Here is a 57497-nt window from a genome sequence, read left to right as displayed (position 1 = left end):
AACAAGACAAGCCCTCCTTACCCCACAGGGCAGGATCACCAAAGCAGGGCAGGCTACAGGTGAGTGAAGCTCTCAAGGAAAAACATTATTGGCATCCAACTCACACCTGACTTGCTTTGTTGTGCTAAAGGACACAGGCTTCATGTGTGCTTCCACCACAGGACAACTCAGCTCACATCCTGCAGCCTTTTCAGCTCAGGGAAGCCCTACTACTAGTTGCAAAGCTGCTAAAAATGAGCAGAATGTCCTATGCCAAGGAGAGAGTCATTTCTACTCAGGGCCTGTTGGGACAGGCCAAGGGGTGATGGGTTACACTAAAAGAGGGAGATTTAGACCGGCTACAAGGCAGAAATGTTTTACAGTGAGAGTGGTGAGACCCTTGCCCAGCATGCCCAGAGAGGTGGGAGATGCCCCATGTCTGGAACCATTCCAGGTGAGGTTGTTGCTCTGGTTGCAATGTCTCTGCTGATTGCAGGGAGGTTGCACCAGAAGACCTTTGAAGATCCCTTGCCACCCCAACCGTTCTGTGATTCTATGATTCTGCTTTTCCCTGCCCCTTTCCAAAAGGGTGTTGCATCATCTCACTGTGTAGGCAGAACACAAGGATTGGATGCTTTGGCTCACCCTAGGTAAAAATATTTCTTCTGCTGAGCAGGTCACAACTGTCACTGTGGCATTTCAGCTCAGCTGTTGCTCAAGGGGGTCATGAGGCATTCACAGAATGTTTTAGGCTGGAAGGGACCTTTAAAGATCATCCAATCCCAATCCCTTGCCACAGGCAAGTAGATCAGGACCCCTTCTCCCACTCCTAAGGGCTGCCCTGGCTTCTGAAGGTAGTCAAGGGGTGATCATCAGCCACAGGTGAGAAGTCAGGGGCTTCTTACCAGGGAATGATGTGGCTCAATGATCTCAAAGGTGTTTTCTGATCCAGGCAACTCTGTGATTCTGTGAATCTGGGGTTTAAAGCACTTGGCCTGCTTGAAAGATTTTCAGTGTTAAATAAAAGTGCTTTGAATAAAGTAAAGCTGGTTTCTAGGAAACATTTCACCCTGAAGTGGCCAGGCAGTTGGACTAGATGATGACTGCAGGTCCCTTCCAACTGAACTATTCCATTAATTCCTCCTCCCGGGCTCTTTCTCACACTATTCCAGTCACAATCCACAGCTGATGCTGGCTCTGGCCAGCAGCTCTCCCAGCTGGATCCCATCAGCCCCACCACTCCCCCAAGGCCTTGGAGCCTTTCTGGAGGCTTTTTTTTGGTGTGTTTACGTGGCACCCCGAGCATGGGTTGGTGACACTCTTGCTTGCAGAGGACCCTAAGCAGGGGACATCCCACATACATGGGTTGATTAAAGCCAGCTGTGAGGGGAAGGGGTGGACAGTGGTGGCTTTAAGGTATCCCCAAGTTAAAATGTCCCAAAGAATTTAACACAAACTGCAAACCCCTTGTGACCTCACATGAGAAAATAGCTGGGCCAAGTGTCCAGCTAACAGGGGATGTAAGGACAGCCCAGGAGGTGTTTCTTATGATGCTGGCAGAGCTGGGCAAATCCTGATTTTGAGCAAAGAGATTTCTTGGCCATCCCTGTGCTCCAAGGCACATGAGAGACTTTGACAGGCTTGAGAGGTGGGCCCATGACAACCTCATGAAATTTAACAAGGTCAAGTGCAAGGTCCTGCATCTGAGTCAGGACAAACCCAAGCACAAATCCAGCCTGAGAGCAGTGCTGAAGAGAGGAACATCAGAGAAGTCCTGGTGAGTGAAAGGCTGGGCATGAGCCAGCACTGGGTGTCCACAGCACAGAGCCAGCCATGTCCTGGGCTGATCCCCAGCAACGTGGGCCCTACAGCAGAGGGCTTCCGGCCCTACAGCAGAGGGCTTCCAGCCCTCCAGCATTGCTGTGGCCTCCTCTGACCCTGCTCCAACAGGTCCACGTCTCTCCTGTGCTGAAGACTCCAGAGCTGCCCCAGTACTGCACAGTATCACAGTATAACTAAGGTTGGAAGAGACCTCGAAGATCATCAAGTCCAACCTGTCACCACAGACCTCATGACTAGACCATGGCACCAAGTGCCACGTCCAATCCCCTCTTGAACACCTCCAGGGATGGTGACTCCACCACCTCCCTGGGCAGCCTGTTCCAATGACAAACAACTCGCACAGTGAAGAACTTTCTCCTCACCTCGAGTCTAAACCTCCCCTGGCGCAGCTTGAGACTGTGTCCCCTTGTTCTGGTGCTGCTTGCCTGATAGAAGAGACCAACCCCTTCCTGGCTACAACCACCTTCCAGGTAGTTGTAGAGGGCAATGAGGCCACCCCTGAGCCTCCTCTTCTCCAGGCTAAACAATCCCAGGGGAAGTCTTAGCAGAGCACAGAAGAAGGGCAGAATCCCCTCCCTGCCCAGGACAGGGCTGGGGCTGGGCTGCAAGATGGGACATGGCTCTGCTCTGCTGGCCAACGGTGCTCAGCTGCTGTCCCCAACCTTAAAACCAAGGCTGCAGAGAAATTTCTTGGGTACCACTGCAAAGCCAGCTGCACTCTGTGTCATTTCCTCTTTCCTGTGAGCAAGGCCAGGCAGTTATCTAGAAAATCCAAGGTATCAGTTCTTCACAGCAGAGCACACAGGTGAAAAGCCACAGCACTGGAGCCTGTGCAAAGCGTCTGGCTCAGAGTGCCAAAGGCTGCTTGTTCTTCTGCCGAGGGCAAAGCAACCACAGTGAGCTCTGCTGGGAAGGAACCCTCAGAGGTGGCAGCATGTCACAATCCAGGTGCTCAAGTGCCACTACAGTACTGTTCCAATAGAAAAGGCTTCATAGAATCTTGGAATCGTTTTGGTTGAAAAAGACCTTTGAGACAATCAAGTCGAGTTGTTAACCCAGCACTGCCAGGTCATCACTTTCAAACACAGCTTTGAAACCCCTCCAGGGATGGGGACTCTGACACTGCCCTGGGCCAGGCCTTGGCAACCTTTAAACCTCCCCTGGTGCAGTTTGAGACTGTTTCCTCTTGGGCTGTCACTTGATCCTTGTGAGAAGTGACCAACCCCTACCTCACTCCACCCTCCTTCCAGGTTGCTGGACACAGCTAGAAGGTCTCCCTTCAGCCTCCTCTTCTCCTGGCTGAACAACCCCAGTTTCTTCAGCCACTCCTCACCAGCCCGGGACTCCAGCCCCTTCACCAGCTTTGTTACCCTTCTCTGGACATGCTCCCGCCCCTCAATGTCCTTCTTGCAGTGGAGAAGGGCCACCCCTGGATGAGCATCCACACACCCACCCCTTCCTGCCTTTCCAACCCTCATGAAGATCATGGGATGTTTGGAAGCAGAGTGGGTGGGGGAGATTGGACAGCAAGCAGAGCCTCATCTGGGTCTATGGGCTCAGCAAGAGATTTCCATCACTCCTTTTGGCAAGGGGAAAATAAGATGAAGAGGAGCTTGATGACCTCAGCTGCTTTGTATGATAACTCAGAATGGCTCCTTCCCAACCCAGAGTCTGAGAGGCTGAGCTGCAGTGTGTTGGATCCGGTTGCCACCATCTCATCCAGAGAAAGCCCACGTGTTCCCAGCTGCTGCAGGAGCTGGGGAAAGCCCCCCTGGAAGCAGATCAGACGCTGCATGGTAAGGAGCCCTGCAAGTCAGGCATGCCACAGGCAGATGTGGTGAGTGCTCCTCCCAGGGTGAGGACTGCAGAGCTGCTGCAGGCTGGGGACTGAGGTAGCCATGGGTGTGGTGTAGGTTTGGCAGTGTTTCTGCCACCAAAACACAAGTGTGGAGGAAAGCAAGACCAGAGAGCCAGAGTAAAGTGACACTTGTTATGAGGAGCCAGCTTAAGGCCACAGGTGGTGTGTATGGCTAACAAGGACACACACCTCACTGGGTCTGAAACTTTTCATTTGTTTGCCCTCATCCAACAAGATTAAAGTGGAGGAAATCAGCATACCACCAGGTGACCACACCATACTGTGGGGGTCCCAGCCCACACATCTCCCTGTGTGAGCACACTCAAGGTGCAGCAGCCATGGCCACCTGCTTTGCAGAGCGCTCAGCAATGCCACCAGGGCACAAGTGGTTAAAGCTCTTCCCCTGGGGCTGCGTCAGTCTGGAAACACTTAACTGGATCCATCCTCCTTTTCTGGTTTATCTCAGAGGGACAGGAGGCAGCCATTCCCAAAGGGCTGCACAGACTCAGTAACCACAGGAGTGTTGAGGAAGGGGTTCTCTGAATCACTGGAGAAAAGAGGAGCTGACCTCTGGTTAAGCCAACACATCGTCACCACACCCAGGCTGGGCAGTCTCTTCCCTGCAGGATGAAACAGATCCAGGACTAAACACATAGAATTGGTCTCCACATTCCCACCCAGCCAGGTTTTGGCTCTTTTCAGGGTCCCTGACAGGAACTCCTCATATTTGGGCCAAAGGAGCACACCTACAAGAAAGCTGGGGAGGGACTTTTAACAAGGGCTCATGGTGACAGGACAAGGAAGAGGAGATTTAGACTAGAGATTAAGGAGAAATTCTTTAGAAACAGGGTCAGGAGACACTGGAACAGGTTGCCCAGGGAAGTTGTGGATGCCTCCTTCCTGAAGATGTTCAAGGTCAGGTTGGATGAGGCCTTGAGCAACCTGGGCTGGTGGGAAGGGTCCCTGTCCATGACAGGGGTGTTGGAACTGGATGATTGGTTGGACTTGATGATCTTGGATGTTTCTTCCAACCTCGCTGATTCTCTGACTCTGATCTTTAAGGTGTCTTCCAACCCAAACCATTCTGTGCTATGCTGAACTGTACCCAACACCATCCCTGGTTACAGGAAGAGCAGGAGAAAGAAGCTTGAGGGACAGCTATAGCCTATGCTGCCTTTTACATACACATCTTCCTCATCTCTCCTTCTCTGGAGACAAGAAGGTTCCAAGGAGACCTTCTGGTGCCCTTCCAGTGCTTAAAGGATATGATCAGAAAGCTGGGGAGAGACTTTTGAGCAGGGCTGCTTGTGACAAGACAGAGTAATGGGTTGAACTAAAAGAGGGAGAATTTGGCTACAGACTGAGGGTGGCTACACCACTGAGGGTGGTGAGACAGTGTTCCATGTTGCCCAGAGAGGTGGGAGATAGCCTGTCCCTGGAACCATGGCAAGTCAGGTAGATTGGGGTTCTGAGGAACCTGCTCTGGTTGCAGATGTCCCTGCTGACTGCAGGGGGGTTGGACTAGATGACTTTTAAAGCCAACTCAAACCATTCTGTGATTCTGAGATAAGCATGGTCCCTTCCCAGCAGCAGCTGCTCTGTGCCAGAGCTTGTCCAGCTTCCCTTGTCCATTGGCAGTTGGACGCTGTGACCTTAGATCCTTTTTATCTTCAATGATTCTATTAGTCACAGCCAAAGCCTTTCTCCCCTCACACCACACTTTTTGACCTAGGTACCAGCTTTCCCCCAGAAGATTAGATAGATGATCTTTACATGTTTTTCCATCCTAGCAGGAAAGAGAAGCAGCTTCTAATGCAGATACAAAGAAGATAAGCTCCTCACTGAGTCCCTGCAGCTGAAGGTGAAGTCTTTAGGTGCTTCCCTAACCCAGCTGGAGGGCTGCATAGCAGCTCAGTGACACAGTACGTGTCCACACAGCAGTATTCAGGCCAGGGTTGAAAACCCACACACTCAGAGTGGATGTGGATTACTGGAAGGGGCTGGGGGTGGTAGTTCTTCTTATGACTATGTAAGCCACAACAAGAGACCATCTTTCCATGAGAGCTCACAGAGTGTTTGCTTCCATCAGTATGTGATTTGCAGAGCAGGGCCTTAAAGAGCTCACCCGCAGACTCACTACAATAGAGGTGCCCTGAAGACCTCTCTGAAAGGTCCCAAAGCGCTCCTGTGACTGGCAGTCCACAGTAAGGCTTTTTAGTGTGGAGAAAAATTAGCAGGAGAACAAGAGAAAACAACTTCAGTCTAAACAAGACCTAAATACTTACCCTATAGCAGGGGCGTGCTGGCAGATGCCCCCCATGCCCAGCTAGAGAAAGGGTTATGTGATCCAGCACATGAAACTACTCCCTTGTAGGTCTAAAAACAATCCCATAGGATTATTTTTTTAGGCTAAGTGCCATATTCTGTTCATTATCTAGAATGAGAAAGAACAGATACTCTAAGTTGCCAGGCTACACAAACATGCCCAGGAGGTCACTGAATGCCCACAAGCCATACTCGCTCTCAACCCGGGGCTGTGGAGCCTGGAGAAGAGCAGCCTGAGAAGGGATCTGATCAATGCTCAGCAAGAGCTAAAGGGTAGGAGGCAAAAAGATGGGGCCCAGGGACAGGACAAGGGGCAGTGGGCACAAACTGGAACGCAGGTTCCATCTGAGCAGGAGGAGAAACTTCTTTGGTGTGAGGAGGCCTGGAGCAGGCTGCCCAGAGAGGCTGTGGAGTCTTCTTCTCTGGAGAGCTTCCAAACCCAGCTGGCCATCGTGATCCTGGGCAAGCTGCCGTGGGTGCCCTGCTTTAGGAGGGCAGTTAGACTGGATGATCTCCAGAGGCCTCCTCCAACCCCCACTGCAGGGATTCTATGAAATAGGTTACAGTTTTCCTGGAGAAAAGACAAAACTGAAAATGATCTCTAAGAGTTCACTATGAGATAACACAGCTAATAGTACTTCCCAGCCAACTACAGCATTTCACAAGTGAGATGTGCAGAGTTTTTGGACAGAGTCCTGATGTGAACTTTATCTGTCTCAACATACCATATTGACAGAACACATAAGTACATCCATCTTTCTTCTCCCTGAAATCCAAAGCCTTCCAAGCTGAGACTGTGGTTTTGGCTCCTCCTCAGTTCTTCACATCTGTGAGGCTGTCAGATGTTGAATGCTATGTCATGAAGCAAAACTCCTCATTGCCCAAGTTTATGTTGCACAGAGATTTTACTAAGAAAACCAGAGGTCAACAATGAAATATTCTGAGCAGCCAGCCAACAACCACAGCACTCATGGCAAGCAAAAGAAGGCTGGAAGATTAGAGAGCAGCTATTGAGCTGTGCTGGGTCATAGAAGCTCTTAGGGGAAACAACCTTGCCATTCCTACAGCTACCTACTATGGCTGACCACAGCCAGCTTGTTTTCAAGACTAGATGCTCCTCACTTCAGTATCATTAGCAACTAGAGCTCAACAAGCACACCACAGTGCATGTGTGGCCAAGAATGACATTGAGCTGCTGGAATGTATTCAGAAGAGTGTGGCCAGCAGGTCAAAGGAGGTTCTCCTCTCCCTCTACTCTGCCCTAGTGAGGCCACAGCTGGAGTACTGGGTCCAGTTCTAGGCTCCCCAGTTCAAGAGAGACAGAACTGCTGGAGAGAGTCCAGGGGAGGCTGCAGAGATGCTGAGGAGCCTGGAGCATCTCTGTGAGGAGGAAAAGCCGAGAGCCCTGGGGCTGTTCATACTGGAGAAGAGCAGCCTGAGAAATGTAAGTAACAGCAAGGCCACAGGTGCCACTGGTCCAGCCCGACTGCTCCCAGGACTCACCATAACTTCACCACACCAATTAAACCTTCCCAGCTTCAGCTCTGTGTCATATGCTGGAGCCTTATGTAAAACACTGTGTAGCTGTGGTGCTGAAGGTCATGGTTTCACAGTGACTGGGTTGTTCTGGGTTAATGGCCAGACTCCATGATCTTAAAAGGTCTCTTCCAGTCTGAACCACTCCAAGATCCTATCTATTTCCAACAGGAAAAAGGGCAAGAAAAGCAAGAAAGCTTCAACAAAGGCTCCCTAAAGCCAAACACTGACACCTGTCAAGGACACAATTGAGTCACTTTAGAGAAAGAACGTTTATTTTTGTTTCAAAACTTGTGCTCCATAGAAATACAATAACATCAACATGGACACTTTGGGTTTGTTTAAACACAACCACCACCAACCAACCAAGCTTTGGTTCCAAGAAATATTTAACATCTAAAAATCTTCTGAGGTACAAAAGGCACAAGACCAAGCACCCAAATGTTCTGACTCACCCACAGCACTGCACAGAGAAAGGTGGGAGGGTGGAAGGAGGAGGCGGCCATGGAAAGAACAGCAACCAAACCACGAGTGTGTACCCAATGCCATTTGCTTTCCTTCACAAGTGTCATGTATTTTGTTGTCCTTTATTTTGATTTTGGGTAAAGTGCCAGGACCCTTGGAGGAAGAGATGGATCATTTCTTAGAAATGAACTGGAAGCAACAACAGTAGAAAAGGAGACACAGAGAGGCCTGCAGCTGGTGGGGTTCAGTCAACCTCTGTCCTCCCACAAGGCCTTAAGAATTCATTTCCTCTTTCGTGAAACCATTTGTTTGAAACTGTGGAACAAGGACACAAAATTAGTTACCATCATGTGTGCATCCAATGCATCACCACAACCCAGATGCTTCATTCAGCTAAAATCTCATCTCAGCCCGGCCAGGTTGGATGAGGCCTTGAGCACTCTGGTCTAGTGGAGGCTGTCCCCGCCAATGCCAGGGAGGTTGGAACTCTGATCTTTAAGGTCCCTTCCAACCCAAACCATTCTATGAATCCTTCCTTATACTTCTCTACCCATCCCATAAGAAAAAAAACACATAGGAAGATGCAAAAGGCTGGGGAAGAAAGGACTTTTCCAGTTGCACAGCTCTGGTGCCAACAGCAAGAGAGCAGCACATTCTGGGTCTGGTATCACTTCGAATTACAGAATCACTTTGGTTGGAAAAGACCCCTAAGATCATCCAGTCCAACCATCAACCCAACACCACCACAGCCATTAAACCATGTCCCCAAGTGCCATGGCCACACATTTCCTGAACACCTCCAGGGATGGTGACTCCACCTAACCACTCTTGCAGGGACAGAAATGGTTTAATGGCTATGACAGTCTTACATCAATGGTTGAACTGGATGATCTTAGAGATCTTTTCTTAGAATCATAGAACTGTTTTGGTTGGAAATCTTTGCAGGAACAGACCTGATTCTAGCCAAGGTATAATTCAAGTCATCCTTATGCTGACACACCACACAAACCAAGTGATACTTTGTGCTGTTCTTGACATAAACCAAATCCACCAGAAAAACCTGCAGCTGAACAATGCAGCTGCTTAACACTGTGTGATATTGCTGGTGGGAGCTGTCATTATGGCCAAGTGACTGCAGGAGAGACAATAGCAATACCCAGCCTATTAAATACTGCTCTAATGGTTCAGAGTATCACCAGCTTTGCCTTACTTCAGGTTTTGTTCTTCATTGAGTATTACTTACCCCATTTACAGCCTACTAGTACTGGACAAGCTGCATGCCTTGTTCTGTAATCACCCTCACCACTTCTGAAAAGGTTGTACCAAAACACTGCTGTTCCCTGGAAAGTGAAATCAGACCTGGATTAGTCAGAACCCAGTCAATATAATTAGCCAGGCTACAATAAGGGCTGGGGGGAATGCTGACAGTGTCAGCTGCAGGCTCCTATGAACACTTCAACATAGGCCACCACTGACAGCACGTAAGTGCCTTAGATCCAGCTCTCATTCAGCCATGTTGAGAGGAAAGACTTCTAGCTGGACACAAGAGGGTTTTATTAACAGCAGCTCGACCCAGAATCTGTTCAGAGAGGAAGCAGCCCCAGAGTCCACCAGATCAGCTCCAGCTGCCCCAAAACACAGCAGCCTGTCAGTCAGCTTTGTCACGTTAGCGACTTTTAATGAACCCAGGACCATGCTGAAGACAAGACAGGAACAGGAGAGGGGAAGAAACCAAGCAACACACAAAGAACTTTACCTTCTTGGGCCATATTGCTGCCCCAAAATCTGGGAAAACTGTAGCTCCTCCAGCTTCTACATCACTCATCTGAGAAAACAAAACACAGTCTGTTTATTTACAATGCTTTTGGCACACACAGTCCCTCAAGTCCCACAAAAGCCCTGACAGATTTCTGTCTGCACCTGATGAGAAAAAGATGCACTTCAACCAGCAAGGACTGCAGAACAAACAGGACCTGCTGCTGAAGCTTTTGTGTTCAGCTAATGACTTCTCTTCAATACTTTGTCTAGACTGTACACAATCTGCTGCACAAACAATTAGCCCTAAGAAGCTGAGTACCTGCAGAGTCAAGCTAATGCTCTAGAGCAAAGGAGACTACTTCAGCGTACATCAGTTTCAAGAATTCCATCCCAGCTTCTGATCCACGTAGGAAAACAACTAAGTGGCTGTAAAACCACATGCTTCCTCAGAAATTCAAACCATGCCTTTGGCACTGCTTTCCATCCTGTAGTTTATGCAGCTTGGTCAACCACTTCAAAACACTACCCCAAACTATTAGCAAACCTCCCTTGCTGCACTGTTTCTATGCTCACCAGTGATGCATAAAGCACCTGAAGCTGTCTAACAGCTATGTGTATTAAACCTTCAGATATGCAAGTCTGAAGAACAGCATCTACGTTCATGCTTTGCCCCTCTACACTGGGATAGAATGGGCTGGAAAGGACCTTAAAGACCACCTAGTTCCAACCTTCCTGCCATAGGCACCTCCCACTAGCCCAGGTTGCTCAAGGCCTCATCCAACCTGGCCCCAAACACCTCCAGGGAGGGAGCATCCACAATCTCCCTGGACAACCTGTTCCAGTGCCTCACCACCCTCAGTACAAGGAATTTCTTCCTGATCTCCTCTCTTCCATCTTAAAGCCACTGCATCTCATCCTACCACAAGTCCTTTAACCCTAGCTGAATTCATCAGTAAGGATGGATTCACTATGAACTCTAGATTTGATTCAAAATTCAGAGTTCCTGGAAAAACTCCTGCTAAAATTTGCCTTTCCACTGATTTCAGGAAGTTTTGGAACAGATTCTAATGAAATGAGTCAGATCCAGCTCCCACCACATTTAAACTTCACCACTACAAGGAATGCACTCCCCAAGCCCCCAGATTCTCTATTGTAACTTGGATTTCTGTTTAAAGCAGATGTCATTACCACTCTGGTGTCCTCCTGCTTGGTACCTACAATAAAAGGGCATGAGATGCCATAGGTGCACAGGTTTTTGCCCCTTCCAACTAGAAAGCAGCTGCATGCAACTTGGCAAGTTTATGCCTACGGCTGAGCCACACAACCACTCTGTTTAGTAAGGTGTTGGGACACGTCTGGTGTATTCTACACGTGACAGTAAACTGCCTGTGACCATGTACAACTGGCAGAAAACCAGGTGCTTCACCTTTCCATAGAAATCAGCTGCTCCACATTTTTAAACAAGTCAAGTGTTTCTCCTCAGATTTCACAGGAATCAGATTTTTTTTCTCCCCTTTTCTCCTCTGACAGAGCTCAGGGGCTTCTCCCCTTAATTTTAAGAACAAAGTAATTTATGCCCATATTTTAAGAGCTGTGTACCAAGGCTTCACCAAAAGTCTCAGAAGCAAATAAGATACAGATTGAGACAACTGGGAATTGAAGCCTCTCAAGCAGCAGAGTATTTCACACCTACCTATCTTATTTTGATTTTAGCTTTGGAGAATCATTTCCTCTCCCTGCCACATCAAGCTGAAAGTGTTCCTGGTTTTGTTTTGAGCTGCATTTCACACTCAAAATAACAGCACAGCCATAAATGATTCACCACAGCACTTGAGATTTCAAGTCATATCACTCAAAAGTCAGCCATAGAAGATTAGCTGATCCTAGTTACTGATACCATGGGTTGACAGGTAAAAATACTGCCAGAAAACCACTGTGAAAGCATTAGGCCACCAGCACCAGTGGCAGCTAGGTTTGTGACTGCAGTGTACATGGTCTGCAGGCTGTGGAACGCATGCAATTACTGAATCCTCTCCATTCTGCACCTGCAACCCAGTTGCAGCAAGTTTATTAGCTCTGTCTCCTCCATTTGCTGAAGCAGCAGATGTGCCAGAAGAGCTCTGCTTCACATACAGCTTCAATGGAGGCTGACAGACCACAACATCAAGTGCTGTCAGAGTGGTAGAAGAATATGATGCCAAACAGCTGATAGACAAGTTCCCAGAGTAGCACATGGGTATCTCAAGCACTTGCCTTTGGGAAGCCAGCCCAGTTCTCCTCTCCCACCAACAGGAATCCAATGAAGTCAAGGATTCCATGGGAGAGGGGCCAAAAGGGGAGTCACAGAATCATTTTGGTTGGGAAAGACCTTGAAGATCACTTAGTCCAACCATTCTCTGACGCTCCCTCTACCGGGACTCCAGGCCCTATACCCCAAATTTTCTGCTCTGAGGTTAAACCCCCATCCCACACCAGAATTCTGCCAGCTCAGAGGGGACAGCACCTGATGCTGCAAAGAAGAAGGAACCGTCTACTTCCAGATGCCAGAGAATCTCTGGCACCAGCTGGCAAGGAGATGCTGCTGAGAGTTACACTGAAGGCACAAAGGATCATCATACTTACATAGTTTAAAAAAGTGGCCACACGATTTCCAGTCCCTAACCGCTTGAAAGCATCTGGCTCATCTTTCTATAAAATTAAATGAGAATAGCTGCAAAGTTCAAAGCTCAGACGACAAGGCAGAGGTACTTACATAGTTAAGAAACGTCGCTAGCCTATTTCCTTCCGTTTTGAGTGTGCTGTCAAAGGGTCGCTGTAACAGACAACAACTTTAACCCCAGGTTCCAAACAGGCTCACGCTAGACTTACACAAGGGTAGCCCTGCAGAGAGGTGCTTAAGCCCCACTTAAAGAGCTGGGAGTAGAAAAGGGATAATTAAAGCCATTACCAACTGCAGCCGCAGCGCACAGCTGCATGCACGCAGCATGCCAAGGCTGTAAGGAGAGGCAGCGCTGAAGCAATTCTTAGGGCAGAGAAGATGTTTTCAGGGCCTGTGGCACAGATGCTAGCCACAAAGTTAACAACAGGCCATGACCGTAACCAGACATGGATCCAAAGTCAACAACTGAGGTGAATGTGAAAAACTCAGAGTGGGCTTTAGAGGACTCACTGGAGTCTTGTAAATTTAGTAGGGACTCGAAGAGAAGAGAAATCACTTTCTGAGCCAGCAGGCAGAGCTGCAGAATGGCATAGATTTGTGATTAAGTTCTTTCAGGTGGTTGGCTGTCTAGGACTAAAGGACCACATCAAAAAGATCAAATTGTCTTTACTCTGTGGGGAAACCCTTTGAGTTTGATTTGTTGAAGCACAAGATCATGGTGGTGCCAGTTTAGAAAAGGAAAGAACATCTAGAATGCCAGTGTCTCTCTCCTCCCTTCAAAAGAAAAGGCAATTGAAAGTTTATTTACATTGCTCACAGTAGGAAGTTCAGCCAAGAGGCAATTAAGGTGCAACCTTCTACACAAACCAAACAGTCTTTAACATTTAAAGAAGTCACTATGAGGCAAGACAAACAGCAAAGAAAATCCCAGCCACCAGCTCTCAGTTGTTCAATCTGCTTGAAGACTACTTCAAGAAATAAAAGGTCTTTCTTAAATGGATTTGCCAAAGCAGCAAGACTCTTGATTCTACCAATTCAATTCAAAAGAGCCAAGAGAAGTGCACTGAGATGTAGAGGACCCTGTGGTTTCTGCTGTTGCTGTCAAACTTAGGTCCAGGCACACACTCCTGAACTTCAACAACAAGACTTCTGTGCAGCCAATAAAACCTTCAAGGTGCATCCATTAAAGTGTCCCTGTTTGAGAAGGGAACAAAGAGCTGCAAGGCTGATCTGTAGACAGGGAGACACAGCAGTATCTCAGCATTCAATCCTGCAATCTGATGCACAGAGAGCCTGGAGGACCAGACCAAAACTAGGGCACATTCCATGACTGCCTTGTCTCAGCTGATGACTGCAGCCAGGCTTATGTTCCAAGCGGAGCTACGCCCCAGCTGCCTAATCCAACAGTGAAGTTCACCCTGGCCAATGTGATGGCTGAGATCCTTGAGTTCAAAAGGCTTTGAAGAGGATTTGAGAGCATTCACTTGACTCAGGAAATGAAGCAGTCTTCAAGTTAACAGGAGAACTGTCTCCACAGGCCAAAGCTAACGAACATGAGCTTCCACAGTGCTGAAGTTCAGCAGTTTTTCATTTTCCTTCTTTTAAACAGGGATTAAATTGTTTGTGCTGTGGCTGCAGCAATCCCTTCTACCAGGTAAAAGTCAGTGGGACAGGAATGAAGCCAGGTTCCATTGAAATGTCATGGTTCTACTGGAAACCAAAGCATCAGATGGATTTTGTCTGAAATTACCAGTTACCATAGCTCCTCGTACGATCAGCATGTTCACGCGTTGGCTTAGGGCAGCAATCGAGAACCAGCTCCTCTTTGCTCAGCACACCAGAGCTGTTAACTGCCACATAGAGCCCTCTAGTGCTTAGTGTGGATCCCACACCCATCAGCTGCTCACTGTGACACCACACCAACAAACCCTCTTCAGACCCTCTAGCTGCAGCCACACTAAGGGGTTTTTGCCAGTAGGGCTGCATGACCTTAGATCTCCATAACGGGAGAGTGGAAGGATGTGTCCTTCTCAGCCAGCTCCTGCAAAGTCCTTCAAAGTATCCACTCGAGGAGGACTTGGACAGCCTTGCTGAACTCAGAAGCCTGATGGAACAACTCAGATTCACAAGCCAGTATGTGAATGAAGTGCATATGAGCATATTTGAATGCTGCATGTCTGTCTTTCAGTGTCTCATACTGTGCTGGAAACCAAGGTGACAGAGATAAGCAGGCAGAGCTGTTTGTTGTTCTCCTGGACTTTCAGCATCAGAGAAGGCAGTGCAAAGGCTTTTCAAAAGCCATCATCCATCCATGCAACAAGGCCATACATTACGGGCTTTAACTGAAAATGGGTTCTATTTCTCTCAAAACAAACTGCTCCTCCCTCCTTACCCCACCCAGAAATAGTTGAAAGAGCGATCTTACCCTAGAAAAATCAAAGTGTGGCTCATACTGTCCACCCATTCCATAATTGGCAACCTGCAGCGTGGAGGAAGAAAGCATAAAGATCACTGAACTGCAAAATGACTGCTGCAGGAGAAAGCAGTTGCTCTCAGAAACCCAAAACATGCTCTGAGAAACAGCTCTTTGTGGCAAGATTGCTATCTCCAGCACACTTCACTTCTCTTTGTATCTCACTTCTGGCAATCTACAGATGAGGAACAACTGAAGTACTCTCTTCCTTTCCCAGTTCAAGGGTTTTGCTGAGAGTGTTCCTCAGTATCAAATGCTTCTCAGTGGCAGCACTCTATCACTGCAGTTGTTTAACATGAATGAACAGCAAGAGTTTGACCACACTCTTGTTTCCACTTCTGAAGGAGACAACTGAGTGCATGTAGTTCTCCAGTATCCGAGTCCTAACGAGGAGACAGCACTGAATTGTGCCACATCTGTTGTCTCTGTTACTTGCCCATCTGGGAACACACAAGGCTCAAAGCAGCTTAAAAACATCACTTCACTTACTTTAGCTGAAGATCACATCATGGTTTGCTCACTCTGAGCCTGTCTTAAGTCTCTCTCCCAGGTTGCTACACAATTATGTGATTTGTGTGGATACCCAAGAATCAACAGGACTTTAAGTGAGCATTAAAGCAGGAATTTAAGGAGGAACAGCAGCAGTGAACAGGTTAAGGTACAGCTACTCTGGCAGGGCTGTACCACTTCTGCTCTCCTACCTCTCCCCAACAGACAGCCAAAGTTCCTGAGATTATGGCAGGACTCAAAAATATTTGGGTCTTTGAAAGATTCAGCTAGGGTGGAGGCTCAGCTTTTGCACACTTGGAAGGAAGTGGCAGGTAGTTCCCTTAAAACAAACTGGCAAATCAAAGATTGCTGCACAAAGTCATCTTCTGTTTCTTTGATATCCCCACACTGACACACGAAGGTAGAGCATCCACCTCCAAGTCTTTACAGCCAGCAGCAGCTGGGAACACCTCACACTTCAGAAACACTTTAATGACCTGCTCTGTGTCTGTAGTCAGACAACACAACCCCTAAGAGACACTGCTAACAGCCAGCCTGTGATTTTCTCTGCACAAGTACCAGACCACCCTGGCCAGCAGCTAATTTCCCCAGGATGAAACCTGACGCAAGTGTACCAACCTGTAACAGTTCAGCTGTTTTCACTGTTAGCCCTGTGATTTGCTGCATTCGTTGATTGACCTTGGCCACAACAGGATCATCATCTTCCTCCAGCCAGGAGCTAGGCCAAGGGAAGGATTGAAACATATTATGTTTGGGATGGCAGCCACCACAACCCATTTCCCAAGGCAGAATAATTCGTGGGAGTCAGTCAGATGGCCAAAGAGAGCCATTCCAGAGATTTCACAGAACGGTAGGAGTTGGAAGGGACCCCTGGAGATCAAGTCCAACCCCCCTGCCAAGGCAGGTCACCTACAGAAGGTCACACAAGCAAACATCCAGCTGGGTCCTGGAAGTGTCCAGAGAGAGACTCCATCACCTCTCTGCAGCCTTTTCCATCACCCTCAACCTAAAGAAGTTCATCCCCATGTTTAGCTTCTAATGTTTGTGTCCACTACCCCTTGTCCTGCCACTGGGCACTATTGAAAAAAGCCTGGTCCCATCCTCCTGACACCCATCCTCTATGGATTTCTAATCATTGATGAGATCCCCCTCAGTCTGCTCTTCTCCAGACTAAAAAGCCCCAATTCTCTCATTCTTTCCTCACAAGAGAGACATTCCAGTCCCCTCAGCATCTTCATAGCCCTTTGCTGTACCCTCTCCAGAAGTCCCTGTCCTGCTTGAACCAGGGAGCCCCAAACTGGACACAGTATTCACTTGTCGTGCAAGCTTTTGCTGTGTGCAAGTGTTGAGGTGTAGGTGGCAGATGACAGCTGTTCAGCACAAGCCCCTTTCCCACGCTTACCTTTTGGATACCCTGTAGCTGGCCACTGTAAGGACTCCGGTTTTGGGATCACGGACTGTGGCGCGTGCCAGCTGCGTCAAAAAAAATCCCAAGGGGGAAGAAACATCAGCTACAGGTTAGCAAACAATTCTCTTCATCTCTACCAAAGGCAACACCTGATCTGCCCAACTTCAACACAGCACTGGATGACACTTACAGCTCCAGCCTAGAGTTTGTTCTGATTTCATGCTAGGGTACAGTGCAAGCAGGAACACAAGTGCCATCCATCACCTGCACGTGACCCCAGGAAGAGTCTGACTGACTGCACAAGACATGATATTCACTAAACCATAGAATGGGCTGAGTTGGAAGGGACCTGAAAGATAGCCTAGTTCCAACCCCCTGCCATGGGCAAGGACACCTCCCACAAGACCAGGTTGCTCAAGGCTCCCTCCAACCTGGCCTTGACTGCTTCCAGGCTTGGAGTATCCACAACTTCTCTGGGAAACCTGCTCCAGGATCTCACTGCCCTCATGAGGAAGAATCTCTTCCTAATATCTACCCTGAAACAAGCTGTGAAGGTATTTTAAGACAGCTGGAGTCAATGTTAGCAAGAGGGAACAGTTAACAACATACTAAGCCAAAGCTCTTGGCAAAGAGAGGATCATAGAATGTATTGGGTTGGAAGAGGCCCCTACAGACCTTCTTGTCCAACTCCCCTGCAGTGACCAAGGGACATCTTTAACTACAAGAGGTTGCTCAAAGCCCCATAAAGTTTGACTGTCTCTAGGGATGAGGCCTCCATCACCTCCCTGGCCAACCTGTTCCAGCATTTCATTAGACACTCCTTAAATTCAACCAGCCTGCTCCTTATGGGGACTGCAAAACCCCAACTTCATTCTCAGCCGAAGAACAAGTGACAACTCCTACAGAATGAGTTACAAATGATGGAGCAAGCAGATCCACAATGGCAGAAAACTCATGAGGGCAACTCAACACCACTGTGCTCATTTTGTAGATGGAAAAGGCCTGGAACGTCTCACTCAGAGCCAGCTGGAGATCTGTTAGTGGGTTGTGAAGGTAACCCTGCATAGGCACAGTTCACCTATGTGTTTTAAACAGCAGGTGATGCATCACCACCCTCAGGCCACATCATCTGTAGGACAAATCTGGAACTTGGCACAACTGCTCATGTTTGCTGTGGTGTCAAAGTGACAGATTGCTGCCAGCCCAACAGCGGGTCACTTTGGTTTTATACTTGCAGCTGAGAACATGAGCTGGGACACTCCTTTCTTTGCCTGGGCTCAGACCACATTTAAATTTAACTCCTGCAAACCACAAACACCTTAAATCATGTCTCCTTCCTTCCACTTAATTACAGGTCACAGAAGGCCTTTTCATTTGGATTTTCTACAGAGCATGCAGTCATTATTTCCTTCAGTTTTTCTCAAACAAGTTTCCAGCCAGCTTTACAATCCAAGTCAGCTGTCTTGTCCCCATACAAGAGTTCCTGGCACAGCTGCTGCTGCAATTCTGACTCACTGTTATTTTATTCCACATTTCTCCTGCATAAATCTTAAGAGATGAACCAGGCTGACTGAACATTGCTCTTCACTTGTACAGTGAAGCACAGCTTTGGGCATATAATTTAGCTTCCCAAAGATTTCCTTCTGCTGCCATTTTCAAGCTTGTTTATGCCCACTTCCTTTCTCCACCTAGCAGCTGATCTAAACAAACCAGAACTCAAATAAACCTGACTGCATTCATGTTACTCCAGATCTCCTTTTCCCCAATAGGCAGCCTTCTTCATTTAACATACACAGAATCCCAGCACAATGAGGGCTGGAAGGGACCTCTGCAGATCACCCAGTTCCAAACCCCTTGCTAAAGCAGGGTACCCACAGCAGCTTGCCCAGAATCACAATAGCCAGGGGGGGTTGGAATCTGTCCAGGGAAGGAGACTCCATGACCTCTCTGGGCAGCCTGCTCCAGGGCCTCAGCACCCTTACACCAAAGAAGTTTCTCCTCATGTTCAGATGGAACCTCCTGGGTTCCAGTTTGTACCCACTGCTCTTTGTCCTGTCCCTGGGCACCACTGACATGAGTCTGGCCCCAGCCTCTTGCTGAGCATTGATCAGATCCCCACTCAGGCGGCACTTCCCCAGGCAGAACAGCCCCAGGACTCTCAGCCTTTCCTCCTCACACAGACACTCCATGTACCTCAGCATCTTTGCAGCCTCTGCTGGACTCTCTCCAGTAGGTCTTTCATATTTTTGCACTGTGAAGCCCAGAACTGGACCCAGTACTCCAGATGTGGCCTTGCTAGTGCAGAGTACAATCTATATCTCACTTGGTCTAGCCAACTGCCTATGAGGCTCCCTCTCTCTGGGTGCAGAGAGCAGTCTTCTAAGAGGCATTTGCTGAGCTTTGAGGAATCAGCAGTAACACTGCTCAGAGCCTCACTCAGCCTTCCTCTTAGTCTGTGTGTAGCTGTGTTGGCTTTCCCTCCTGACATTCTGCATAGCTGAAATCCTCTAGCATTGAGTGCAAAGATATTCACATTTTTGCTAGTCCAGGCATGCCTGTATTGCAGGCAAACCCCAGAATTTTGGGGTTTAAGTTTCTCATACCTCCATGGCAGGCCTGCCCCAATCCACATCAATACAGTTCAGAATTCTCTTGACCCTTCCCAGTCAGCTCTTACGTATTGCCTGAAAAATTGGAACTGCCTTTTGGAACTGGAGCAGAAGGGACTGCATGTTGCAAAACAAGTATGAAAACCAACTTGAATAAAGCTCCCCAGTCAGGCACAGATGTTGTGCCTCTACAAAACAAAAAAGGCATTGGCAAGTCTAAGCTGCAGATAACGTTAAAAAGTGCCTGGAACTAAAAGCAGAACTTTCTTGCACTTTATAATGAAGGAAGCGCTCATCTTTGAGCCCAAAACTAACACACTGCTTCAGAGCTCTGTCTGAAGGCTTCCATGATTACCAGCTAAAATTTCCTGGCTGAAAAGAAGCTGCATTTATTCAGGATCATTTCTTCACAGGACTTGCTTTTTTCATGCTCTCCAGCAGTCCTGCAGAATTTAAAGCCGTTCTGGCAGCTGAGCTATAGACAGATGTGGTAAAAAAGGGCTATAAAATGGTTGCTTTAACTGAAAACTTGCATTTGAACCTTAACACTGCAGCATTTACCTATTCCTACACCAACCAGTTACACAAAGACTCCCTCTGAAATGAGTAACAAGCAAATCTCAGTGAACAAACTCATAGTATCACAGTACCACCAAGGCTGGAAGAGACCTCAAAGATCATGGAGTCCAACCTGGCACCACAGACCTCATTACTAAACCATGGCACCAAGTGCCACATCCAGTCCCCTCTTGAACACCTCCAGGGACGGTGACTCCACCACCTCCCTGGGCAGCACATTCCAATGACCAATGACTCTCTCTGAAGAGCTTTCTCCTCACCTCCAGCCTAAACTTCCCCTGGTGCAGCTTGAGACTGTGTCCCCTTGTTCTGGTGCTGGTTGCTAGAAAGAAGAGACCAACCCCTTCCTGGCTACAACCATCCTTCAGGTAGTTGTAGAGAGCAATGAGGTCACCCCTGAGCCTCCTCTTCTCCAGGCTAAACAATCCCAGCTCCCTCAGCCTCTCCTCACAGGGCTGTGCTCAAGGCCTCTCCCCAGCCTTGTTGCCCTTCTCTGGACACGTTCAAGTGTCTCAATGTCCTTCTTAAACTGAGGGGCCCAGAACTGGACACAGGACTCAAGGTGTGGCCTAACCAATGCAGAGTACAGGGGCACAATGACTTCCCTGCTCCTGCTGGCCACACTATTCCTAATGCAGGCCAGGATGCCATTGGCCTTCTTGGCCACCTGGGCACACTGCTGGCTCATGTTTAGGCAGCTGTCAATCAGCACCCCCAGGTCCCTCTCTGGCAGCTCTCCAGCCACTTAAGCTGGAGCCCTAAAACTTTGAGGAGAAAGAGAAAACCAAGCAAAAAAAAAAGGGTGCCTTGTTTAGAATGTGCTTAATTTGATAGAGTAAATTAAGTGATATGCTTCAGCTGACTTTCCATTTGATCTCAGGCTTTTGAAGTTTTGTAGTATGATGTAATAGGAAAAAGTCTCCATTTATGGAGGTGAGAGTGCTCACAGAGACAGGAGTGTTCTGCCAGCATTCCCATAGCTGCCTGGCAGTCACAGAAATCCAGCTCTGCAAACATCCCACATGAATAATGTTCTTAGGAAGCATCAATTTCTCAGTCTGTGGCCAACTATTTATGTTTACATTTAGAAATACACACAGAGGAGGGATTCTTGACTGGTATGTTAGTACCACATTTCTCAGCGTAGCCAGAGGAGTGCTAAAGTGTACCATTCATCTGGGAAGAACAGAAGCTTTCCATTTCACAGCTGCCTCAGACCTGACAACAGCTGCAGCATCTGCTGACATCACACTGCCATACCTTTGGGCCTGAAAGAAAGCAGTTAGCAAGGAAATTCTACCTCCAGAAAAATCAGACAAGGTAATGACTAGCTCTGCATTAAGCAGCTGCTTCACTGGGTGCAGAGTCACTGGAATTCAAGCCATGGGTAAGAAGTAACTGCATCAAAACTGTGGCTCCCATTCAAACCTGCTGCTCTCCTGCTGGATCTACACCTAGCACAGAGATGGAACTACTGGAGAGAGTCCAGCAGAGGCCACAAGGATCCTGAGGGGCCTGAAGCATCTGTGAGAATGAAAGGCTGAGAGACCTGGGGCTGTTGAGCCTGGAGAAGAGCAGCCTGAGAGGGGATCTGAGCAATGCTCAGCAAGAGGATGGAGACAGATTCTTGCCAGTGGTGCCCAGTGACAGGACAATGGGTTCCATCTCCACATAAGGAGAAACCTGTTTGGTGTAAGGGTGCCAGAGCCCTGGAACAGGCTGCCCAGAGAGGTTGTGGAGTCTCCTTCTCTGGAGAGATTCCAAACCCACCTGGCCATTATGATCCTAGGCAAGCTGCTGTGGGTGCCCCTGCTTTAGCAGGGAGGTTGGACTGCATGATCCCCAGAGGTCCTTTCCCACCCCCACCATGCTGGGATTCTGTGAAGCAGTCACAGCTGCCCAACAGACAGCTGTCTAGGTGGAAAAGCCAGCAGTAAGTGCTGTGGGAGAATGACTGCATTGCACATTCATCTTTACAAGTACTCTGTCCTTCACCAGTGTCCCAGATTGGGAATTACTTAAGAGCACAAATGATTTCTCCACTCTGTGTTAACTGTATCACATTAATGCCAATGAGCTGTGTGTGGCTTCAGGAGAACATTGCATTTACAGTTCCAACTTCTGGATGCATGATGGCATAGCAAAAGCCTGCCTCTATGCCTGTCTAGACGATGGTTTAGAACAGCAGTAGTGGATTCCAGGATACTGAAGGAAAAAAGCAACCCCAAATTTCTTGATATTATTCTAGCACAAACAAACAAAAAACCCAGAAAACAAAGAGCAAACCACTTTGTTTCTTCCCACCTCTGTTGGTATTTCAGCTGTTTCGATGTTCTGAAGTTTGGCTCCATTTCAAAAGGCAGACTTAAAGCCTACTGGACACTACTCCTATGACTGTAAACCAGCCAGTCATCCACCTTTGCAGGTCTAAGGCCCTGGTTTCCTGAAAGGTTTCTAAGCCATTTACTGAGAACTTTGCAAAGGAAGTGCAACAATGCATAAATACCTTCAGGAGCCTGGGCATCACCAAGCAGTTTGGAAACTGTTTCTCTTAGGCACACAGGTGCAGTGTACCATCTGTAGTCTGAAACCAGATCTTTCAAATCCTCTGCCCATCTAATAGAGCTTAAAAGCATGGAATGAGCAGTGAGATGGAAAAAGGGGAAGCTTACCCTTGGCTTGGCTAGTAGCTTGATTTTCTCAATTTCTTCATCAGACATGACTTCATAGTATCGGACGATGTGAGGGCTGTCCCACTCATCTTCCTCCTTGAAGGGAGCTATGAGCAGGTGAGGGTTTCTGTTTCCATCATGGTACCTGCAGAACAGCCTTTTCTGTCTTCGAGGTGTCTGGAAACAAAACAAAAACCAACAAGACCCCCACTGTTTGCTCAAACACTTCCTGAACTGAAACCAGGCCAGACACAACAAAACAGGCTCCCTTCCAAACACGCTGCAAAAGCCATCAGCTGACCAGCAAGTTTCAGAGGCAAGCATGAAGTGATCCTGCAATTACTGCAAATAAACCAACATCTGCCACTCAGGATAACACTGAGCAACATCTGAAACATTAACCTTGAGGAGAGCTAAACCATAAGGGGTTACAGATTGAGGACATAATTACACAAACAGCCAGCTGTAAAGAAAGTCTGCTTCACAGAATGAAGACTGTGCAGATGGAGTAGGTGGATTCCTTTCCCTACACTGAGATCTGAATTCATGGTTGTAGAGAGATGGCTGTGGTGGCCTTAGGTTGGACTTGATGATCTTAGAGATCTCTTCCAACCAAACCAATTCTACGATACGAGATACTGGAGGCTGGCTGGTCAAAACAAAAGTCTAAGGTGTAAAGAGAGAAGGAATAAAGCAAGTCAGAACTTGGTAAAGTATAACCAGCTCTCAGTGGAAAAAGCCTGCTGGCATATTGGTTCAGCCAGCATTTGAAACAGTTGAATAGACAAAGAAGACTAATTTTCAACAACCTTTAAGGGGCGCAGCTAAGAACTGGTTTTCTGTCTAAAGGTAAGAGGCCAAATCACAAGCCTGGGCAAAACTACATCTAACTTTCTCTTGAAAAACTAGCTTCACAGAAGGCAAAGCCTCCCAGCAAGCTCAACACCCTGATGCAAGGGGAGCACAGCCTGCAAAGCCTTGCCTCTCTCTTACCATTTTCACCCCCTCGCCTCTGCAGAGGGCCTCGTAGATATCACGCTCCGGCAGGTAGTCGAGAGGCCTCTCGTAAGCACCGCTTTGCACCACCGGTTCTGTAGTTGGCATGGTCTTGTTTGACTTCTCTTTCTCTTCCTCCTCTCTCTCCTTCTCCAGCAGCTTCTCAAAGTACCGCAGATTGCTGCCTGCTCGCTCATGGGTACTGTCTTCATTGAGAAAGAAAAAGCCCAGCAGCAGTGATTCATGCAGCCTCAAGAACCCTTACTATAAACAAGTCTTAGTCTGGAGTCAGCAGGAATTCTCTCCCCTTCTTAAAGCACTACCAGCCAACCAAGAGGCACTGGCTCCAGTTTGCACTGAAAGCCAGCACTGAGAAGTTTGTCTGTGCAGAGGGGAGGTAGGCAGAGTCTGAGAGAACCTCTCAAAGGGAAGGCTGATCACAACACCTGCATCCCAGAGAGAAGGAAAGTAGACTTTCACCTCCATGTCCCTCCTGTGCTCTCAACTTCTACAGAATCATAGGATAGTTTCACTTGAAAGGGACCTTTTCAACAACCTTTAAGGGGCACAGCTAAGAGCTGGCTTTCTGTCTAAAGGTAAGAGGCCAGATCACAAGCCTGGACAGAACTACTGCTAATTTTCTCTTGAAAACACAGCTTCACAGAAGGCAAAACCTCCCAACAAGCTCAACCACCCTGATGCAAGGGGAACACAGCCTGCAAAGCTAAGCACTGCAAACTCCAACCACTCTACACTCTGCCAAGCCTGGGGCTAAACCACGTCCCTCATCACCACATCTCTGCAGCTTTTAAACGCCTCCAGGGATGGAGGTTCAACCACCTTCCTTGGGAGCCTGTTCCAGCGTTTGAGAATCCCTTCTAGTGAAGAAGTTTCTTCTAATGTCCAGCCTAAATCTCCCCTGCCCATTTCTGCCCTTGATGAGCAGACTATAGAGAGCTCATCTACTTGTTGCAGCCCTTTCCTCCACTGTACTTATCTATGCTGCACCACCACCACACTTTGACCAAGGACTGTGATGGAGTCCCAGCCACAGCCTGCAGTTCCAAAGCCCTCCTGCAAAATCAGGAAGCCAAGAGATGTGTATTAGCACTTAACAGTCCACCCACACATCCATCTGTGCATGTCTAGCACATGCTCATGATTCCTGCAGGATACCTCCTGTGTACATCAGTGGAACTATCATTAGAGGTTTATTAACAACATTGGTATGAGAGACATGGAACTGCTGGAGCAGGTGCAGAGGACCACCATGATGATCAGAGGGCTGGAGCACCTCTCCTATGGGGACAGGGTGAAAGAACTGTGGCTGTTCAAGCCAGAGAAGGCTCCAGAGAGACCTTATAGTGGTATTCCAGTACCTGGAAAGGGCCTACAAGAAATCTGGGGAAGAACTTCTTACAAGAGCTTGTAGTGATAGAACAAGGAGCAATGGCTTTGAGCTGCAAAAGGAGAGATTTAGATTGGAGATTAGGATGAAATTCTTTACAGTAAGGATGATGAGACATGGGAACAGGTTACCCAGGGAAATTATGGCTGTCTCCTCCCTGGAGATATTCAAGGCCAGGTTGGATGAGGCCTTGAGCAACCCAATCTAGTGGAAGGTTCTCATGATGGGGGTTTGGAACTAGATGATCTTTGAAGTCCCTTTCAACCCAAACCATTCTACAAATCAATAAAAACAGCATAATCTTTACCCAGCACAAGTAAGAAGGCACAATTCCCAGTGCTTTTAGACACCAGCACCTAGAACAGTCTCTTTCCCTTCTGACCCTCCCAAGCTTATTGTGTTTCTCTCATTTAAGTAACCCAGGAGGCCACTGAGGTCACCACTCAGAGCACAGGCTAATAGTGGCCAGATAAGGAAGTTGAGCCCAGAGGAGAGGAAGCTGCTACTCCCAGAGGGACTGCCAACTCTGTTCTGCTGTTTGGTGCTGATAAGAATTTGCATTCTGCTATCAGTGCAGAAGGAGCTAGACACATCCATACCCTTGGAGACTTCCATCTGAGTTCCAGTGCCTGCAGAAATTAGACAGCTATTTTTTTTCCAACAGAAAAGCTTCACCCACACTCAGGATGCAGCTAACATCTTAATCAAGAGCCACAGCTGATTAGAACACCATACAAATGCAGAACAGGAGATGACAACACTAAGTAGGGAGGCTAAACCTTTCCAGTGCAAGAAGCAGGCAGAGTCTTTATTTGTTTAGCTGAGAGAAAACTAGAAACAGATAGAACAGTCAAATAAATTAAAATCTCAAGCAGAGCATTCTTCTAGCATCAGAGTACCTGTGCTGAGGAGTAAGAGAAGAATATGCAAAGTCAGTTGGACTTCACAGAAGATACAGCACTCTGCCCAAATCTTCACTTAAGACAACCTCTAAACCATCTCTTCTCAGAGATGCTCCAGGCCTCTCAGCACCTTTGTAACCTCCACTGGACTCTCTGCAGTAGCTCCCTGTCTCTCTTGAACTGGAGAGTCTAGAACTGGACCCAGGACTCCAGATGTGGCCTCACTAGAACAGATTAAAGGGGGAAGATAACCTCCCTTGACCTTCTGGCCACACTCATCTGAATGCATCCCAGGAGACTATTGGCCTTCTTGGCCACAAGGGCATATTGCTGGCTCACAGTGAACTTGTGCACCAGCACTCTCAGATCCTTCTCTGCAGAGCTGCTTTCCTGCAGGTTAACCCCTCACCTGTACTACCTCATGTACAACCAAACTGGATTTCTCTTTTTTTTTCCCCCAAGACCTCTGCCTATTCCACATCATCTGGCAGGAGATGTTCCACTCAGCTCACCAGTACACATGGGCCATGACTGCTCTGGGCTCTGTTGCTGGCAACATTCTCCAGCACTAGAACAGGTGGGTGGCTTTTTCCCCCCTTACCAAGAGATATGAGGCGCCTGGTCAGCTCCATGGCTCTGTGTAAATCCCCAAACTGAAAAACAGCATAGCTGAGATAATCCAGGATCTCCACTTTGCTGACTGTTGTGTCCTCCCCCTCGTCGTGCTGTTTCAAGGCTTGCTCCATCCAGAGCACTGTGTGGTAGTAGTCCCCATCGTTGTAAGCAGTCTTCCCCATGCCAAAGCAGTCACCTACTGTCAAGGTGGATCTGTACTTTGTGCCTAAAAAAAAAAACCAAAGAGATATTTTTAAGCAATCCAAAAAGAAACATCTTTGTCTTCAAATACATGGGTCACACTGAGGAAATCACAAGGACATGATGGAACTGCTGGCACAGGTCCAGAGGAGTACCATGAAGATGATCAGAGGGCTGGAGCACCTCCCCTATGGGGACAGGCTGAGAGAGCTTGGGTTCTTCAGCCTGGAGAAGAGAAGGCTCCAGGAAGACCTTAGAACAGCCTTCCAGTACCTGAAGGGGGTGTAAAAAAAAAACTGGGAAGGAACCTTTTACAAGGACTTGTAAATAGGACAAGAGGGAACGGGTTGAAGCTTGAGAAGGGCAGATTTGGACTGGAGATTAGGAATTCTTTCCAGTGAGGGTGGCAAGACAGTGGAGCAGGTTGCCCAGGGAGGTTGTTGATGCCCCCTGCCTGGAGGACGAGACCTTGCTCAGCCTGGGCTAGTGGAAGGTGTTCCTGCTCACGGCAGGGGATTGGAGCTAGAGGATCTTTAAGTTCAGAAGGGAACCAAACCATTCTGTGATCTGTAAAAATTTCATCATCCAAAGGGCTTCTAGAAGACAATGCTTTGACAGTATTTGATTTTGGTTCTGCACCAAAATGATCACTTTCAGAATTAAAGCCCAAATTCTCTCATAGCTCTGTGGCATTATTCCTTTGGAAGCCAAGAGGAATTTAACACAGAAAGCAGTGTTAAGATCCTGTTGTAGTCAAAAGCAGAGCAGACTTAACAGCTTCACAGATTTCACTGTACCTACAAATTAACGCTGTTAAGATGATCAGAAGCCTAAGATAGGCGATGCAAATTTGTGCATAAGCAACCTGATGGTTATTTATACAAACAGGGTATCCACTGACTAACTGTGCACTGGTTTGGGTAGCTCCAGCTCAGCAGATGCACAGACAAGACTTCATTTTCAGCTCATTGTTAATAACCTAATTGTTAAGCACCAGAACTGTTTTGTCAGCTCATCTACCCACACTAGAATGAAGCCTATTCAGTTTGTAAACAGTGTGTGGCTAGCAAGCATAACCTGCTTCACTGAGCATCTCATGAGAAGCATCAACACACACTCATCAAGACTGCCAGAACTCTGAAGCCTCACAACACATCTCTGCACCTTCCAAAACATCTTTAGCAAAACCCATTAGTTACCATTTCCCAGAGAGAACAGAGTCCAAGCATGGTGGGGAGTTGGAAGGGACCTCTGGAGGTCATCCAGTCCAGGCTCCCTGCTAAAGCACAGCACCCACAGCAGGGTGCTCAGGATCACAACGTCCACATGGGTTTGGAATCTCTCCAGAGGAGGAGACTCCACAACCTCTCTGGGCAGCCTGCTCCAGGGCTCCAGCACCCTCACACCAAAGTTTCTCAAGTTGAAGAGAAACCTCCTGGGTTCTTGTTTGTGCCCACTGCCCCTTGTCCTGTCCTTGGACACCACTGAGAAGAGTCTGACCCCATCCTCTTGCCCCCCCACCATTTAGCTCTTGCTGGGCATTGATCAGATCCCCTCTCAGGCTGCCCTTCTGCAGGCCCAAACACTCTAGGGCTCTCAGCCTTTCCTCCTCAAAGAGGTGCTCCAGGCTTCTCAGCATCTTCGTAGCCTCCAGAGAGCAAAGTGCTTTAACTGATGCCTCAATGAAGACCACAGCAAGCAAGAACAGAGCCAAGCTTTGCAAGAACCATCAAGCAAGCAATTATGGAACATCACCTTCCCTTATTGGGGAGAGGAAGAACCAACAGCATTTACTTGCACAAGAAAATGTGTCCTCCTTTTTAGTTTTAGTGCAGTGATTATGAAAAAAGGAAGCATTTTCTTTTAAAAGAATTGTGCTGGAGCTGGTCAATGTAGACCTGGTAGGAACAGCCTCAAGGTTGTTCTCCAAGTGCCAAAGTAGATACACCCTCATGCACTTATGTCATATGGACATATTGGAGCACTGAGTCCAGTTGTGGAGCCCCTATTACAAGAGGGATATGGACATGCTGGAAGGTGTCCAGAGAAGGGCCATGAGGATGATCAGAGGGCTGGAGCACCTCTCCTGTGAGGACAGACTGAAGGAGTTGGGGCTGTTCAGTCTGGAGAAGAGAAGGCTCCGAGGTGACCTAATTGTGGCCTTCCAGTATCTGAAGGGGGCCTACAGGAAGGCTGGGGAAGGGCTTCTCAGGATCTCAGGTAGTGATAGGACTAAGGGGAATGGAATGAAGCTGGAGGTGGGGAGATTCAGGCTGGATGTGAGGAGGAAGTTCTTCACCATGAGAGTGGTGAAGCCCTGGAATGGGTTGTCCAGGGAGGTGGTTGAGGCGCCATCCCTGGAGGTGTTTAAGAGCAGGCTGGATGAGGCTCTGGCCACCCTGATCTATAGCTGGAGGGTTGGAACTAGATGATCCTTGTGGTCCCTTCCAACCCTGACTGATACTGTACTATGACTCTCAGCACCACGGTCCTATCTCACTACTAAAAACGGACTTTTGGGGAGAGTTTGAGGGTGTCACCACCTCCTTTTAACCTACCTGGCAGATTTCCACGAGAGAGAGTTTCAGGGTCCAGTTTGTAGGTGTCCTGCAGGCGCATCAGAGCCTTTGCTGCCCCAGTCTCATCCTCTTCAGTGGGAAAAAACTGCCGCTGAATTGTAAGATTTGCAATAAAGCCTTTGCAGCAAGAGGGAAAGATGTTACTGCCAAGGTCTACATAAATATCAGTACCAGATTAGTACAGAAGAGGAAACATCTGATTTGTTTGGGGAATTGAAGTTCAAATAAACCAGATTTAAAGCCTCTCATTAGGCTTTCAACTTATAAAACCCTTGCTGGCTGTTCCATTTTAAGAAACACAGCAAAAGATAAAGGAGAAGAACTAAACCCCTGCAGTTCTCTCCTGCCACACAATTACTAAAGCACAATGAGAATTTAATGAGCCTCATATTCCTGTAATGTCTCTTTCTGGCATTAAGACTTAATGGATTTCATCAGTTCCCTTGCAATATCCCCAGAGACAACTGCAGAGCACAGTACTGGAGAATCATTTCAGACACTACTCCAACCTGTAAAGCCACAAGAGCTTTTCACCTCTCAGCTCAAGTAAGAGACCCTGATCCAGGTTTCCATACATAGTGGTTGGACCTTACTAAGCAAGAGGCTTTCAAACCTGGCAAGTAAAACCAGGTGCCACTGAGAAATAAGATTAAATGTATTACACAAGCTTATTAAAGTTGGTGGGGCAGAGAGGGGGCAATCAGCTGAAGGAAAACCACCCAGCCACTTCCACTCATGCAGCAAACAGAACTGGAAAGAGAAGCTTTTAGAAACAGAACTGAAGAGAGAACAACTCAATAGAATCAAGCATTTTATTTCCATCTAGGAAGACTATTCCAAAAGGCAATAAAAATCTTGGCTGGAAAAAGCTTCCAAGTGTCTAAACTTGAACATATGCAGAAAGGGAAAACATGCAACCTTCTGCCCAAAACCATAGCCTCTCCTCCTTTATCTTCAAGGAGTTCAGTAAAAATAAACCTGTATTTGAAAAAATAAAAAACTAACTAGTGGAAGGAAATTCAAGCACACATTTTGACAATATGATGCAAAAGCAACAATTAGCGCTGGAAACATTTGATTTAGGACAGCTTTACAGATAGCAGTCGTGTATTACCCTGTTACCAACAGACTGACTGCAACATGTTCCAACTGTTTATGCTGGGGCTGGTAAGAGTTCCTTCATCAATTCACTCCACAGCTTATTTTGATCCTTAGCCATGTTAATCAGCAGACAAGATTTAAATATCACCAAGAGAAGCAGCAGATTGGGAAAGCAGATGAGTAAGCTCTTACATAAAGGAACACAAAGCTCTAGACTAGGTGTAAACACAGCTTTAGTCTGGCTTACTCTTCCCTTTTCCTCTAACAGCTTGTGCTGTAACAGGGATAAGAGAAAGAACTGGAGTCTTGAGATGTTTCAATGGCAAGTTTCACTCACTTGGGTAAGCAGGGAACAAGAGACCAAAGTTTCAAATCAACTTGGCAATACCATTTCAACCACAGTTGAGTTTGCAGCTTTCATGTTCCAAGGAGGACAAGCAGCTAAGTTGTAAGGTGACCTCCTCATCTCTGCTCCCCTGTAACTCCTTACCATTTGTTGTATCCTGAAGAACTAGGTTTTCCAGTTCCAGCCAGTCAGTATTCAAACGCTTCACCAGCTTATATGCATTGACAGGATGTGCCAGGTACCCTTCTGGATCAGAGGCTGATTTGCTAGTCAGAAGATCCATTTTTTCAGCCCAGCTGGAATCACAGAATCACAGCATATTAGGGGTTGGAAGGGACCTCTAGAGCATCTAGTCCAACCCCTCTGCCAAAGCAGAGCAAGCAGCACACACCTCAGTCTGAGAACAGTTTATGAACACCTCTTCCAACTGAAGTCACACTAATTACACAGCAAGAATCAACTCAGAGCTCCTTTCACCATCCTGATCAGCTTTCAAGGTTTCAACTTCACAAGGATAAAGTACAACTGGCTTCTCAACTACAACTCTTTTAGAAGTAATTTGTTTCCCTGCTTACTATTTGAAAGCTCAGTACAATGGGCAGGTATCTTGCTTGCAGTGAGTCTTAGCCATCAATTTTCAGCATAGAATCAATAAGGTTGGAAGAGACCTCGAGGATCATCAAGTCCAACCTGTCACCACAGACCTCATGACTACTAAACCATGGCACCAAGTGCCATGTCCAATCCCCTCTTGAACACCTCCAGGGACGGTGACTCCACCACCTCCCTGGGCAGCATATTCCAATGGCTAACAACTCTCTCAGTGAAGAACTTTCTCCTCACCTCCAGCCTAAACTTCCCCTGGCACAGCTTGAGACTGTGTCCTCTTGTTCTGAGTGCATACTGCACTTCAGAAAACAATGAGGTCACAGAATCCTGGAACTCTATGATTCTGCATGGATTGAACCGACATTCTCTTAACAACACTTGAGGAAAAGCAAAGCAACCTCCTCTTGGGGCTGTTTAGGCTGGGTGCCTCCAAAAAAGAAGCCACAGAGGAGATACCTCCAGTGTCTAGAGTGTCCAGCCTAGCAAGTGGACACAGGAAACTATTTCTACCCATAAATCCTGCACCCTTATAAATCTGGCTGCCAAGTTCTTGTCTTTCCTCTTTCTTTCCCTTCTGCTTCTACAGGAGAGAGAGACACTCCCTTCCCTGGTAACGATGGGGGAGTATCCCAGGCCTCTTTGGCCTGAGTAACTTTTTTTTTTGCCCTTGTGCAATCTTGGCCTGTTTAGGCCTAATGCCAGGGTATAAAGGGGGGCAGCTGAGGCCTGGCCAGCCTGAAACCAGCCTAGCAATGAGGGAGGGGGAAGAAAGAGCCCTGGTGGTTTTGGTGAACCCCAGGTGGGGAGAAGGGAAGGGTTAGGGTTTTTGATCTGGTGTAAAGGAACTTGTGTGTTAAGTTTAGACTGGGGATTTCTTTGAACTTTATATGCTTTGCTATGCTCACCACTATGCTTTGTAGTATATGAATTGCTTTCCCATTTAAACTTTCCATAACTATCCAATCCATTTGTATGAGCATTACTCTTTTGCTCCTACTGAAGCAACAGAGCAATCTGTCCCACTAAACTAGGACACCTCTTCACAAGGGCAGCTTATCAAGACATGAATGTTTGTGCACACAAGTGACAAAGGAGTTCCTATTTCCACTGCCCTGACCCCACCCTACACCCTCAAAGAGAGATCAAACTGCCACCTACAGCTGAGAAGCTGTTTGGGAAGCACGGCTCTCTTTAGAGGCACGCAGCTCATCTGAACCTGGCCCTCCTTTAGGCTGTTCTAGTGTCATGCCCCATTAGATATTACTTTCAGCTAGAGAAGTATTAACAAGCTTCCTGAGGGACACAGAAAATCTTGGTCGTCAGGCAGAGCCTTCCAAGGCATCTAAGCAAACAGGATAATGTCTGAGATGTGCTGTCAATGGGCCAGTGACTGGAGAACAAGGCAGGAGAGGTGTCCCTGAGGGCAAAGCCAACATGGGAAGGATGGCAGGGATTTAGGGTGTGCTCCACTAAAAGCAACTGGCACACTTCACCCTTGTAAGCAGCACTGATGCTGTGAAACAAAGCATGACACTCACAGGTGTTTGACTCATATGGACAAGACTCCTCTGGCATGAGTATTGTCTTCTCCACAGGAGCAGTGTGACACAAGGACAGAAAAGTGGAAGAGCCCAGCCAACAACATCTTCTAAACAAGCAAAGACTAAACACCACCTAAAACAAGGTTCCCTCTCTGCAGGCTTAGGGGAATAAACACAACCAAATTACCATCTCTGGGCTCACTACAGTGAACTACTGAGGAAATGCCAGTAAAGCCTAGCAGCAAAGTGGTGACACAGGTGTGGTGGCACTGAACACAGACAAGCCATTGTGACACTCTTATGCAAGAATAACTCTCCCCTTACCTTTTAATCTGAGCAAGCTTGCTCTCTTCTGCTTGGATATACTGCTTTAAAGACTGCACCAAGTCTTTCTCTGCATAAATCAGGTCGGTCATTTGGCCTAAAATATGAGCAAGAGTTAATCACACCTCAGCAAGGGAACCATTTCCAGCAGCAGAGGAGACAGATCACACATAGAACAGACAAGTTAAGGGTACCTACTTCAATGACTAACCCACAGAAGCTAGACCCATGGCATTTAAATCCTCCAAGAGGCTAGTGAAATTCTAACTTCAAGACCTCTAAGATCAAGTTCAACCATCAACCCAACACCACCATGACCATTAAACCATGTCACACATGTCCACACATTTCTTGAACTCCTCCAGGGATGGTGACTCCACCACCTCCCTGGGCAACCTGCTCCAATGCCTGAACTACTCTTGCAGGAAAGAAGTTCTTCCTTATCTCCAACCTAAACCTCCCCTGGCACAATTTCAGGCCATTTCCTCTCCTCCTATCACCTGACACTTGGGAGAAAGAGACCAACTCCCACATGACTCCAAGCTCCTTTCAGAGAGTTAGAGGGCCAGGTGGTCTCCCCTCAGCCTCCTTTTCTCCAGGCTGAATAACCCCAGGTCCCTCAGCTGCTCCTCTCCAGCCCTGTTCTCCAGGCTCTTCATCAACTTCATTGCACTTCTCTGGACCTGCTCCAGCTCCTCAATGTCCTTCTCGGAGTGAGTGGCCCAAACCTGTGGCTTCACTGTGACCCTTCCACTGCCTCTGAATTACTTTTTAGCATTACAGTTGTAAGGAAGACCAGCAAAAAAGATTTGACACTAATTGAGTCAAAGCAATGAAAGACCCAAACAGTTGCCAAAGCATCTGCTCTACATATGGCTACAGATTAGGTCACACCAATAAATTGTCTAATTGTTGGCATCACTTGAGACCACAGCTTTTCAGTATGGGTAACTGTGGAAACAACCTAAGAGGAGGTACAGGGGAATTTCAGACTCATGTTTAGAGAGTCACACACACACTCTCCTGATTAGCAGCAGTGGAACTTGCCAGCCTGTCAATCCTAATTGCTGTGACAAACTCTGCTTCTCAAAGACTGGATGAGATTTCTAAGTGCAGCCACAGCTTTAGTTTCAGCATTCCAAAGTAATTATGAGTGAGGCATGATTAAGCAGATGGAAGTCAGCAGGCAGTGCTATTTCCAGTTAGGAGAAGTTCAGGAATAGGTAAGTGTAGAGAAAAGGTGATCCCTCACAGTAACTCTGTACAACAGCTGTTTAATTTAGAGGAAAATAAAAAGAGAAGCAAATAATGCACATGGAGCTAAGAAGTGTTCTGGTGATTCCAGAGCACAGGAGCAAGTGCAGGAGGGTGGCAGTGGAACTCTTGAACCCTTCCACACAGCACTGCAAAGTAAACCATGGGGAGTTTTGAATTTTGTCTTTTCAAAACAGAGTTCCATGGACCTCAAAGCACAGCCCAGAGAGCAGCCTGTTGAAGTTAATCTCTAATATCACTAATAGGGGGAACTAATGAAGACTTGTAAGGCAGAACAGCATGAAGGAGGTAGAAAAGCAGCTTTTCCTAGCCATGGAGTTACAGAAAAGACCTTTAAGACCAGAGTCCAACTGTTAACCCAGCACTGCCAGGTCACCACCAAACGAGGTTTCTCAGCACTACACCTACACAGCTTTGAAATCCCTCCAGGGATAGGGACTCCAGCATTGCCCTGGGCAGCCTGGGCCTGGCCTTGACAACTCTTTTGGGGAAGAAATTGCTCCTCATGCCCAACCTAAGCCTCCCCAGTGCAACTTGAGGCTGTTCCTTCTCATCCTGTCACTTATTCCTTGGGAGAAGAGACCAGCCTCCACCTACACCTCAGGGAGTTGTAGAGAGTGAGGAGGTTTCTTCTCTTCAGCCTCCTTTTCTCCAGGCTGAACCACCCCAGTTGCCTCAGCTGCTCCTCACCAGACCTGTTCTTCAGACCCTTCAACAGTTTTGTTGCCTTCTTCTGGACCCACTCTACCACCTCAACGTGAAGAGCCTAAAACTGAACACAGTATTTAAGATGCAACCTCGCCAGTGCCGAGTACAGGGGAACAATCACATCTCTGCCACTGCTGACCACACCAGTGCTGAGCCAGGCCATGATGCTGTAGGCCCTCCTGGCCACACTCTGGCTCATCTTCAGCCAGCTGCAGACCAACACCCCAGGGTCCTTTTCCACCAGGCAGCTTTTCAGCCACTCCTCCCCAAATGCAGACTGTGTTTGATAGGGCCAGCTGAAGCAAGCCACAGGCTTCAGCTGGGCAGTTTGGGCAATCACATTAGCTGCAGCACAACACCACACCTTGGTTCTTTCCATACCTATGGAGGTGAAGAACTCTGCCTCTGTGTGCCAGATCAAGGAAATAGAGGGAAAGAACAGCAACTGCAGCCACCACTTCATCTTCCAGATAGCTCAACCCTGTAACAAATTAAATGGAAAAGTAGTAAACATTAACTTAGAGGGGAAAAAACCCAAACACATGCCCCACAAGGCATTAATCTTCAATCATTTCACACTCATGAAAGTGCACAGACTCACAGAATGGTTTGGGTTGGAAGGTACCTTAAAGACCATCTAGTTCCAACCCCTGCCAGGGGCAGGGACACCTTCCACTAGACCAGGTTGCTCAAGGCCTCATCCAACCCAGCCTTGAACACCTCCAGGGATGTAGCCCATGGAAGGCCTACGTGGCAGAAGTAATGGAAGCAATACATTCTCCACAGGGTGAGGACAAGTTCTTCTGCAAGGGCAGCAAAATGCCTTCCACATCATGCATAACCCCAGCTGGAAATTAGAAGTCCTCAAAGGTGTCTTATATTCCAATAAAAACAGAGGTCTAAATGAACTGGTCAGACTTGCAGCATGCTGTGACATTCAGTCCTATAAAAGCTGTCCAGAAGTACAAAGAGTGAGAAGGCCAAAAGGAGAAGCAGAGCATTTTGTAGTGTGGAAGTGGCAGCGACGTCTGGAAAAGCTGAAAGTGAAATTTCCAGCTCTGCTTATTCAAGAGGCATCATCCCAACACATTGACCTCTGGGCACAGCACTCATGACTTCTGGTTTCAAAGCTGTGTCTGCTACAAAGCCCAGCCCCTGGAGATGGAGCCTGAGAGCTGACCGTTGCATTTCTAAGAGTGGAGCCCAGCAAGGTCATGGAGGGGAGGCCACGCTGGCAGGCAATTTAAGACAAGTAAACTGAGGGATGCCAGGTCCCCACAAAAGAGCCTCCTGGGAGCTGCAGTTCTTTTGGTTGATCTTATGGCCAGGGCTGACTCTGCCAGGGAATTTATGAGGAGCCTGCACTGCACTGGTATCAACCCAATGGCTCAAACTGGAGCTGCTTGTTCATGGAGCAGGAACTCCATCCAGCAATGCATAAGCACTGCTGTTCCAACACAGGGCTCACAACACCCACATGCTGGGTCAAAAGTAAGATGACAACTGTTCAGCATAATCCATGAAGCAATTGCTCTTTTACACTACCCAGTTGGGTGAACTGGTGGCCAGTGGCAACCCTCCCTTGGCACAAACACATTAAACAACATGGAGCTATCTGGGGCAAAATGGAATCACTTAAATCTGATGAGAAAGGTGGATGGATGGGAGAAGGGAAGGGAAAAATCCCTAGAATGGTTTGGATTGGAAGGGTCTTTTAAGATCATCTAGTTCCAAAGCCCTGCCATGGGCAAGGACACCTTCCACTAGACCAGGTGGCTCAAGGCCTCATCCATTGTGGTATTAAACACATCCAGGCACGAGGCATCCACTTCTCTGGGCAACCCACTCCAGCACCTCACTACTAAATAAATGGTACATCCCAAAATTTCAGGCAGTGCAGCAAGCAACAAAGTTATTGAAAGATAATTCTAAGCCAACTCTGGCTGATTTCCTCCTCTGGGCTCCACATCTGCCTGCACAACACAAGACCGAAGGTGAAAGGTGGATGTTGCCCTTTCCTTCTGGGTTTTCCAAGCCCACAGCATGATAGAGGCCCTCACCCTCAGCTGACCTCACTGGTGCCATGGACACAAACACCAAACAAACCCTCAGTGATAGCACAGCGACAGCTCAGTGCTGACTAAAGACATGACTACCCAGCAGAGAACAGAGCTGCTTCCATCACGTGGCAAGAGGATTGTTTTCAAATCATTCTGCTGACTGCTTTCAAAGACTACATGAGGAATCAGAAACATTTCCCACAGCAGCCTGCAGAGCATGAGTAAGCAGGAAAACGTCTCTCGGCATCACAAGCAGCCTTCTCCTTTCCCTTTTCTGCTTCTCACCCCCCCTGCAAACCACATATTCCCAAACTGCTCGTTGCAGTCGGTTCAGAACTCATCCAGGGGAAACGTGAGAACTGAGCAAAGCTGAATGAATCGTCCCACACTGAGGTCTGCCAACACCCAAAGCCACAATAAATGATGTAGCAGAAGGCACAGCAAGGCAGGAGCACTTGGGAAGTACATTAATTTGGATCTATTAAGCCAGCACTGCCCATCTGCAGAGTCTGTCATTGTTTCACGGCATGGTTTTCTTGGATGCACTACACAGCCTGGCAAAACAATTACAAGGGAATTTTCCAGTTAAAACAACACAAGCCTACACTTTCCACCCTGCACCTCCCCACCATGTTCTCCCATGGCTGAGGATATCTGCCAAGAACACTTAAAACAGTTAGCAGCTTGTCTTTATAGTAGATCCCTCACAGCTTCGCCAGCCTACTCAGATTTACTTGAGTCAATAAACAGACAGCTCAGTAAACAGAGGAGCAGCTCTCCCTTCAACAAGCAGGACACCTGGCTGCAGCCCTCTCAAGTTGTTTGTACACATTCGTCTCACAGCTGTTACTGGGGAAAGCAGCAGGAATAATGAACTACAGGAGGCTGGGCATGCTGGTGGAACCATGCTCCTGGACTGCACAAGCATGTGTGCTTACTCACATGTATGCATGCCCACACCACCATCTGCTGACAGAGAAGGTAAGAGGCAGAAGGGACATCAGCACCTTCTACCTCCACCAGGAAGGAAATATTCATAAACCTAGTGTGGCTTTGTCAGAACAGGAGGACTGAGTTACACAGAAATGGCAGATGAGAAGTCTGTCTGTGTAGGACAAACACCACCTTCATTCCTGGCTTTTTTTCAGGGGCATCTTAGACTCTTAGAATTGTTTTGGTTGGAAAAGACTTCCAAGACCATTAAGTCCAACCTTGAACCCATAGAAGCTAGATCCATACAGGCCTGGCATTTAAATCCTTCAAGAGGCTGGTGAAATTCCACCTTCAAGACCTCTAACATCAATTCCAACAGTCAGCCCAACACCACCATGACCATTAAACCACGAGCCCAAGTGCCATGCCCACACATTTCTCTATTACCTCCAGAGATGGTGACTCTACCACCTCCCTGGGCAGCCTGTTCCAATCCCTGACCACTCTTGCAGCAAAGAAATTGTTCCTCATACCCAACATGAACATCTTCAGCACAATTTCAGGCCATTCCCTCTCATTATATTATCTGATGCTAGGGAGAAGAGACCAACCCTCACCTGGCTCAAACATTCTTTCACATTGTTGTAGAGAGCCAGAAGGTTTTCCCTCAGCCTCCTCTTCTCCAGACTAAACAACTCCAGTTCCCTCAGCTGCTCCTTATCAGCCCTGTTCTCCAGACCCTTCACCAGCTTTGCTGCTCTTCTCTGGACCCTCTCCAGCACCTCAATGGCCTTCTTGGAGTGAGTGGCCTGAACCCAAATCCATTATTCAAAGTGTGGCCTCACTAGTCATCTTCAAATGATGAAGGCATCAATGCTGGACAGGTGAATTTTGAACTTTTAAGTGAGAATAGTGAAATGCCTCAGCAGCAGATTGAGCAGAGCCACTGGGCTCAACCCCGCCTTGTGCTGCAAGATCCTCCACAGCAGATAATTGTGTCTTCAGCTGGGGCTACTGAGATGGCCCAGGACAATACAGGAACTGGCCCAGCTCATCAGGCTACATCAATTGTGATTAGCACAAGAATCCTACTGCCACTTGTACCCCCAAGAGGAGCACTTCCACCACTGCTTCACTTGTTCAGGAGAAAAGGAGGCTGAGGGGAGATCTTCTGATTTGCTACAACTACCTGAAAGGTGGTTGGATCCAGGTGGAGGTTGGCCTCTTCTCCCTAGTAAGAAGTGATAAGATGAGAGAAACAGTCTCACATTGCACCAGGAGAGGTTTAGGCTGGGCACTAGAAGAAAATTCTTCAATGAAAGGGTTCTCAAAGACTGGCACAGGCTCCCCAGGGAGGTGGTTGAATCCACATCCCTGGAAGTGTTTCAAAGACACAGATGTGGGACTCAGGGCCATGGTTTAGCCCCAGACTTGGTAGAGAATGGTTGAACTCAAGCATCTTAAAGGTACTTTCCAACAGAAACAATTCTTTGAGACCATTCTCATTGAAGCAAGAACCTGTTACAGACTCCTAGAATGGTAGAAGTTGGAAGGGACCTCTGGAGAGTCTAACTTGCTCCCACAATGCTTGGTAGAGCTTAACTTCTCTGCACACAAGTAACATTTACTGCTTTACTCCTCTCCTTCCCTTAACTGTGCCCAGCCAGCAGAGCTATAAAGCTAACCAAATGGATATTGTACAAACACTTCTTTGGAGTGCAAGACCTCAGTGAATCACTGCTCCCACTGGAAAGAGTGCTGTCAGAAATCAGGAACACTGGCAGAAGGAAAAAACACTCTAGACAAAACAGACCAGGATGGAATTTTCCTCCCCAAGTTAGACTGAATTCTCTAGTAAATGAGCTTTCTAAGAATTCTTAATCAAGAAGATGTGAAAGCATGGATCTAATATACACAAGTTGCTTGCACAACTACCAGGGCTGTCAGTTTCTCACCCACTCTTACTTTCATATCCATTCATAGGGGATTTGAGAGCTCTTAGCTGACAGCACTCAGTGCCAGTTCACATCCAGCTCTTGAACCACCAGCACCCCTCAGCACTCCTCTCCAGCCTGGACTGGTACCAGGGATTGCCCCAGCCTAAGTGCAGAACTTGGCCTTGTTAAACCTCAAAGCTCACACAAGCCCACATCTGTAGCTTGCCCAGGTCCCTCTGGATGACATGCCACCCATCTCATCACTGCTGGAAGAGCTGCTTCCATATCTAACTAAATTTAAAGCATCATGGTGAAATCTAAGCAGCAAATGACAGCTTCAGAATCACCTAAGACCAAAGACAGGTTCTTAGCTCAGACAGTAGAGGCCCACATGCCAGGCTCTGAAGACTGGTCTGTCCTCCACTAGCAAGCTGAGGTTGGACTCTTGGATCAGGCAGGTTTGTTCGGGGTTTCTCCACATGCCAGTGCTTTCCACACAGTCTTCCTGTGTGCAGACAGTGAGAACTGCTCAACTGACTGCAGCTGGCTTCATCCCCTTCCCCCTCTGAAAACAGTGGAGCTTCAAAAGCAGGCAACAACTTGCTATCAGTCTTCATGGCTGTAGATAAGGTTCAGATTACACTTCACTAGAAAACAGTGCAAACAAAAACCTGCTTATATATTTTTAGAGCCAAAAGATGGGCTGAATTGTAAACAGATTTTCAGGATGTTGCCAAGGAAGAGCTTCTCTCACTACCTCTAAGAAAAGCAACCATAAAAAGAAGCTTGTAGCAGCATTTCAAGTCTTGCAGATTAGTCTGAGACATGAGCCAGGAGCTGTCTGACATGATGGCAGCTCTGAAAAGTGTTCTAAAACTATTAAGTACTAAGGAAACCATTTTAACCTAGGAATTGCCTAATTCAAACCTTCCCCTTTGGCTGAATAGTTTAAACAAGTAATTCAAGGCCAAAAATTCATTAGCCACATGAAGTCAGATGCTCCCAACATTCAGCCAGTCCCCTTACCCAAAGAGCTTTGGATCTGAAGATCTGTCAGTGCCCCACTCTGACCACACTGCCATATTTTTGAACCTTATGTTAGGATTATCACTCTCCACAGCTGCCTGAAAGATTGAAGCCATGTTGGGGTTGGTCTCTTCTCCCAAGGAACATACAACAGGTCACGAGGAAACAGCATCAAGTTGTGCCAGGCAAGGTTTAGGTAGGATATGAAGAACAATTTCTTCCTCAAAAGGGCTGTGAAGTCCTGCAAGAGGCTGCCTAGGGCAGCAGTGGAGTCACTACCCCAGAGGAATTGAAAGCTCTGTAGATGCAGTGCTGAGAAACATGGTTCAGTGGTGACTTGGAAGTGCTAGGTTAATGGTTAGACTCTGTTTTAAAGGTCTCTTCCAACCAAAACAATTCTATGACTCACACCACCAGCACTACAGCATGCAGCTAGTCACCTTGCTACAAACAGCCTGCTCTCAGTGCCCCCCCAAGGCAGACACCAAAGACATTGTTCCTTTCCCTGCCTCCTCACAAGTTCTCCTCTCTCCCTCAAGTAACTGCTTCCCAACTCTCCCCTCCCCATACACGTTGGATCTATTGCTCAGAGCAGATCATGCCAACAGCACTACCCTTCTTGCCAAAGGGTTTAAATGTGCATCTGAAAACAATTATAATTGCCTAGCAAATAACACAGGATGATTGCCTGGTGCTTTGCAAGGAGAGCCAAAAGGAAAGGAGGAAAAGCTGTTCATCTGCACGCTTTAACGAGGACACAGCACATCCACGCACAACTGCATCTGCTGCTTCTAAAGCAGAATGGCTGCTGGTATCCTTTGTTAGGATAATAATCTAGAAGCTATCATCATTTTGATTGGCTCCCAACAGCTTTCCTAAAAACCCACAGCAAAGAATCTTTCTTCCACATTCCAGCAGGCAGCAAAATTCATGCCCAGGAGATCTGCCTGCATCTTACTCCACAGCATCTGCAAACTCATCCCATATGAAGCAGCCTAGAGACAAATCAAATCTCACCCTGCTTGTGAAGATAGCACAGCAAATATTGCTTGTTCTCTTCCCACTGGAACTTATTTTTTGAGCATTAGAATTCAAGCTGCATTTTACTGTGCCAAGCCCAGAATCTCAGTGCATTGTGATACTTAGCATAACCTTCCATACGCTTGTACAGCATTAATAAAATCTTCCTGTTCAGAGATTTTAATATAAAAAGGTGTACTGTCAGGGGAGTGTTTCAATTAATAACACCACTTTAAAATCCAACATTCTCTCAGAGATCAGAGTCACAGAATAGCAGAGGTCAGAAAGGGCCTCTGGAGATCATCCACTCCAACTTCCTGCCAAGGCAGGTTCACCCAGAGAAGTCCACAAAGGAACATGTCCAAGTGGGCTTTGAATGTCTCCAGAGGAGGAGACTCCACAACCTCTCTGGGCAGCCTGCTCTGGTGCTCCAGCATCCTTAAATTGAAGAAGCTCCTCCTCATGTTTAGATGGAGCTTCTTATGTTCAAGCTGGTGCTTGTTACCCCTTGTTCTGTCACTGGGCACCACTGAAAAAAAAAAAAGACTGGCAATATCCTCCTGACACCCACCCTTTAAGTATTGATCAGTATGGATGAGATCCCCTCCCCCCAGTCTGCTCCTTTCCAGACTAAACAGCCCAAATTCTCTCCATCTTTCCTCATAAAAGAGATGTACCAGTCCCCTAACCACCTCTGTAGCCCTTTGCTGTACCCTCTCCAGCAAGCCCCTGTCCTTCTTGAAGATGTGGGGTTTGACACTATTTAAGATCACCCTAGAGCATACCCCCACCACACTCAGCATTCTCATTCCTCAGACATATAGAAAACCATACCCCAAAATCAGAAGTAGTCAGAGGAAAAACATCCCTGTTTACAGCTTGCTGCTTGGGAAGTTTGCCAACATGCACAGCATGGAAATTCTAAACAGGCTGGATTCCTGACTTAAACCTCGACTGCAAGACTGCTTACGCCAAGTGGCAAGCCACGCTCCCTCTGCTGTTAGTGGCTTTGAAATGCATTCTCATACTCGCAGCTCACAGCTCCTGCTTCTCAGAGCAGGATTAGCTACATTTAAAAATATAGAAAGAATTTTAAGAAATTATGGCACAAGCAAGAAGCAGAAGTTTTGTGTTAGCGTCACAGCAATGCCCATTCACAACTGCTGGCAAAAGATCAGTGGCGGTTATTGGTTGCTATATACATTTACAACATACCTGTGGGACTATTGCCGTGGTCCTTAATACCAGGAAGCTGAAGTACTACCCTGGTGAAGATGGCTGTGCTGGCCTTTCAGATCAGCTTCACTCTCACAGAGTGCCTATAAAATTAAGGGGTGTGGCATTTTATTACAGAAACCTTCTCTGGGAAAGCCTAGAATCATTAAAGTTAGAAAAAAAAACCTCTAAGATCATCCAGTCCAACCTTCTAGCCAACACCTCCATGACCACTGGAGCATGTCACGTAGTGCCACGTCTAATCATTTTCTGAACACCTCCAGGGATGGTTACTCCACCACTTCTTCAGGTAACCCATTCCAATGCCTGCCCTGAGAAATAGAGGTGATCCCTGGCTGGGAATACCAACCACCACAAGCTAAACAGCTCCAAACATAGCCCTCATTTACACATCCTCCTTCCTCTTTGCTTCCAGGTTAGAAGGATATCCTTTGCTGCCCAAAATAAAGTTACCCCTGTTCTGTTACAAGCATGGTTTGCATTACTATGACACAGCAAGCTGCTGTGTCCCAGCTGAGCTGTGATAATACTCCAGGGAGCGCTTTTATTTTGGATCTTCCACCTAGGCTTTGATTTCTGCATCACACCGCCCAGGCTATCTGTTCTCCTGCCTTATCACCCCACCTCAGCTACACATGTGTGCTCTGACTAAGAATGCACAGATCTCAGGTTAAAATAAAAGGAGACAAGGGTAGAACATGTGAGGTTTGAACGCCTTTATGTAGCTGAAGAGATGCCCTGCTCTGCCTACAACAGGCTGGAAGCACACACCGGGGCAGCGAATGCAGCTGACACTCAGTAAGCTTCCCAACAGCAGCCTCATCCAAACGCAAAGGGCACAGAAAAGGACAACGAGCCCTTACACGTTTTTGGCAGTGATGGTCCTTTCAACATGTTTACCCCATCTGGAGCTTCCCCCCCTCTGCCCCACCAAAGCTGCCATTCTCCGTCAGATACCACAGCCGGGAGAAAGGACACAGACCCCCTTCGGGGGGGACTCTGCGAGCCCCGGCGGGGCTGTAAATCCCTGGAGGGGGACACAGCGAGCTCTGAAGCAGCTGTGAGCCCTGGGGGTGTGGAGGGACGCTTCGGCGCCTAAATGGACTGTAAGTGCTAAGGGGACGGACACCCTGAAGGGTCTGCACGCCCCGGAGGCACTAAGAGCGCTTGGGAGTGTGGGGACTGAAAGCCCTCAGCGGGGACTCGCCCTGGCTGCACCCCACGGTCCCTCAGCGCTGAGGAACAGCTTCACCTGCGGCCGCAATGCCTTCCCTCACCCTGCCCTCCCCGCAGACCCCCCGCCCGGCTCACCGGCAGGACGCAGCTCCGCTCGCCGCGCTTCTAGAACCGCCCCGGCCCTTCCAGCCGCGCCACCGCCTGGCGCCCCGCCCCGGCTCCGCTCCTATTGAGCCGCCGCCACGTTTGAAGCCCTGCCCCGCGCCCCGCCTCTCCTGCCGTAGTACCGCGAGGAGCGGCGCACGCCCCGGCCCCGCGCTCGGGACCCCGCCAGGCGCCCCTCCGGCAGCCCCGCGCGGGAGCGTGGTGGTGGCCGTGACTGGAGCTGAGGTGTTGGCGGTCACAAGCGGTTCCACAGAGGAGTGGAACACCAGCCCTAAACACACGTTTTCCGGGGAATGGCTGAGGGAACTGTGGGTTATTCAGCCTGGAGAAAAGGAGGCTGAGGGGGGACCTCACTGATCTCTGCAAGCCCCTGAAAGGAGGTGGGAGTGAAGTGGGGTCGGGCCGTTCCCACGTGCAACAAGTGAGAGGACAAAAGGAAACCGCCCCAAGTTGTGCGGGGCGGGGGTTAGGCTGGGGGTTAGGAAATACTTCTTCCCAGAAAGGGTTCTCGGGCACTGGAACAGGCTGTCTAGGGAGGTGGCTAAGTCACCGTCCCTGGAGGTGTTTAAAAGGTGTGCAGACCTGTGTCCGAGGGATGTGGGCTAGGGCTGGTGGCTTAGCAGCAGTGGTGGCATCGTGAGCTCTAGGCAAGCAGTTGGACTCGGTGATCTCAAAGGTCTCTTCCAAACTCAACAGTTCTGTGGCTCTGACTCTATGAAACACCACCTGAAGAACCTTTTTGTTCTCTAAACACTCTGCCTGCCCAGCTCTGAAAGCATTCCCTGTGGGCTGCCTGTTCCTGGGGCTCAGCGAGCAGCAGCTGGGGTATCCCTGTGGCCCCACATCTGCTGTAGGCCTTAGGCAGCTGGGAGAAGGAGGGAAATCAGAAGATGCTCCTGTGCTGGAACATGCAAGCAGGGTGTGACAGGACGAGGAGGAACAGCCACTCTCCATGCTGGCAGCAGTGGCCTGAGCCCCGCTGTGGCTCATGGGGTCATGGCACACCTTGGGGTGGGGATGTACTCACTGACAGGCGTGGACAGAGATGAAATAAAGACAGCAAAGATCATTTCCCCAGCTCCTCTAATTTACTTACTTTTTCCTATGCCAACCAGTATTCACGCCAGCTTGGAGCGACCATCATCATTATTGTTTGTTGTTCTTGGAAAGGAGGCCACAAAAAATGATGGGAGGGCTGGAAGCCCTCTGCTGTGAGGCCAGGCTGAGAGAGCTGGGGTTCTTCAGCCTGGAGAAGGGAAGGCTTCAAGGAGACCTGGTGGTCTTTCAGTACTTAAAGGGATCAGAAATCTGGGGACAGACATTTTAGCAGGGTCTGTTGTGACAGGACAAGGAATGATGGTTTAAACTAGAAGAGGGAGATTTAGACTGAATAGAAGAGATCTTTCCACTGATGGTGTTGAGATTGTGGCCCAGTTTTCCCAGAGAGTTGGGAGGTGCCCCATCCCTGGAACCATTCCAGGTCGGGTTGTCTGTGGCTCTGAGCAACCTGCTCTAGTTGCAGATGTCCCTGCTGCCTGCAATAGAGGTTGGGCTAGATGACCTTTGAAAGTCTCTTCCAACCCAAAGCATTCTATGATTCTACAACTCTGTGATTCAATGACTTTATGATTACAAATCATTGTGACAATTAGCAAAGAAAATAACATCTTTCCAACATTCAACAGAGTCAGAAACCAGGTAGACCATACAAGGCACCCGGAACAAGCTACCTCTTGCTTTTCAGACTCACTACACCATCACAAGTCCAGTCACTGTGACTGCAAAAGCAAGGTTTGGGGAGATGACTCACTGTTTCAGAATCCATAAGGAAAGCTGAAAAACAGGGAAATAAGTAACATGAGGGTGCATCTGCTAATATTATAAACCATAATAAGAGGGTCTGGCTGTCCCTGTCTCCAGAACATCCCAGCAGAGCTCCATATGCTGCACATACATCCACTGTGTGCAGTGACATTTACTTGGGTGAAGTTAGTTTCCATCATACATTTAGGAAAGATTGCATTAGTGTCAAGGAAAGAAGCAATCTGTAAGGCTGTGACGGCGCTAAAGGTATTAGCACATTTTAGAGGCTCTGAAAACAACATTAATCTCCAGAGGCAATGGTGTGACTCAGAGCCAGGTTTCTTATTCAATTCTGATGCTTCTTTTTTTAACTCATTTTTATTACAGACTTTTTGCTCCTGTGTTATGGAGAAGCAGGATTTATTTATTTATTTAGCCCCTCTGTTTTAGTGGAAAGGACTAAAAATGTGTATGTAGAGGGGACAAAAGAGCACAGGAATCTGCCTTTGCTCCTGTGAACTGCAAAATTGTTAGGGTTGGAAGGGACCCTAAGGATCATCTAGTTCCAATCCCCCTACCACGGGCAGGGATACCCTCCACTAGATCAGGTTGCCCAGAGCCACATCCAACCTGGCCTTAAAAACATCCAAGGATGAGGCTTCCTTCCTGGGCAACATGTCCCAGTGTCTTACCGCCCTCATGGTGAAGAACTTCGTAACATCTAATCTAAATCTCCCCTCCTCTAGCTTGGATCCATTTCCCCCAGACCTACCCTAAAAAGTCCCTCAGCAGCTTTCTTGTAGCCCCCTTCAGACATTGGAAAGCCACAATAAGGTCTTCTCAGATCCTTCTCTTCTCCAAGCTGAACAACCCCAAACAGCTGTGCAGTCCTTTAATCTATGTGTACAGGCCATATGCTGCAGTATTAGCACAAAGAGCCTAGCTAATGTTTTTCAGTACTACATGCAGTGTTGTCCCCATAAAGCACCAGGTTTGCTTCAGCTCTGTTGGCTTTGAAATTCTTTTATATGAACTTGCTGGGCTTGCAGACTGGCCCTGACTGGCACCAGGAGCATGTCTCAGGTTAAAACCACCTCAACACAAGAAAGAACATCTTTAAGGTCACAGAGCACTGGAACAGGCTCCCTAGAGAGGTTGTGGAGTCTCCTTCTCTGGAGACTTTCAAGCCACATCTGGACGTGTTCCTGTGCTACCTGTGCTGGGTTCTATGGTCCTGCTCTGGCAGCAGCGGTTGGACTTGAAGATCTCCAGAGGTCCCTTCCAACCCCTAACATCTTGTGATCCTTTGCTTCTGCCCCTGCAATGAGGCTGAGAGATTTCTAGTAGAAGTAGGAGACACTGCTTGCTGTGGCACAGCACCGGGAGAGGAGGGGGCAGTGTCAGGAGGTGGTTTTTTATCATCTGATGCTACCAGTACAGGTTGATATCCCTTCTGCACAACCCCAGCTGGCACCTGGAGGGCTATGACATGGAAATCTGGTTTAAAGTCCAAGCTGATGGTTGTCCTCAATGATCTTAGAGGTCTTTTCCAACTGAAAAAAAGAATCTATGATTCTATGAAAAAAATTTCTAGGATTCTAAATCCAGGAGCACCAATTATCTTGTGAGTGTTTCAAGCCCTTACCTTCCTTAAAAGTAGAGTCAAAGTCCTTTTGCAGAGATCTTGGCTACCAAATGCACCATAAGTGGTTTTGGATGCCACCCTGTCTCTCTTATTGTGTGGCTTTTGTCCAAGGCCTTAGCAGAGGAAATATTGAAACTATCTGAGAGTCCTGACATCATGCAGTGTAGTATTTCCCATGAAACAATGCATTGAGTCAGAGTGGAGGAGGCAGAGGCATGTCTGGGTAGCAGAATTCTTTCTGACCTCAGCATAGCTCAGGTTTCTCCCTAGAGCTGCAGCTAAAAAGTGTACAAAGATAGCTCCTACATGAACCCATTCTAAATTTAGCTGCGTGTCTGCTGCTTTTGAATTGTTTTTTATGAATGAATAAAACAATCACAGCAGATCACAGAATCACAGAATCATGGAAGACTTCCGAGTTCATCAAGTCCAACTGTTACCCAGCACTGCCAAATCACCACTGAACCATGTCCCTCAGCACCACATCTGTATATTTTTCTGAGCTCTTCCAAGGACAGTGATTCCACCACTGCCCTGGGCAGCCTGTTCCAGGGCTTAACTACTCTTTCAGTGAAGAAATTGTTCCTCATGTCCAACCTAAACCTCTCCTGTCACAACCTGAGGCCATTTCCTCTCATCCTGTCACTTGTTACCTGGGAGAAGAGACATTGAGAGCCAGAAGTTCTCCTCTCAGCTTCATTTCCTGCAGGCTGAACGGCCCCAGTGGTGAAGGCAAGTGAACATCCTCCCTGTGCTGTTCAAAGATTCAACAAATGTCTGACCAGTGCCTTTCCATCTGCCGGAGTTGAACGATGGTGCTGTGCCACAGAAGCGCTGCCTGCTGAAGTAGCAGCTAATCATTAGTCTTCCTTTAGTGTGTGCACAGATGGGTCGTAGCAGCTGAGCAAATGCAAACTCCTTGGTTGATGATGGGCAGAAGCAGAGGACTTCTGAACTGAGGGAGAGGGTGGATGTGGATTCAGGATCCTGGGCTGGCTGTGCCTGTGGCTTAGAGTTGGTATTACTCAGTCACTATCTGGCACCCAGCTGACAGCAAAATCATGGGGCATTTGCTGACCAAACAGTTCCTGAGCATTTGTCAGGAAGCCATCCTAAATGAGAACCCCTGAGCATTATAAAAACATAGACCATCACCTGGAAAAGGTGAGTAAGACCCAGGATTGGCCAGGCACAGGAAAAAGGCCACATGGCTAGAACTACACTGTGAGCAGACCTGGGTATCATTTCCTCTTCAAATGATACACTGTGCACAGCAGCAACAGAAGGCTACACCAGATTGCTCCATCTCCACCCTGCAGTGCCATAGCTCTCCCAGCCCACTGCTCCTTCACTCAGCATCTGCTTTGTGGACTGTGAGTAAAATTGTCACACAACCAGCTCAGGCTGAGCAAACCCAGAGTGTCTGAAACACTGAGGCATCAACTCGACCATGTTTTGTCCTCAGACAAAACTCAGAAACTATGGCTGCAAACAAGCTCCTGCTCTGAGAGTTTCCTGAACAGGCTCTTCCTGGAGTAGGGAAAAGGCTCTTTGCCTTAAACCAGTTTGGAAGCTCAGTCCTGTGAGGTGCTAAGCCCCCCTGATACTGACACAGACTGGGTCAGCATTATTCAGAATTGCATGCCTTCAGGACAGCAAAGTGCAACCAAGAGAAAAGAAACTATGGGATTTAAATTAAATTAATCAAAGAGTGGTTTAGGTTGGAAGGGACCTTAAAGTTATCTAGTTCCAACCACTCTGCCATGGGCAGGGACACCTTCCACCAGCCCAGGCTGCTCAAGGGCCCATCGTGAACATCACTAGGGAGGGGACATCCATGACCTTGCTGGGTAGCCTGTTCCAGCATCTCACCACCCTCACTGTCAAGGTTTTCCTCCTAATCTTCAGTCTAAATCTCCCCTCTCCCAGCTCAAAGTCATTGCCCCTTACCCTATCACCACAAGCCCTGGTTAAAAGTCCCTGCCCAGCTCTCCTGTAGCCCCCTTCAGTTACTGGAAGGCTGCTCTAAGGTCTCCCTGGAGCTTTCTCTTCTCCAGACTGAACAGCCCTAACTTTCTCAGTCTGTCCCCATAGGGGAGGTGCTCCAACCCTCTGATCATCTTCCCAGCCTCCTCTGGACCCACTCTAATGGTTTGAGGTTTTCTTATGTTGGAGGCCCCATAATGGGACACAGTGCTCCAGGTGGGGTCTCACAAGAGCAGAGGGCCAGAATCACCTCCCTTGTCCTGCTGCTAAATGAAACAGAGTTAAGCTCTGCTGCAGATAAGCCTGACGAGCGCTAATGTGAGATAAACGCTGAGCATGCAGATGGAAAAGGTCTATCATGCTGAGCAGTAGCTCCAGCTGTCTCTGTGCCAGGGCTGGGAGTCCAGAGCTGGATTCAGCGTCGGGAAGAGGAGCCCCGGGAGGAATCCGACGGCTCGCCTTGCTGTTTAACGTAATTATGGTACGGTCGAGGCAGCGCTCTGAGCCGTGCCCAGCTGCACGTTCACAAGGTCATGGAGACTCCTGCAAACACAGAAATAAGGAGGAATAGCCTGAGGAGCTTGTTGAAAGCTGCACACATCCAGAGTTAAGGGTGTCTGGCTGCAGGCAGGGAGAAAGGCACAAATCCTCTCCTTTTCTTGTGTAAAATGACACTGCCCATGTTTTCATGAGGCTTTTCAAATTGTCCAGGGATGCTCAAAAGAACCTGGAGATGCATGGATGCAGATCAGCCCTCACTAAGCCTTGGAGGGGTTTTCAAGATGTGAGGCCGCTTTTATAAAGGATAATCTGATATTCTGCTCCCAAGTCTGTCTGTGGGCACTCAAGGCGAGCAGCTCTGTGCCAGCAGTGAGTGACTGCAGTCCCATCCTTTGCATGCAGAGGAGGCACTGGCTGGGCTGAAACATTTTGAATATCATATCCAGGTTTTCAGCTTTTTAATCCAAGTTTGGCCCCCTCCTCAGCAAATGAGTAAGCTCTTTTGTAAACTTGGCCAGCAGGAGCCATGAATCATCATTTTGATTGAAGATGTCTTTAATATCATCCAGCCCAAGCATTAACCCAGCACTGCCAGGTCACCACTAAACCATGTCACTCAGCACTACAGCTACGCAGCTTTGAAACCCCTTCAGGAAAGGAGGCTGCCCTGGACAGCCTGGTTCAGGGTTTGACAGCCCTTTTGGCAAAGAAATTGTTCCTCATGTCCAACATCAACCTCCTCCAGCATAACTTGAGGCCATTTTCTGTTGTCCTATTGCTTGTTCCTTGGGAGAAGAGACCAACCCCCACCTGGCTCCAACCTCCTTCCAAGGAGTTGTAGAGAGTGAGAAAGTTTCCCCTCAGCCTCCTTTTCTCCAGGCTAAACTACTCCAGTTTCCTTGCTGCTCCTCAGCAGCACTGTTCTCCAGACCCTTCCCAAGCTTCATCACCCTTCTCTGGACATTCTCCAGCCCCTCGATGTCCTTCTCCAAGTAAGGGACCCAAAAGTGAACCCAATATTTGAGGTTCAGTCTCTACAGCCGTGGTCCTGATGGCCACACTATTGCTGATCCAGGCCAGGATGGGGTTGACCTTCTTGGCCACCTTGGCACACACTGGCTCATGTTCAACTGGCTGGCAACTAGCAACCCCCAAATTACCCTTTGTTCCCTGTTTGATGTGAGGGGAAAACACTGAAGGTCCTCAGAGCCCACAGTTAGATGCTGATAGCTGCATCCAAGCCCAGCAGCAGGCTCAGATGAGGAAGAAGGACACATTCCCCCTCCCAGGGGTTACACCCTGGGGTGTAAGCACTGGGGAATGTACCTGGGTGGCTGGCAAGCTACCAGCTGCTGACTGTTGCCCATCTGACCTCTGTGCTCACCACATAACTGTAATTTTTACTGTTAGCTGAAGGAATAAAAGGCTTCAAAGGCAGCCACAGCACCTAGGCTGAAGCTCAGAAAGCAACCTGCAAAAGATTTCTCTTTGCAACACATTTAACATGGGGGATTGAGGAGGAGAGGCTCATTGTGCTGCAGAGAGAGAAAATCCAAGAGGGGGCGTGGAAGAGGACTGAGCAGACCTTCCTTCCTGCATGGCTTGGATTGTGGCAGCGGTTTTGTGCAAGGCTGAGTGGCCGCTGTGAAGCAGGCTCTGTGAGTCATGCTTCCACGGGCTCCAGCATAAATCAGATCCAGAAATAGGAGAGGCCAGCTGGTCACATCATTCCTTTTAGGTTTAGGGAAAGATGTAGTTAAGAAGCGTGGGTGAAAGACATTACGAAAGCATGAAGAAAAGCCACAGAAATCTCAACCTGTGTTTTATTTAGGCTGCTAATTAGTGGATGAAAAGCCAGACCTTAAAAAACCAACAAACAGTGAGCCAGGCTGAAATCAGAGCAGAATGAAACCTTCCCCTCCAGAGAGAGGATAATTTGCAGTCACTGTGGTTTAGGTGGCTATCATCTTCCGGGCATTGCTCCTTCTATGTGTGTGGCTTTTCCACATGGAACTGAGATATATTTATCCAGAAGAGATTCCACAAATGAGGAAAGGGTCACTGCCTCTCTTTTTTTGTACTAAAGGCAGCAGCCCAGGCTGCTCAGGCAGACTCTGTGGTTTCACTGCTGTCTGGCTCCAGCACTATCAGCTTCAGATCCTTACTCATTTCGCACCAGCCTGTGCTAGCTTCTCACATCTCTTCTTCACACACATGGTATTTTACAGTCTGGCCCCATCCTCTTGCCCCGCCAGCCTTTATCTCTTGCTGAGCATTGCTCAGATCCCCTCTGGGGCTGCTCTTCTCCAGGGCTCTCAGCCTTTCTTCCTCACAGAGACGCTCCAGTCTTTGCAGCATCTTTGTAGCCTTTGCTGGATTCTCTCCAGTAGTTCCTTGACACTTTTGCACTGGGGAGCCCAGAACTGCAGATGTTGCCTCATTAGGACTGAGTAGAGGGTGAGGAGAACCTGCTGGTCACATTTCTTGCTGCACCCCGGGAGACCATTGGCCTTCTTGGCCGTGAGCGCACATGCTGGGTCATGGGGCATTTGTTGTCCCAGGCCCTTCTCCACAGAGCTGCTTTCCAGCAGGTCACCCCCTCACCTGTACTGGTGCAGGAGATCCTCCTGAGGTGCAGGACCCTACACTTGCCCTTGCTGAATTTCACAAAGCTCCTAATCTCAGATCTCAGAATTCAAATCAGAGGGAGGATGACAGAGTCTTTCTGCTTGATTGCAGCTCTGTGTTCTGCTCTGGCAGAGCACTCTTTGCTCCTGCCCAATTCCCAGGCCAGCCAGCGATAAGCAAGCAAAGGAAACAGCGTATCTCTGCTGCACCTGCAGAGCACTTAGACTTTCAGCTCCTCATCATTCTCACAGGCAACATCTTTTCATCTGTGTTTTGTATCATATCATGAGCAGCCTTCTAGGCCAGAAGGTGCTGGGGTCAACTTTCTTCCCAGAGATCCCTCATCTTCAATCCAATCACGAGCTACCCCTGCAGAGGATCTGTTCTGAATTCCCATGTCAGAGTTGGAGCAGGGCAACGCTGGCAGCACGAATCCTGAACTTTCCTCTTTACAGCAAAATGCAGGAGTGGAGCTGTTGACTTCTGGAGTCCCAGCAATCCTTTCTGGCACATAACTCAATTTCAAAAATACTTGGCTGCCTTGAACAGCAGATCTTTATTCCTTCCCAGGCAGGAGGAGAAGTACAGTGTGTGCACTGTATGCTCAGCAGAAGTAAACAGTGCATGCCTGAGCACAGGCACTCGTGCAGAGGTGTTAAGTCAGGCAGTGGATTCCTTTCCCTTCAGCTGCAGGAAGGGGAAGGCACATTGTCTGCATCTAGCCATGCTCCAGTTCCCTCTGCACACTCACCCTGTGCACTTGCTGGGCTTAGCTCAAAGCAAATGCTTCCCCTTGCTCTGCCTGTGATAGGACACAGAAGACACTTCACTTTTGGCGTGATCCAGGGTAAGTGCAGTAGTCCCAGCATGGCTGGCTCTGCAGGGGACAGCATGTGGTGGAAGCACCATTCAGCTCCTTGTTTTCTAAGCACATTTGAATAAAGCAATGATTAGGGCCAGAGGAGACCACAACAGAGGCCAGGCTGAGAGATTTGGGGTTGTTCAGCCTGGGGAAGAGAAGGCTCCAGGGAGACCTTCTGGTGGCCTTGCAGGACTTGGAGAGGGGAAAGGAAAGATGGGGAGGGACTTTATCAGGATAGGACAGGGGATAAGAGGTTTAAACTGAAAGAGGGAGATTTAGACTAGATACTAGGAAGATTTTTTTTTCCCTTGAGACCCTGGCCCAGGTTGCCCAGAGGTGGGAGATGCCCCACCCCTGGAACCATTCCAGGTCAGGTTGTTTGGGGCTCTGAGGAATCAGCTTTAGTTGCAGCTGTCCCTGATGGCTAGGAGTGGCTGGGAGGTTGAACTAGCTCTTCCACCTCAATTCTGTGATTCTCTATTTCACAGAAGCCATCTCAAGACAATGCTGTGGTTTCTAACACAATCACTGCAGTATTGGCCCTGTACTGATCCCCAGGCCTCTGCAGGACCCCAAGGTCCTTAAAATATCACCACTCCAGCTGTGTTTCCTCCATAAAGGAAGGTGTTACAGCTGTTCTCTTCCCAGACCCTGGCTTCTGGCCCAGGCAACCCACCAAGCCTTTCCCATGAGGACAACCCCCCCTTTTTTTTGTGGTGCAGAATTAAATAATGTTCCTAATACTTGCTGAGCTCCTCATTAGCTCTGCCTCACTGAGCTGTATCTCACTGAAAGCCAGCACTAATCTTCACCCCAGGGCCCCCACAGCTCAGCTTTACATTCTGCTGGGGACCCATTAGCTCTTATTGTAGTCAGGGTTACCAGAAAACATATCCATGCTGGGACAGGACACTACATGTGCTGGGGAACCACCCTACCTCCTGCTGGTCCCATCATCCTCCCATTCCCCTCAGGCAGGCCACATCCTCTGACTAATTCACTGCACTTCAAATAAGTGATTTGTCCTCACCCCATTGCAACTGATGACCTCAGACGCTGGAGGGAAGAGGTGTCACCCAAAGGGACCTTGACAAGCTTGAGAGGTGGGCCTGTGCAAACCTCAGGAAGCTCAACAAGGACATATACAAGGTCCTGCACCGAGGTTGAAGTTCCCCTCTGCTATCAACACAGGCTGGGGGATGAAGGGCTTTAGATCAGCCCTGTGGAGAAGGACTTGGGAGGGTTGGGGGTGCAAAGCTGGACATGAGCTGGCACCAATCACTGCCAGCCCAGCCCCAGCCTATTCTGAGCTGACCCCAGCAGTGTGGGCAGCAGGGGCAGGGAGGGGATTCTGCCCCTCTGCTGTGCTCTGCTGAGACCTCCCCTGCGGTGCTGGGGCAGTTCTGGAGTCCTCAGCACAGACAGGGACCCGTTGGAGCAGGGCCAGAAGAGGCCACAGCAATGCTGGCAGGGCTGGAAGCCCTCTGCCGTGAGGCCAGGCTGAGAGAGTTGGGATTGTTCAGCCTGGAGAAGAGAAGGCTCCGAGGAGACCTTCTTGTGGTAACTGTCAGTGCTTAAAGGGCTGCTCAGATGGCTGGGAATGGACCCTTTTGCAGGGCCTGTTGTGACAGAACAAGAGGTGATGGTTTTAAAAGAGGGAGATTTCAGCTGGAGAGAAGGAAGAATTTGGTTTCTTTCCACTGAGGATGGTGAGACCCTAGCCTAGGGAGATGACCCTAGCCCAGGGAGATACCCCATCCTTGGAACCGTTCTGAGTGAGGCTGTGAGGCTCAGCAACCTGCTCTAGTAGGAGGTGTCCCTGCCCATATCAGGGAGCTTGAAAATAGATGATCTTTACGATCTCTTCCAGCCCAAACCAGCCTGTGATTCTATGATCCAGACGAGCCGCAGAGCAGCCCTGTGAGAACCACCCAGCAGAGCAGCGATGCCAGGGCACTCCCCGCTCCAGAAGGGGCAAGAGGCTGCTCCGGCCGCTCCGCGCTGCGCAGGCTGAGCCGGGGGCTGCTGCCCGCGGGGAAGCGGCAGCCGGAGCTGGCCCGGCCTGGGATGCTCCGGCGGCTGCCGGGCTGCGATTCCCGGAGCTGCCGGGAGGGAGCAGGACGAGCTCGGGCCAAACGGAGCTTTCGCCTTTGGAGCAGGGAAAGGGACTGCTCTGGCCCTGCATTATCCATTTCCAGCCTAAAAACTTCCACCGCTGAAACTGAAGGGTGAAATAATGAACATTCTTCTTGCTTTAGGTGCTCAGAACAAGTCAGGGGCCTGAAGCATCTCTGTGACAAGGAAAGGCTGAGACCTAGGGCTGTTGAGCCTGGAGAAGAGCAGCCTGAGAGCCTCAGCAAGAGGGCTCGGGGGGCAAGAGGACAGGGCCAGACTCTTCTTAGTGGTGCCCAGTGACAGGACAAGGCTCAATGGGCACAGGCTGGAACTCAGGAGGTTCCGTCTGAACAGAAGGAGACATTTCTTTGGTGTGAGGGTGCTGGAGCCTTGACCAGGACTCTCCTTCTCTGAAGAGATTCCAAATCCAGCTGGGAATTGTGCTCCTGGGCAAGCTGCTGTGGGTGCCCTGCTTTAGCAGGGGGTTGGACTGGATGATCTCCAGAGGTCCCTTCCAACCCCACTCTGCTGGGATTCTATGTTCTGTGCTTCTTTTACAGTAAAAGTCTGGAAGTCTCTCCTGGAAATCCCACAGATCCTCACCTTATCCTCAACAACATTAAATACACCCAAACACAGATCAGTGATGGACTCAGCAGCTTGCTGGTGAAACACAGACCTAGTGTGATCCACCTGTCACCCCAGGATGGTTAGTGCCACAGTTCACCTCCTGATCCTGACAGCAATATTTTGGAGTGGTCTGATTCCACTGAAAGGGAAATCTGCTCCCACCAGGCTACCAATACAGAGCCCAAGCTGGTTGTGTAGAGAATATGGTTTGTGATGGCCTCTGTGAATCCCTGGCACAAGTAGAGCAATGTTTGGCTGGCATCAGCCACTGCCACTGCTCTGCTAAATGCATCCTTTGTCCCCACTTCTCTAGGGAGGCCAGGAAACAAATCAGCAGGAGCGAATGGGCTCCTCTTTGGCTCTCTCCCTCCAGCAACCTACAGATTGTATGGCTCTAAAGAGCCTGTTTCTAAATCAGTTTGCTTAAACTGGCACAGTCACTGGCTGGGTGGGCATTTGGGTGAGTGGGGAACAGTGTTAGCTGCTGTATCTGACC

General features: G+C 48.4%; 1 protein-coding gene across 4 annotated transcripts; it reads right to left on the bottom strand.

Annotated features, from left to right (window-relative positions):
* Positions 1-7793: 7793 nt before the first annotated feature.
* P4HA2 (prolyl 4-hydroxylase subunit alpha 2) lies at positions 7794-44885 on the bottom strand. Of its 4 annotated transcripts, XM_068158101.1 has the most exons (17): positions 44802-44885; positions 43470-43573; positions 35660-35759; positions 33296-33392; positions 30966-31117; positions 29354-29491; positions 26581-26820; positions 23667-23875; positions 22674-22850; positions 16808-16878; positions 16024-16123; positions 14848-14901; positions 12516-12575; positions 12386-12451; positions 9762-9830; positions 9249-9345; positions 7794-8320 (listed from the first exon to the last, which is right to left on the bottom strand). In XM_068158101.1, exons 3-17 carry the CDS (start codon positions 35739-35741, stop codon positions 8250-8252), a joined length of 1683 nt encoding a protein of 560 aa, XP_068014202.1. In that variant the 5' UTR covers positions 35742-35759; positions 43470-43573; positions 44802-44885; the 3' UTR covers positions 7794-8249. The 4 variants fall into 4 exon arrangements, with proteins under 4 accessions (XP_068014202.1, XP_068014184.1, XP_068014181.1 ...); XM_068158083.1 differs by lacking the exon at positions 12386-12451; XM_068158080.1 differs by lacking the exon at positions 12516-12575.
* Between the last annotated feature and the right edge of the window lie 12612 nt (positions 44886-57497).

Source organism: Melanerpes formicivorus, unplaced genomic scaffold (assembly GCF_026170545.1).
Source record: "Melanerpes formicivorus ecotype bairdi unplaced genomic scaffold, bMelFor1.0.p_v2 SCAF_2, whole genome shotgun sequence".
Classification (NCBI taxonomy): domain Eukaryota; kingdom Metazoa; phylum Chordata; class Aves; order Piciformes; family Picidae; genus Melanerpes; species Melanerpes formicivorus.
The sequence above is the reverse complement of the archived record's forward strand: the minus strand, read 5'-3'. Positions and strand labels throughout refer to the sequence as shown.

Coding starts and splice junctions, on each gene's coding strand:
- P4HA2 (XM_068158101.1), bottom strand. CDS start 35,741: ATGAAGTGGTGGCTGCAGTTGCTGTTCTTTCCCTCTATTTCCTTGATC. Junction 16,124..16,807: donor AGCTACAGGGTATCCAAAAG/GTAAGCGTGGGA, acceptor CCCTTGGCCTAG/CTCCTGGCTGGAGGAAGATG. Junction 14,902..16,023: donor AAACAGCTGAACTGTTACAG/GTTGGTACACTT, acceptor TCCACGCTGCAG/GTTGCCAATTATGGAATGGG.